This window comes from Molothrus ater, chromosome 7, assembly GCF_012460135.2.
Source record: "Molothrus ater isolate BHLD 08-10-18 breed brown headed cowbird chromosome 7, BPBGC_Mater_1.1, whole genome shotgun sequence".
NCBI classification, from domain to species: Eukaryota; Metazoa; Chordata; class Aves; order Passeriformes; family Icteridae; genus Molothrus; species Molothrus ater.
In genome coordinates, this window is record NC_050484.2 from 4,661,662 (window position 1) to 4,732,985 (window position 71,324).

Sequence of the window (71,324 nt, forward strand, 5' to 3'; positions counted from 1 at the left end):
GATTCTCAGGATGTTTGCAGTCACCAGTGTGTAAACTCTTAGAGCAACAGCTTCCCCTAAACCCACCCAGATGGATTCAGCTCCTACAAGGGACAGTGTCAACTGCACTTAGACCTTGACAAGCCACTAAAAGCTTCAAGCTCAGCCACATCCCTTTGTGCTTCCCTAACAGAGACACACATGCAAACCTGCAGTGCTAGAAGTGCTGGGGACCCCCAAAGCTGCACCTGTCACACACTTCAGCAAACCACACCTCAAGCAGGGACGTCCCAGGTCCATGGGGTCAGAAGAAAGGGAGCTGGGCAGTGTTACACCAAGCAGCAAGGCCTGGATTGAGGAACACAGCACACAAGGACATGTGAGCCCAATGAATGCTACCTGGCAGCACAAAGGACATTGTTCATGGGTGGCTGCACAGGGGCACACTGCCCCATGACAACACCAAGGAGACCCCCAGCAGCATGGCAGCACAGTTATGCTGCACTTGGGAGGAAAAGCACTCCTCAGGTCTAAGGAGTGCTAAGGACTCATGGGGACCTAACCTCTTCATGAGGAAGATGTAGCTCAGCCAGCACAGGTGAGATGCAGCAGCTCAGCAAGGTACAGCAAAGAAGAGCCCCTGTCCCCCATGCAGGCTGGGTCCACCCCAAGTGAGGAAATCCTGCTCAGCTCATTTTCCTTGGGCTGACCCTCTGTCAGCACCAGCTTAGCCCCAAACCCATGTGGTGCCCATGCACTCCAGGCTGGTGTGAGGGGCCCCTCATCCCACAGGGCCTCCAAGCTCCACACAGCCAACTGAACCAAACCCCACAGGGTTTAAGTCCTGAATGGGACTTAAACACCACAGGGCCACCTGTAAGGGGCCCAAAATCTCACAGGGCTCCCAAAGCCAGACAGTGACAAATACCCTCAGCCCTACAATGTCCCAAGCCCCACAAGACCAGCTGCGAGCGACCTTACATTCCGAAGGGCTGCCTAAAGCACAGAGACCCAGCAGCAGAGGGACCCTAACCCCACAGGGCCAGCTGCACCCGGCCCCTCGATGATCAGCTGCATGAAACCCTGCATGATCAGCTGCAAGGGACCTCAGCTCCACAGGGCTCTCTAAAGCAGACACAACCTGGGGCAACAAGCTGTGACCCCATAGCATCGGCCGGACTGCACCCCCGGCCCCCTCAGCGCCGGCGGCAGCAGCCGCGGGCCCCGAGCCCGCCCCTGGCGCGGGAAGGAGCGAGCGGCGGCAGCGGCGCCTTCCGGGGCGGAGCCGGGGCGGGCCTGGCCGGGCCGAGCCGAGCCGAGCGGGACGATGATGGCGCAGCGGGCACTGCCGAACCCCTACGCGGACTATGACAAGTCCTTGGCCACCGGCTACTTCGACGCGGCCGGGCGGGTGAGCGGGGCTGGGGTGAGGAGGCTCTGCCGCGGGGATCTGCCCCCAGGCCGTGTAGAGCTGACACCTGTCTGGTTCCAAACGCGGTTCCCCGGGGCTGCCCGGTGTACCGATGCCCACCCGCGTTGCCTTCATGTTTGGTGGGTTTTGTCTCCACAGCTGACCCCCGAATTCACGCAGCGGCTGAATAACAAAATCAGGGAGCTGCTGCAGCAGATGGAGAAGGGCCTCAAGTCCGCCGACCCGCATGACTGCACCGCGTACACTGGCTGGACAGGTAGGGTCGGACCCATGGAGCAGGAGCTGCCTGGAGCTCACCTCTAGATCAGGTCCTGGCAGACCCTGGCGTTTGGCCATTGGAATGGTCACGGTAGATCCACGTCAAGAATGGCTCTTGTTCTGCATGTTTTAGTCCATTAGAACAAGGGGATGTCTTTCTTTGGACTCCCCATTTTTGAGGAAGGTTTTGTGCTGCAGAGGGAAGATCACATTGTCACAGGGCAGGACTGGGTCTAGTCTCGGTTAATAGCACTGGACTTACACCACGGAGAAAGCCAGCACTTGTTTGAGAGTAGGCATGGGAGCCTTCAAAGGGACATGCTCCAAATCTAGCCATGGTGGCGATGATGACCACAAAACCAGTGCTTCATCCACTGCTCCATGAAGTAGGCAGGTGTACACGCTAAGTCATTTACCTGCAAGGAGCCCTTGCATCTGGCAGCAGTGAGCTTAATGGCCTGAGATAATGTCTGTCTTTTTTGTTCGGGCTGTAATTTATCTGATGACCTTGTCTGATTGGAAGATTGCTCCATTCCTATTCCCCAGGTAGTGCCACTCCACTTAGTGAGCGCTAGCTTTGCTCCAGTTCCTGCCAGAAGGAGCAGAAATACTAATGTGAGTATAACAAGGTGTGGAAGCCTTCCTCATACTAACTTGTTTGCAAAGCTTCCAAGAGCTTGTCTTTCTCCTATTCTGCATTTTCAGCCTGGTTTTCTTCCTTGGAAGTGTGCCCTGCCTTTGCCTCCCTGTCTCTGCCCACTGGTGCCAGGGAGGACACACCTTTCTGTGTGCCCCAACATCAGCTGCTGCTGTGTGCTTTCACATCTTTCCTGCCTTCTGTGCTGTGCCAGGCCCTATTCAGAGACCCTAGGGTAGTTGAAATCAATCTCATGCTTGCTGCAAGATTTTTTTGGTGCTGCTGCTTTTCTTTTTGCAGTATACTGCAATCATAAATGGCAACTTTCTACAGTACAATCTGGGTGTGGCTGGCTTGTGTGTGGGTGCTGTGGAACTTAATGCCAACAGTTTGCTTATGAGAGTGGTGTTCAGTGTGTTGGTGCTAAACTAACGTTGCAGCTTGATGACAGCAGTGCTAGAAATGCCTGTTTCAAAATTTTAGTAAGGCAGACAGGCACTGAGAGCACTGAAGAGCAGTTCATAAGAAATGCTAGGATGCCAGTATTAAATTCCAGCGTGGGAGAACATTGATTTCATCAGCTGCTGTCTTGGCAGCACTCTGCTGCTGCTGCCAGTGAATTTATATATTTCTGCTGAGTGCCGGCTGATTTCACCTTGGCAGACATGTTCAGTTTTCCAGTTTGTGTGACCCTGCGCTGGGGTCCCCTCTGATGAGAAGCACTGCTATGGTAAGGGTGGTCTTCAGTGATGATTGCAGAGTCTGCCTCTGGCCAGAAAATTCAGGAGACAAAGCAGGAGGATAGTTGATGTTAGGAGTACTCATGTGAGGATTGCTCTTGGGGAGAAGGAAAACACTTTTCCCCAGAGGCCGTGTTCCTTTTCTGAAGGTGCTCCTAAGGTACTTTGTGTTGGAAAGAGACTGCAGTTATGAAGCAGTGGCTGAGAGCTCTGGTTCAGGATTTCAGCTTGCTTTCACTTGGAAGGGAGTTTCTCAAGAGGGATTCTTCTTTTTTCTTCCCAGAGATCATTCCTCAATGGGCATACAGCCTTCTTGCCTTGGCTAATAGAAAAAAATCCATGGGCAGATTTCCTGGAAGTCACAGCCAGCATGGTGAAGTTTGCAGATGTTACACTATAACTTTGTCACCCTATTCTTTTCCAAGTCTAGCTATATTAATTTATTCAGAGCTGGTTTCCAGAGACAAAATTAATTGGGCCAAGACAGCAGCTTTTTCCTGTAATTGCTTGTGTAGGAAAGGCTTGTTGAGTATCTCCTCATGTGAATCATTGCCCAGCAGTCTGAAATCAACGCTCACTCTCGTGGCCGCTAATAAGGGAGATTTGAAATATGGCTCTCTTGGCACAAACTCTGTGAAATGTAACGTGCTTGAGTGTACTACACTGCATTCAGTAATACACAGCATATGCTGGCATTTTACTTTGGGGCTCTTTTCTTTCCCACCACACTTGACAGAGCCCTGTTCCCCCAGTGTGCACTCGTGCCAGGGAAGCCACAGCTTCTTGGCACATGAAGTTGGAGCTGAGGGAAGGAAGGACTCAGGTTTTCAGCTCAGAGGCACTGAAAACACACTTTGGATCAAGATTATCCAGTGAATGGCTGAATGCCCTCAAAACATACTTGAATCAGCTTGTTACATTCTCATTCAGTTCCCCATGGAGATCAGGGCCCCATAGGCAGCCCCTGGTACATGCCTAGGTACAGACCAGCCTCAGCTGTTGTGTTCTACTTTGGCTTTTCATCAGCTTAGGGGAAGAGGTTTTTCCCTAATCTGTTTCACTGGTATCATGGTGTTGACTGAGGGAAGCTGAACTGCTCTAAGCTAATTCTGAATCAGAAATATTTCAAATCCTGGTAGAAGCACAGCAGCCTCATCCATTTCCAGACAGATTAGCCTGAGGACACTGAGGGATACCTGGATGCCTTTTGGTGTTTGTGATAATGCAAAAGGCCCTGCTCTTGCTCCAAAGACTGTCTTGACTGGGAGCATAACTGATGGAAAGGGAGTGGAAGGAGTTCACTCCTGTCACCAAGTGACTGCAGAAGCCAGGATGCTCCTGAGTCCAGTGCTTACTGGACTATTGCATCCTTCCAGGGTGATGAGGTATATAAGGGAGAGATTCACCTTCCTCCACACTGTGGTAGTTCATTTGGAATTAGTTTCCCATGCAAGCATCCCCTTCTCTGGCAGTGTCTTAGTCACAGAGGGCCTCTGAAACTTCCCAGTGAGTTCAGCTGGCCTGCCCCATCCACAGTTTTTGGCTGGCCCACTGGCAAGTAGGGACAAGGAGCAGGGCTCAGTTGTCTTTCGAAAGGAAAGCCATGTAAGAATGAAATTACAGCTGAACCAGTTCAGAAAAACTTCTGGAAAAACACTTTTCATTCACTTTAGTGCAATATGTTCATTTTAACCCAGAACCCAGAGAACTTATGTCCCTTTTAGTCCTGTTCAGAATAATGGAAATCCTCAGATAATCCCTACAGAACAAGAGAAAGTGAGGCTGCATTTGCTGAGAGATAATAGAGTGCCTTGGGTCACTCACATAAACCACATTCCTGCCAAATGCTTGGCAGGTAGTTTTTGTGAATTTTCTGTTCTTGGAGATAGTCAGTGTTTGACTGGACAAGGCCCAGAGCAATGGCATGCAAATTTGAGCTTGACCTTCCTTTCAGAGGGTTGGAGCACATCACCACTGATCCCTGCTAACCTAACCTGTTGTAGGATTTTGTGATGGGGTAAAAAGTTTACCAGAAGAAGCTCTGTTACCCAGGTTTTAAGGCAGGATAAATGCTTAGGTGTCTTGGATAATCAATCATGCAGTCAGAAGAGAAGCTGCAAACTGACTCCCCAGCCAGTTCTGAACATGGACTTCTAGAGATGTCTCACTGTTGCATGCAGTGTGGCTTTGGCATGCATTTAGGAGTGCAAGGTAGCATCCCATGTGTCTGCACCAGGAGAAATGCTAATTATCCTTTGAGCTGGGCAGTAAAGCTGGGCATCCCTGCTCTTTTGCCCCATGCCTGACTTAATAAAATTACATCAGTTGTCTCACTAGAAACCATCAGGCTTCATCACTGTGCAGAGAAAGGACTCTGCTTCTTCCTCTGTGTTTGACTTCCTGTTCTGAGGCTGCTGGCTGATTTACTGCCCTGGGTCAATGCAAGATCTCTGAGATCTTTAAAACTCAAGTTGGTCGGTTTGGAACAAAATATCCTCTTGTGGCAACCTCCTTTCCTTGGTAGAAGAAGCTCAGCTCAGCTCCTGCTGGGTAAGGAGGCATGTTCAGAACTGTCTAAGGGCATAACTTGCTTGCAAAGCAAACTGCTTGCAGGCCAACAAAAGAGCAAGTCTAAACTTGCAGAGAAGTTGAGGCACAGCTTCTCTTTGATCAACAGAATGATCATATGGATGAGATTCTCTTTCTGCCTACTGCAGAGCTTCAGCTCACATTTCTGCCTACTGCAGAGCTTCAGCTCACAAGCAAGACCTTCCCTGCTATTTCCAGCAGTGCCTGCTCTGTTGAAAGCAATGGTTGCTGAAGTCAGGGCATCAGCACAAACTGGCTGTAACTGGCACAATAGTCTGTAACTCCACTGCCTCACTCTAAAGAAATCTCTAATGCAAAACTCTCTACCTACCCTGCAGGAGGGTGAGAGGAGAGAGGTGCTGTTTACTGTCCTTCTGAAGGTGTTGACTAAGCAGGCTTTGTGAGGCACACAGGATTGACTTTGGCCTTCTGATTTCCTGCGGTGAGCAAGCATTGACACTCAGCTCCTGTGTACTGGCTTTCTGCATGCTGGAGTGGCTGTTTCAGTAAGCAGAGCCCTGTTGGTCCTTCAGCAGCACGTGTTCAGTGCAGCCCTGTACCATCAAGGACTCCCTGATGCATTCCCCATCTCGTTCAGATCTGCAGCAGGGGCTAGAAGCAAAAAAAAATGGACATCTGAGAAACTACAGAGAAAAAGGTCCAGTAGTAAAAAATCAACAGAACAAAGCCCAGACCTCTTTGGCAGTAGCAGGCCACAGGCAGCCACTGTATGGCATTCTGCTTGGAAACAGTCAGAGGTCACAAAATTAGATCACATTTCCAAGTGGAACACTGAACACCAGACCTCCAAGGCGCACAGAAATGGAGCAGATCCACAGCCTACCTAGCTCCATGTGTCTGGTGATGCTGTGTTTGTATACCGCTTAAAGCATGCCAAACAAACACCCAGTCAGTCACAAACCTACCCAGTCAGTTGGGGTGAGGAGGGCATTGGAGAGGGAGTGGGGCAGAGCTGTGGAAGAGCTTCTGCAGAGCAACGCTGCCTTAACTGAACCAAGTTCACTGCCTGGATACTCTTGTCTCTGACCTGCATTGCCTCTGAAGTGCTCTGCCTGCACCTTGGCACACAGGTTAATACCAGATATCCCCACCCAGGTGGCTTTGTTTTGTATCGCTCTACATACGCCTGTCAACATTGCCTCTTCATGCTTGTGCTTGTCCTCCTCTGCTGCCTTGTCCCCTCTGGGGCTCACAGGTGGCAACAGAGTGTCCAGAATGCTGAAGGCAGCACTGCTTGCACCCTTCTGATCAGTTTGGGAGGAAGGAGTTCCTTGAGGAATTGTGTTGATTTGGCATAGCCTGATTTTTGGTAGCAGGGGAGGGCCACAGGGGTACCTTCTGTGAGAAGCTGCTGGAAGCTTCTACCATGTTCTACAGAGCCAATCTCTGATGGCTCTGAAGAAGGACATGCTGAGGGTGGTAACATCTCTATGATGACACAGTTAAGAGGAAGATCAAAAGAGAGCAGTTTGTTCCCCAGGGGTGGGGAGGCCCCGTGGCCGCCGCCATGCTGGCACAGCCTGTGGCAATACACTGTGGCTGAAAGGGTAGGGCTGGGCTGGCAGCCTCTCCTTCCCTGCACCCCACATGTACGGAGACATGAGCCAACAGAGAGACTGCAGATCACACCTTATGTACCTGTGGGACCTGCACACCTTGAGTTTATTTTTAACACCTCTCCACATGAGGAGAGGCGTTAAACAGCACCAGCGGCTGCCGCTGCCCACACGATGGTGTCAGGACTGCCTGGCCAGCACAGAAACAGGATGGCAATTCCCTGGCATGGAACCTAGATGAGATCAACTTCTCAGTGCTACAGGATCCTGCAGGAGTCTTTGAATTGGTGGGAGTTGTTGACAGTGGTACTACAAGTAGCAGTTTGTCTTCTAGTCAGGAAGGAGGAGGAAGTGAGGACATGTGGGCAAAAACATGGCAGCACCAAGGTCAATGGAAATAAAGAGGGAGAAGGTGCTCCAAGGACCAGAGCTGAGATTCCTCTGCAGGCCGTGGTGAGACCATGGGGAAGCAGCTGTGCCCCTGTAATGGATGAGGCCCACAGGGGATGCATAGATCACTCACAGCCTGTGGGAGAAGTGCTCATGCTGGAGAGGGTGGATGCCAGAGCAAGCTGTGATGCAGTGGGAGACCCAAATAGAGCAAGAGGGCTCCTGCTTCCAGAGATAGAGAGACAGCCCTTGCTTCCAGACTAAAGCAGCCTGTCCTTAAAAGACTATACCCCGTGGACAAGTGACCCCTGCCACAACAGTTTTGGAGTGACTTTGCCCATGGGAGAGACCCCATGGCAGAGGAAAGACTCTTTTCCCTGAGCAAACAGAAGAAGATCTCAAGTGATGAACTGACCAAAACCCTCATGCCCTGTCTCCCTCTGCTGTCAGTGGGAAGGAGGGAGGGCCTGGGGGAGAAAAAAGTATTTTAAAGGCTTATTTTACTTCTCATTATCCTCCTCTAACTCTGTTAATAATAAATTTACTTTATACCTTTAAATTTGAACCTGTTTTTCCCTTAGAGTGTTTTTTTTCTCCCAATCCTTATGTCATCCCATGAGCCCTTTGTTAATTTTTTTCTCCTCTTCTCTGCCCAACTGTAACAGAACAGGGTGAGCAAACAGCTTTCATGGGTACCTGGATTATTGCCAGTATCAAATGACAGCAGGAATAAATTGAGAAAACTGGCTTTAGATGCAGTTTATAAGACCTTTCAGTTTTAAATAAAAAGGAAAAGTGAATGTTTTGGGAAAGCAGCTTCATCCTTTAGTACAGGTCATTGGTTTTTTGGAGTCTTTCCAAAGATGCTTGGGCCTGAGAGGATAAGGGCTGAGAAATGTTATAAAAGAGGAGAGGCAAAGAAATCAGAGGAAAACAATGCTGAGATTTACTTTCTAAGAATTCAGTCCTTGCAGTGGTCTTGGCAGGATACTTATGTGCATAATTAGGGTGGTATAATGGCAGTGGGAATAGAAACTACTTACAAAGCTAAAAGTTCTGTATTAAAGCAGATAAGTCAAGAGTGCAAGTTGTGCTCAGACAGCTATCAGGCTAATAAGAGTCTAGAAGATGTGCTGGGTACTAAATAAATCAAGGAGAGTCACTTGACATTTTGTAGCTGGAAAAGAAGGGTTTCCCTTTAAAGAAGGGCTTCATATCCACATCCTTACAGACTTGAGTGATGCCACTGTACAGCTGAGCTCTCTCTAGAATTGCTGGCACTGAATTGCTTAGAGAGAGAACAAGGTTATTAGCTTCAGCAGGAAATGGAAATTTTATACATAATGTACATGTGGAATTGAATTGTCTGTAGCATGAAGCTTTGGAGAGTACCCATGCAAAATGAGAAAATTATCCAAGTTTGAAATTGTCCTCAGTACCTTGGACTGTAATTCTGCAGCACGCTTGCCCCCTTGACCTTAACACATCAAAATCTGCAGAGATTGGCTCTATTAATTTAGGCTTAATGCAGGACCTGAGTCTTCTTAGAAATGGTTATTGTGAAGGGGAGAAATAAGCTCTTCTCAAAGTGATGTAGGCCAGTAGCTTTCTTAAGTGCAGGTTTGAGGATGGCTCCCAGATCAGAAGTAGGGTTCAAGTGTGACAGACCTGTCAGGCACAGACTTACTGAGAGCTCCTCATTCACCAAATGAAAGCTTCAAGAGCTGGCTGAAGACAAGGCACACAGAGGCAAAGGGCAGCAATTGATGACACTGCTCAGTAGCAGAACCGTTTCTGTAGCTGGCCAGTCCATTGGAAACCTCTAGTGAGGACCATGCAGCCTTTTCCAGTATTCCAGGCAGCTGTTTGTGTTTCAGACAAGGGCTGATCTCATGAGTGATTGCTGCAGAGGAGAATTGGGCAGTCCCTTTTTTCTAGGATGCACCAGTCCTTGCTTTAGGGCTTGGGACGTGCTCAACAGAAGGAGATGATGTCCAGGGAACTGCAACAACCTTGCTGGTGCTTCCCAGTGGAAAGGAATTTAAAAAGAATAATAGAAGGAAATTTTAAAAAAGAGTCAAGTAGGATGTCTGGATGTCCTAAGGATGCTGTTTCTCAGTGCTGATGGTGTGTCACTTTTTTAAAATCCAGTCCAAGCTAAGTGACCCAACCCTTTACCCCCTAAGCATGGGGAAGAGATGGAGAGGTGACAACTCAGTTCTGCTCTCTCACAAATACTATCTTCCCAAAGATGATTTTTTTTTCCCCTTTCACTGTTGAGCAAAAGTCACAGGTACAGTGTATGGATTTAGGTGGGTTTGTCTAAGTTTCATCTTTTGCTCCTTGCTGTGAAAATTCTATGTAGTTGGATATAAAGGAATTGTATATGAAATTGTATGTATATTGTATATTAAAATATGCAATATTACATATATATGTAATTGTATATGAAAATTGTATGTAATTGTATATAAAATTTTATGCAATTCTGTTCTCCAGGCCTTCCTGGGTCAGACCCTGCTGTTGTCTTGACCTGCCATCCACTCACAAGCAGCAGCAAGTTACAAGGAAAGGAAGCTGAGTCCCTGAGAAGCCTGTCTGTCAGGCTTATACCCTAGATGAGGGCCAGGCCGGACTTTTAGCTTCACTGAAGTAACAGAGCAAACATTTCTAGTGGATGCAACCTTTCTGTTCCTTCTGCAGGCATTGCTTTGCTGTATTTGCACCTGTTTGATGTGTATGGAGACCCAGCCTACCTTCAGGTGGCCCATGAGTACGTGAAGAAGAGCCTGAGGTGCCTGACCAGGAGATCCATCACATTCCTGTGTGGTGATGCTGGGCCCCTGGCAGTGGCTGCTGTTGTCTACCACAAGCTGCAGAACCAGAAGCAGGCAGAAGACTGCATCATCCGGTAAAAGCCTTGCTTATGTCTCTGTCCTGTCCTCCCTCTTGCTCACAGAGCTGCTCTGGGCTTGGATGAGGCACTCTCTGACAAATGTGATGACATTTTGTTGCAGTCTTGTGTGAGAAATAGTCCAGTAAGTTAGCAAGGCAGCACAAACTTTTCCTGCCCTGGTGAATGAGGTGGTTTAAGGACAAAGATGTTTGCATGGCAGCCTGCAAGCCTCTATTGTTCAGCTGCTACTGCCATCTTAAAAATAATTCTGATAAACACAGGAAGAAAAAAGTGCCAAAATTAAAAACAAAAAAAAACCCCAGAAGGTGGGGTTTGGTGGTTTTTGAGAACATTTTAATTTAGCTTTGCAGTCATTTTGATGAAAAGGAAAAATGTGGTAAGATTATTAGATTTAATTTTGGTACTTGCTTCCACTTGCTGTTTATTAGTTGTCTTTGACTTAAACCTAAGATTGACAGCATCCCTTTCAACTGCAGAATGCAGCTGGTTATGATTCATTTATTTCTATTTCCTGTCTTTCCTCGACTGTTTTCAGATGCATTTTTGTTGGGTACTTAAGACAAGAAAAGGACAAACAAGCTGTCATAGATCAGCATGTGGCAGAAGAAGGAAAATAGTTAAGGAGATGTATTTGCAAGCATTTCTTAGTTAAGGGAGATGGGTTTTAAGAAGGAGAGAAACAGCCCTGTAGAGAGTTTCCACTTCTACCTGATCAGCACAAAGATAGACAAAACCCCTGATGCTTCAGAGCACTGACTGCCCTTAAACAGCCATGAGAAAGTGATGCATAATAGCAATTAAAAAAGCCACAGGTGGGAATCAGAGGTGTCTGTATGGTTTGGACACCAAGTTCCACTCCCTTAACTAAGAATAGCTTCTGGTTTATGCGGATACAATCACATATGTAGATACAACGTCCTCTGTCTGAGGATAGAACTCTTTCTTTGTTCTGGTAATAATCTGTGGGTTAGATTTTACTTTGACAGAGTGGTAAGTCTCACTGAGATGAACATATTTGTTAACAAAAAGGGAATTAATCTATCAAACAGTACTGGTCAGTTGTGGTCAGTGCATAAGTCCCAGGTTGTAAAAACAGTCCCTAATTCATGTTTTCTTGCTGAGGTCTCCCCTCCCCATATCCCTCTTGTTTTGCTTGTGGTTTGGTGGCAGAATGGAATCTCGTGATTGATTTTGCACTGCCATCTAATGGTATAATAAAGTCAGAACACTGGAAATTGGTTTCTTCATACACCTGCAAGAGGAAAACAGAAAAATGTGGCTTTCTCAAATGTACACTTCTACTGTCCTTACTCTGCCACCAATTCCCAGAGCAGTTAGCCTGACCATGCTCCTTTAAAATAGAGTATTTCTTTGAGAAGTAGCTCCCTGAATCAAAACTCTTAAATGGTTTTTGAGTATGCTGTTTAGTTACAGAGCAATTGCTAAGCTGTGCAGTGCAAGTGCACAGAAAGAGCACTTTCATCAGAGCTCTTGGAGAAGAAGGCCTTCTCTGCATTTTGTCCTCTATCCTTTAAAGCACCTCATCTTTACAGAGCCAGTGGAGAGAATCCATCAGCCAGGTTTTACCTACAGTGGAACAGAGAGAAGCTTGCTTTTTCCTAAATGAGTTCATGACCAAAAAATATGCTTTTATGCTCTAGAGACACTAATGTTTCAGGGCAGCCTATTTTCCAAGAGCCTGTGAAAATCTGAGCCATGTTCTAGGAGCCTTCTTTTTCCTGGCACTTCCCACCAATTCAGAAGGTCAAAGCTTTGCTTTCAGAGCCAATGGTGTACAAAAATCCCATTTTGCTGTACAGCTGCCTTGATTTCCCTCTGTGCAGAAACTGCTGATTGTTGACAGTTGAGGTGATAGGCTGATGTGAATAGGAGTGGCTCTTTCTTTCAGAGACCACAACTTACCCCACACACCTGAGAAATGTATTCTGCATGCAGTCAGTCCAGCAGCATCCCAGGCATCTCTTTCTGAATGCATGACCACGTTTCAAAACAGCAGAAACTCCTGGCAGGCTTCCTCTCCTGATGATCCTGCTGGAAAAGCAGTTAGAGGTAAAGCAGTAATGCACAAAGAACAAGAAAAGTGGTCCAGTTGCTCCAGATTTCCCCATAAAAAGAAGATATCACATCCAGAACTGAGAAAATCCCTAACATTGGTATTAAAATTACACATCCATCCATTCCTTCTTTGTCACCTGACATTTCCTGACATCTCAGAGCTGAACAACATCACCAGTCAGCTTCCCTTCTGGCCAGCCTGCTGCTAGGCAGAGTCTGTTTGTCCAGATAGCTCCTTGGAAACCCTCTTCATCTGCCTTGTTTAGACTCTGCAACAGGTGCCACAAGGCCTTTCCTTTCAGCTCCTGCAGCTGAGAGAAGAACCCATGCCTTGAGTGTAAAGTCTGTCTCTTGGGTTTAAAGAAACTTCCTCCATGGAGCAGTCCACATGTCAAGTGGTACAAGAGCCCATCCACCTTGAGACACTGCTCCCTCCTTTCTCCTTCAAAATCCCTGCTCACTTTGAGTCCAGTGCCAAGGGGATAAAAGTCTCCTGCCATGAGGAGTAACAGCCCAGCATCCTCTCTACTTGAGGCATTTGGTTCCTTCTTTGCAACTCAGTGTTGCAAAGTCCCTGGAGCCCAGGGAGCCAAGGCTGTCAAGGCACCTTTTCTGTTCTTCTGTGGCAGGGAACATCAGCACACACAAAGCTTTTCCTGGCTGGTTTCACAGCTGGAAACAGTCAGGGAATAGCCTTAAAGCCACTTACGCTGATATTTTAAAAGTGATGGCACTTTTCAGATTGCTGTCTTACAGGTGAACAGAAAGATAAAGCCAAATCCAAACACACTGCTACCTGCTGCCCTGACAGGAAAGGACATCCAGTCTTTCTGGAAGTGTGATGAGAGACAAAACAAAGGAAAAATTGCATCAAGGGTGAATTGGGCTACAAAGCACCAGTGTGAAGTGCTGTCAATCTCTGTTAGCACCACAGGAACATCACCAGCTTTGCAATATCATAATACAAAAGTGGCAAAGAAAATACTTGACTGCAGCAGACCTCACTCTGCACTTGTGGGCTAAAGCCTGGTGCCAGGCAAGCTGTCCTCAGCCAGCCCCAGCACTTCCACTTTGCTAAGCTGTCCTCACTGCTGCTCAGTTCTCCCTAGAGGATATTTCTTCCATGTGCCACAGCAGCTTGATGTTAAACAACATGTGTAGCTCCACGTCCTAAATTTTTAGCTCATGGAGACACCTCTTTCTCACCTGACAGCATAGCCCAGGCTATTTGTAGGCATGGAGAGCAAGGGGCTTCTCTATCAGGACTTGAGAGCATTAGGGGTGAGATTTTTCCACATACCATTAGCACTAGTTTGACTTTCAAATATTCCTTAGGCAGCCAAATTAAAAGGATAGCCCTATAATTTGAAAGTGGTGATTTTTGGCAGTCTCCCCCTTGCCAATAACATCACAAGGAGATAATGGTGGGCAGTCTTTCCTGAGCAGTCAGCAGCTTTATGCTGACCATTTCTTTCAGCCCAGGTTTCCCCCTCCTGTAGCTTTCCAAGCTGGTGCTCTAAAACCCAAGCACATAGTATGAGTGAAGAGCAGAGCAGACTGAAGCAATCAGCCAAACAAAAGGCAGAAGGGGAGAGGTGATTCCACACCTCGTGCAGTGGAAGGCTGAGAGCCAGAGCCCGGCCTGACAGCTCCTAGGGCACAGCAGTGTGGGATTCACATTCTCTGAACCTGAGAGGAGCAGTGAGAGAAACAGAGAAAAGAATGATCAAAACAATTCTTACCTCATTTGCAGTGCCTGTGTTGTGCCAAAGCAGAATGCAATATGGAGATTGTTTACCCAGAGGGATGGTGATTTGTTTCCTTGGCCTATCAGGGACAAGCGTGTGTCCAGACTGTCGGTCAGCAGGCAGTCACAAGATTCTGGGCAGTTGAGTTGAGTTGGGTGCTTGTGCAGATTCAGTTTAGATGTAATGTATATTATAGTGTAACATAGTGCAGAATAAGATAGTATAATAAAGTAATTAATTAGCCTTCTGCCAAGATGGAGTCCTCCTTGTCTTTCTCCCTGCCACGAGGGTCGCTTTGATTTCCGATAAGGCACCATGAAGGAACAAACCATGGGTTTGAGTTTTGAGTTCCAGCCTTAGTGCTTGTCTATGGCTTTGAGTGTAATGTTTGAGTGCATTTTCCTCTCATCTCCCCTATGGGGATGTTCCATTGCAGTTTGCTGCACCTGCACAAGGCTGACCCCCGAGTGCCAGATGAGCTCCTCTACGGGCGCATGGGCTATCTCTCTGCACTGATATTTGTGAACAAGCACTTCGGAGAGGAAAAGATCCCTCAGAGTCACATTCAGCAGGTACTGTGCCTTTTGCTGATTTCTTGTCTGTCTCTTCCCATGCAACTCATCTTGGGGCAGGTAAAAATCAATGCTAGATGTAAAGAACTCTGGCAATAAGGGAGAAACCACATCATGGTATACCTGCTTTTCTTCCAAAGGGACAAAGCACTGCTGTCCATGTAAATCCATAGGCAGTACTGGACTGGCATACATTTCATTCCACCCTCTGCTTGGGCAGAAAAACAAATCTTGTTCTGTGTCACAATACTCACTGTGCTGTGTCCAGGGCAGCAACATTTCCCTCACCCACATTTGTTCTCATCCCTTCACAGGTTTGTGAAGCAGTTGTAGCCTCAGGAGAGAACTTAGCCAAAAAGAGGAACTTCACAGCAAAGAGCCCACTGATGTTTGAGTGGTACCAGGAGTACTATGTAGGAGCAGCCCATGGTTTGGCTGGGATCTACTACTATCTCATGCAGGTAAGAAACATGAGGGGATGGGCCCTTAGCACTGTTTCACATTTCTTTGAACAAGGAACAGCATTTGAATTGGCTCTTGGTAATGTCAAACTGGGAAAGATACCTTGTCTGATGGACCTAGCCATGTGATTATCATGCTAGGTTCCAATTGTAAAGGTTTTCTTCAAATCTAAGATTGAATCTCTGACCTTGGAGATCTGTGGAGAAACGTGACCTGCATTAACCAGCAGTGTCACATAATGGAGGCCTGTAGCTCAGCTGGGTCTGAGTTTCTCCCTTATGTTAATGTAAATTGCTTCTAAATTATTCACATTTGTTGGTATCTGTTGGCTCCCTGCATTTTCTGAGGTGGTTACTTGGAGCAGTGTCAGATCATTAGAGTGAGAATCTCTGAGAGAAAAGCATGGTGAAAAAAATTGTGCTCATAGTAGGAAAGTGGGAAATGCCTTTGTATCCAAAGCAGAACCTGCTTCTAAGTTTGAAAGAGGTGGGACTTTGATAAAGGAACTGAGTTCTGCAGTGCCTGAAGCAGGCAGAGCGAGACAAGAAGCTGGGAGATGCAGTACCCCTTTGCTTTGATGCTTTCTCACTATTTTGCACAACTCACTGAGTTCTGTCAATATTCCCTGTACTGGCTCTGAAAAAAATGAGGGTGATAATTCCCCTGTGTGGGTCCCTTTGTGCATATATTTACAGTGCTCAAGCACTCAGAAAAATAACAGCAAAAAATAACGTTGAATTCTTAAAGCATTAAGAGCACCCATGAGCAACACAAATTATTTTGGTGTAGAAATAGTCTGTAATATTTTATTAGATATAACTCTGAGAGCAGGTGGAAAAGGAAGCCACCAGCTTTCAAGGATTTGAGCTTTCCTTCAGTCAAAGTTAAAGTCCATATACAGGATCAGTAGAAGTCCTGTGAATATAACTTTTCTGTTGCTCAGGGAGGAAGAGGTGGTTGGTGGTTTTTAAGAAGATTAGATTTAGAAGATTTGGCAGGAGGGGGATGCAAGGTGGTTATTGCCCAGAAGCACAGAATAGCAAGCTAAGAGCAGGGGAGACAGCAATGTGCTGTCAGCCTCAATTTGTACCAAGTCCCTGAGCTTGTTCCCAAGTGGCTGTTTAAATTTTAGTTTCCCATAAAATACTGCATAGGCTTTATGCTTCTCTGCTATATGAAGTAAAAGGAGCCTGGATCAGCCAAGCATGATGCACAAAAAGCCTCGGAAGAAGCAAGAATGTGAAATATGGAGAGGAAAACATCTTTCATCTCTAATGGTTTTACAGCACAAGTATTGATTTTTCATTTTCCAGTTACCAGCCTGAGAACAGTGTGATCCTTAGATGAGAGTGTTCATTGCAGTCTGCCATGGGAAATTAGAGCTGCACAGATTTCATGTGGGGCAGTGTCTTTGGGACACTGAAGCCACTCCCTTGCATTCATCTGAGGTCAGCAGTGAAGTCAGCCTCTTGAAATCACCCAGCAGCATCTGTGAAGATTCAGAATTGCAGCCTGCCAGCTGGGCTGGCCCAGCAGCTAAGGGCTGAGATGCTCTAGGTGCAAGGAATCATCCTTAATACTGATTTTAGACTGTTAGTGCTTTACTTTAGCTCTGGGTACCTGAAGCTATTTCTGCTCATCTTTAGGAAAAGCAGCAGCAAGCTCTCTTGCTTAGAGGACCAGGTGACATGCTAGGAACAGTCTTTGTTTCTGGGATGCAAGGGTAGGACTAGAAATAAGTTCTTGCCAAAAGGCAGAACAACCAGTGACTGAGTAGGTAATTGTGAAGTATGAAAGGCCAAACCAAAGAAATTACTTAATTTACAAGGAGCAAGAGGGAATGTAGCCATAGTTGACTTTGTTTCCACCTTTTGGGCAGACCTTGGGTCTCTTGGGGACAGACAGAATTGTAATTCTCCCTGATTTAAATGTTTTCTGTCTCTTAGCCTGGCTTTGGAGTGAGCCAAGTAAAGCTGCACAACACAGTCAAGCCCAGTGTGGACTATGTCTGCCAGCTCAAGTTCCCATCTGGCAATTACCCTCCCTGCATCGGTGACACCAGAGACCTCCTCGTGCACTGGTGCCATGGAGCACCAGGTGTAATCTACATGCTTCTCCAGGCATACAAGGTACCAGACACCTTGCAAAGACCCTTCAGAGACCCCTACATGTGAAACTTCCTCTGGAGAAGATGCTGGGACACCCCCTTTGCTTGGAAGTAGGATGGCTTGTTACAGTGAAATCACCCCACACTAACCTCTGATATAGAAATTAATCTTTTAAGAAAACATTTCTGAAAATACCCATCAGTTGTGTGTGCTGCCCTGCTGCAGGTGATGGATGGTGACAACTAGTTGTGTGTGAAGTAATGGTCTTACATCCCCACTCATGATATCAAAAATACCCTCCTTAAAAAGTAAACAGCAGAGTCACTTCAGCAGGACACCCAAGCCTCTGCATCCCACAGGGATGCTCTTTGTTTGGAGGACATTGCCTCAGCAAGGACAACAGTTTCTTGTCTCCACAGGTCTTTGGGGAGCAGCAGTACCTGAATGATGCCCTGCAGTGTGCAGAAGTGATCTGGCAGTATGGGTTACTGAAGAAAGGCTACGGGCTGTGCCATGGCACAGCTGGCAATGCTTATGCCTTCCTGGCACTGTACAACCTCACTCAGAACATGAAATACCTCTACAGGGCCTGCAAGGTAAGAGTGTGTGTGCCTTCTACATCACTACCTTTGCCTTTGCAACCCAATTTCTAGTGGGGCAGACATGCAGCTAGATCTGACCAGCTGCACCAGAGTAATCCTTCAACAGTGCAGTCACTGTCTTACAGCCTATACAGAAGGGATTTCCCTCAGAAGCCTTGCTCTGCAAGGGGTAGTGTGGGGACAAGGGATAGAATTTTCTTCTCAAGACTTGCCTTTAATGAAATTTGGACACTTTTTGTACCTCTTTTCTCAGTTTGCAGAGTGGTGTTTAAGCTATGGGCAGCATGGGTGCCGGACTCCAGACACACCATTCTCTCTCTTTGAAGGTAATCTCAGTCTATATCCTTGTGTTTTGCTCCTGGATCTAAGCTGTTCTAGCACCAAGGAAAACAGAATACAAGCTCCACTGGAGTCTTTGCAAAACTCAGTGTAGAGGATGGAAAGAAAATTGTGCCCACTGGGTTTTTCTACCCTTGCCCAGAAGCAGTCTCCCTGTAGCACAGGATAATGTCTTAGGTGGAGCATCTTGTCTGTCCTCTCAGGTCTCCCACACAGATTTACACACAGATCTCAAGGAGAGTTCTTTCATGGTTCCTTTTGGGTATTTGTAGCCAGGCTTCTCTCTTTTCTGTACATTTTTAAGGATTGAAATCCTTCATGAGTTCGATTCTAAAGGTGAGGAACAAATGGAGCTGCTGTTATGGGCCTTGGTGGCTCCTATGGCACTTTGTGCCTCCTGCTAACAGCTCCCCCCAAAAGTGCCATCAGCAGGTATTTGCTGAAGGAACCAGCCCCCCAGCTTGCCCTGATCTCCCCAGGCTGCTGCAGGCCAAGGGACAGGAAAAGTTCTATCAGTCAGGACCTTGGGCAGCAGTGTCTCAAGGACTTTGTCAAGAGTTTGACAAAGCTGCCCAGTGTTGAACTTGTGAATGGGTAAAGCAGAAGAGAGGGAGCTGGAGTGGAGAAAAGACCCATGGCATTTTGCCAGGTGTTTTTCAACATTTGATTAATTTCAAAATGCTTTTCCACACTGAGGTACCAAAGTTGCTTGGGAAACCTGGGCTCAGACCTTGAAAAGTATTTAGGACCTTTTCTCCTGTCTTCATAACTCATTCCCTCCCTGGATAACTGAGAAAAATGGTGCCTAAAGGGAATTTCTCTGAAGCACAATGTGTTTTTTTTCATCCTCAGGAATGGCTGGAACAATTTACTTTCTTGCTGACCTGCTGGTGCCTACCAAGGCCAAGTTCCCTGCATTTGAACTCTGAATCTGAATCCTGCTTGGCAGTTTGCTGCCCTTTGTCCTTCTGCACTTGGAAATGCAGTTCAAGGCTGCTTTTTCCCTTTTTCCAGACTCACTGTTGTTCGCCTAAGTGAACGTAAATCCATCCTCCTGGGGGCATGCTGAGTTCTCTGACATTTCTAGTTATCTCATTACATTGTTTAGTTTAAAAGACAGAATGCAGATTTTGCTGGTGTCCCTTAAAAACTCAGGGCTGCAGGTGGGAGCAGGGAGAACTGTAGAGTATTTTGTTGGCTACAGAGTTTTGCTATTTCCTGTATCCCATTTCCTGGGAAGAAGTTTTCTATTGAATGTAACCTGGGCTATTTATTTTCTTTTTGTGCTAACAAATAGTTGCAGGAATTTAGCTGCCTTTGGAGAACAACAGATGGAAAACTGAGACTATTGCCCTGGAAGTTGTTTTCAAGTGTTTTCTTTCTGAGCACCCAGAGAGCAGATGGTTCAGTATCTGGGCTGTGCCACGTGAAGTGAATGTGATCGACTGTGGAGTCTTATGTATATTTTTAATATCATATTGCAACTGGCAGAGCTGGGACTGACATGCCAAAGGCTTGTCCTGAGTTTGCACCTATCTGCTTTAAAGGCAAAGGCTATGTATAGCTCTTCTGTGCATTTGTTCCATTGACAGACAAGTAATCCACTGCCATCTTACATTAAACCTTGCTATTCCATTGGTCATCCAATGGCAAACTCCAGTCCAAAAGTGAGCTAAGCATGCTTGCTTTTGTGGTCTCTTCTTGTTAGCTTTGAGTGTTTATTTTGCAGTCTTTATTTAAATGTGTGTATTAGGTGGTGCCAGGGGCCCACCAGCAGGAACAAGGGAAAAGAAATGTAAGCTACTGAGATCTGACAGTGTTTAAGCTATTGGCTGTATGGATGTTATTTACATGTTTTCTTTTATAAGCTTTCCCAAACCTGGATAATTTGAGTCACTTGTTTGCCTTGCTACTGCTTGTTGTAGTTTGATTTGCAACCACTCATCTACCCAGCTGGAAAATCTGCACTAGCTTAACTGGCTTTGATGTGTCAGGCAGATCAGGTACTTGCAGGGAGTAGATGTGCTTTTCCATCCTTAGCTGATGCTGCACCAGTTCACAGAAATTTGGGGCCTGGCTCTGTAAACCACTTTCTTAGCACTGAGCATGAGCTAAACACTGAGCTCAGGGAAGTTTACAGATGCAGCCACACAGCTTTGTGCTGTTTGAGAGCAGCTCCTCAGCCTGCCCAATGTGGCTGTGGGTTTTCATCTTTCAGGGGCTGAGCTGCTGAGGGCCTCAAGTCCCAGAAGGGCAGGGGAGAAATAGCAGGGCAGCACAGCCACTCTCCTGGGCGAGCAGTGGCAAATCAGGGCCACCAAAGCTGGCAGGGTTACACTCACACGTGCCTGAATGCAGGGCAGCTTAGCCCCAGTGGCACAGGGAGCTCCACAAGAACCTCCTGGGTAGGCAAGGAGCAGAAACCAGCCCTGGAATGCTGATTTGTTTCCTCAAAGCCCACACTCCTGCTGCCCTCATAGGTTTCTGAAAGTCCATCAGAAGACAGCCTGAACTGCAGAAAAGCTCATCTCCTTGAGGGTGGGCATCCCTGTCAGAAGGCTCAGGCTCATGTGGACACAGCAGCAAGCATCCCCTGTCATTCATAGGACCTGAGCAGCACAGGGAGGTGACTGGGAAGCAGAGAGGAGTTGCCTAATCAAACAGCACTTGAAGTTACCTCCCAGCTTGGCTGGTGTGCTGGCAGTACAGGGACACTGCTCTGAGCCTGGGTTTCTCCTGGGCACCACTTCTGTAAAAGGAGATGGTTTGTGCAGCCTGGGTCATAGTGGCATGAGAGCATAATGTCCCAAGGTTTGTGCACTGATCAGGGGAGCATCAGGGCCATGTGTACAACTGTTGAGTGGAGCACTTGTCTAATAAAAATGCTGAAACAACCAAGCTTTGGGTTATTTCTACCCCTTGCTTTGTGACCAGGATTCATGTCTGAAGGGATCAACATGTCCCACAACAGCTGTCCTCTGCTGGGAGCTCCTGGAGGTTCAGTGGCCTTCCACCCACCTTGAGTGTTAAGTATATTTCACATTTTTCCCTCATCTCCAGTCCATCAAGGCCAGTCCTGGGCTTTACCTTGCAGGCTGTGCTTTCATCCCAGGGCATCCTTTTGCACTGGTGTCTCCATCCAAGGCTGTACCCTGCCTCTGTGGCTTCCATTGGAGACCAGAGTCTGCAGGTTACTGTTGGTTGCACCAAAATACACCTGTTTGCAGTGCTGGCCACCAAAAGGAAGAGGTGGATCCTCCTAAAAAAGCACCTCCTGCTCAGTGAAAGGAGGAACAGGGCACCTCAGGGAGGCTGTCTAGCAGCAGAGGCTAATTTAAGATCAAGCTGTCAGGAATGGGATGGATAGAGATGATCCTGCCCTCCAGCACAAGCATATATTAAGTTGCTTGAGATCCTACACAACCTGGTTTTCTATAGTTTCTATTCAGGTTTGTGGTAAAGGTCTTGAGAAAGGGAGTCAAGCAGTGAGGATGAGGAAACAGCATAGTGCAGTTTCTCTGGTTACCCTTTCTCATACAGGGGTTTGGTGTGGTGCTGCCCATTTCCACTCACCTTTGTGCCAAGGGGAGGGAGCAGGACCAAGTTTGAAAACTCAACTGGTCCTGTTTCAACAAGCCACCTGAGAGGGACTTTATCAGAAGTGTAGAGATATTTGACACTTGTTGCTGGTTGTGTTTGTCCATGGTGGTGGTCTGTTTAAAAAACCAAAACTAAAAAACATATAAAATAACCTATATTCCCAAGAAACAAGTAAAAACATATTTTGAATGCTTTATCATCTGTTTGTGTTCACCTCCTGTGTATGCAAGTGTGATCAGCAAGATGAAAAACATCCCCAAGACTGTTAACCAAATGCCATGTGTATGTGTGCATGTCCCATGAGAGCCCAGCGTGGTTTCAGCTCTCAGGAGCTGACAGCAGCCTCAGCTATCAAAGATGTGACAGAGAGGCAGTGCAAGAGAGCAACAGGTAGTGCTGTGTCTGCCTGAATTACTTCATTTCTCATTCCTACATATTAACTTTTTAAATGCCCACTAACAGCTATCAGCACAGACACTAAATCAGCGACTACCATTATTTAAAGATTTTGCCAAAAAATCCTGCCATGAGCTGTCCTCAGCCCCTGTAGCCTTAGCAATCAGACACACTGAGCTGATAAATCCATTTATGAACTCCCACTGCAGGGATTTGATGCACCCTTTGAAACCACTTTGGAGCAGGCTGCTGGCTTGTCTTGGCAGATGCTCTCCTAGAGTTAATAGGGGAAAAGCACAGCAGAAGAGATCTCAGCCTCCACAACATTCAGCTCGTTCCCCTGCCCCAGAACAGACTGCTTCTACCTGACAGGCTTGGAGCTGAGCCAGGTGGAGAGTAAGGGTGGCACATCCCACATCCAGTACACAAAAGCAGCTCTGGGAGAAGCAGCCAGTGGGCCCCAAAGCTGCTGGCTTACCTGAGTTATGCAGCCAGACCTCACTGCACCACTATCTCATCTTTCTTAATTCCCCTATTTTTTTTTTTTTTGTCCCTGTTTTTGCACCTCAGTGTAATAGCTTGGCCAAATCTGAGTGGGATTCTTTGATGGCAACACCCAAAGGAACGTGTCTGGGTCCCAACAAGTCCCAAAGTCCTGCTCCAGGCCAGTTCCCAGCATATACAGATAACTTGTAGCAAGAGTTTTTGGGCTTTTTAAAAATACATATTACTTTTTTCACATTGAGAAGAACAACACAGGTTCCTCACCTGTTCCTGCCCAGAAGGTCCAAATCCTTTGGTCAAAGTGTCCCCTGCATTCCTTTGGCTGCACCTGTGAAAGAAACCTGAACCCCCAAGTTACAACTTGCTCGTTATTCATGCCTGAAGACAAACTCCAGCAAACCAAGAGGCAGCAGATGAGCTCAAAATAAGCACCTGAGGAAAAAGGCTGGAGCCCAGCCAGACCCACCCCTGTAGGGTGCTAGCCTGTGGACTATCAATGCAGGCCAACCCCAGTGCAGGGAATAATGTGCTCCATGATTCAGAAAGGCTGAAAAAATGGTTTTTTAAGCTGTATTATATTACACTAATGCTATACTAAATTCCATACTAAAAATATACTAAAGAAAAATCCGTGACTGTCTCCAGACAGTCAGACACAGCTTTGCACATTCTACATGTGTAAAACGACAAGAGTAGTGAATAGAGATAAGAATTGTTTTCCCTTATCTCTGAGGTTCTCACTACCTTCCCCAAGAAAAATCTTAGGAGAGAGAATTATGTCTCTGTTCAGAGGATGTGAATGCCCCAGGGGACCCCTCGCAGAAGGGCGTTGGTGTCCCCAGCAGGTGGCAATGCAGCCTGACAGCAGCGGCCACCCTGTCACTTGTAGCACACACCGCACTCCTCAGCTGCTCGCTCCTACCTCGGGAGAGCTCGGGTTCGGCTCCTGGGAAAGGCACTCACAAAAAAGCCCACACGAGACAGGCTGTATTTGTGTACTGTATTTGTGCACTGCGAGGGATGAGACGTGTGAGAATCAGGAAAGCCCTTCCGAAATGCACGGCCTCTGAGTCATATACACCCCTGGGGAAAAGAAAAAAACAATTAGGAAATCTTTCCCAGTCCTGCCTGAAGCCACACAAGCTTCCCATAGGGGAGGACAGCTCATGCTCAGGTTATCAAGGAAACCTGCACATACTGAGTGACAATACTTTATCTCCCCACATCAGCTTTACAGACATTACACAAGCCCTGCCACCAACTCCCAGCCTGCAGGGAATAGAGAGCCAAATAGTCCCTTTTCCACAGGCTGCCCTTCACTCTGAAGTCTGCTGCACCAAACATACCTCCCCTTAGAATGCCAGAGGGACTGGGACATCCCAGAATGGTAAGACCATCAAGAAAATCCAACTGGACATATGTGTAAGGGCTACCAAGGCTCACCACTGGGGTATTTGTCAAGGGAAAAACCCAGCTGAGGTAGAGCTGAAACTCCTGTAAATGGGCTTGCAGTGCTATCTCTCTGCCCAACAGGCCAGACTTTTGGTACAGAGTTTGGCACAGTGGTGCCAAAGAGCTTCCTCACAGGGGACAGGCAAAGCAGCCCTTCATTGCAGGGGTTTCCCCTATTCCCAGAAGAGATTTGGAACAGTTTTCTCTGTAAATGAGGTGTTCCACCTCTATGTGACACTCCCAGTAGTGGATAGCAAGGGATTGATCAGAGCAACCTCGGTCCCCCTTCAGCTGCTGCTTGCCTTGGCAAAAGGTATTTTTTACCTTTATGTGGGCCAGTTCTGGAGCTGCAACTGATTGAGGGCAGTTTAGGATCCAGCCCCTCTGCAACAGCTGAACACAGGAGTCAGGGGAATTATTTAACTTCAAACAGTTGGTCAAATTTCAGACATAGCTAATAAACTTCTTTGTGCCTGACCTTAAAACCAAGTCTTGGTTGGATCCCAGCAATATCTGACAGGTAGATTTTTGTTGCTTCTTTTTTTTATTATTTGTTTGGGTTGGGGGTGGGGAGAGGGTTTGTTTGTGGTTTTTTAAAAGAACAAGCAAACTCTTCCAAGAGTGAGAATGCAGCTGATCAAACATCCCCTTACCATGAACTGGAAACAGATACATCAGCACTCTCCCTTTAGGACAAATGTATTTACATTCCTTCTACACTCCCTGTCTTTGCCAAAGATTACAATATATCACAACATACCAGCTGGGCTTCAGAGAGCTCCTTCCCAGCTCTGGAGGAAGGATCAGGGATGTTGCTTGGCTTGGGGAATGCTCTGCAAGCCCATAAAGGCTGCTGGCACTACTGCAAACATGGCATCTGGAGTCTGGGGATGAGCATTGCCCTTTGCCCTCATGCCACCCCACTGTAAGAATTAACCTTTCAAACAGGGGATGAGCACAAAGATCTCTGTCTCCTGGGTAGGTACAATGCATGGCAGCTCTGAGAGAACCAGACCCAGAGAGAACTGGTGTATCTTTGAATCCTGCAGGATTTTTCCTGGGTCAGTATCAAACCCACTCCCTCAAAAGCAGAACAAAACAAAAATTCTCAATAGAGCTGCTGATTCAAGACAGTCTGCTATTGCCTCACCCCCAAAGCTTTGTATTCCCAAGTGTTCCCCAAGCCAGCTGTCACCCTTAGCATGGTGGTCCCTGCCACTCCCTTCTGCTGCTGACACTTCTGCTTTACCTCTCTCCCTACCTCAGTCACCCACTTGTTTCTGTCTCCATGCTGCCACTTTTGGGGAGCAAGGGTGGTAGCTTTTACTTTGGATCATTTCACAAATCCAGTGTACAGCAGCACAGCAAGGGGAAGGCAAAAAGCAGTGTGAGGGGGAAGGCAAAACCAAGGAAACACAAGGAAACTGAACCCTTCCTTCCTTAATTCAAGGAAACCTGAACCCTCCTTCAGCTCACAGGGAGGAAGTCCAGGACCTCCCAAGAACAACCCCATTCCCAGTATTTGGACATTCTGGATGCTAAGAGTACCAGCAGCAAGGAAAGGAGAGAATGAAGTTCTTTTTCATGTATCCCTCAACTTCAGAGTCACAAAAGCCATTTGATTTTGCCACCCTCTTTTCTGGACAGGACAACTTGCAGCCACCCTTCACCCTCAGATGCCCTGCAATGCCTTCATTTTCCCCAGAGGGTGAAAGATGATAAATTTGGCCAAAAAAGTACAATAGACCCTCTAATGACTGACCATGGGTATGACAGTACACTGCTCTGCTTGCTCTGTGTCAAGGAAGACAGACAGCAATGGAGAAGGCACACAGGCAGCACTAAAACCAACTTGTAAGCCTTAAGAAGGGAAAAAAGAGCAGGACTGTGGGGAGCCATTTAACTCCATCTCCTCATGGCTGGGGAATTTCTTGCTAGCAGGACACGTGTCAGGCAGCCCTTGTGGAAAGCTCATTTTGCAGCAGTTGCAATTTGCTGCAGCATTTGCAGTGTTGGCAGGCTGTAATCGAATCCACTGGGAGGATTTTGCTTTCCATAAATCCCATTGGAGCCAGGCCCATAAATAGTTGCACTGTAGTGTAGAGCTGCATACAAGGCAAGAGCAAATGTTCCACATAATGACTGCTGGCCTTAATCACACTGAGGAGTGGATCATATTTCCACCATTTTGTCAAGTTTTATTATAGATCCTCCTCTTGAAGGATACCCCTAAGTGGTGAGGGGGAGACCACAGAGGTGCCAAACAGCTTCCTCACAGCAGACAGGCAAAGCAGCCTTTAATTGCAGGGGTTTCCCCTATTCCCAGAAGAAATTTGGAACAGACAGTTTTCTTTGTAAATGAGGTGTTCTGCCTCCAACCTGACACTCCCAGTAGTGGACAGCAACAGATTGATCAGATTTTTATGAGTGTCTGAAAAAATAAAGAGAGACACACACCTCCAGAGACAAACTTTAAGACACTCCAAGAAAATCACCATAAAATACAAACTTTGAATAGAATTATATCCTAAATCCAGGGATACCTTTGTTGGGAATTCAAAGCTCATTTATCACTGTGGGAAAGAGGACAAACCCCACCTGGGTGACAGCCACATCCAAAACCAGCACAGCAGTTCCCAGAATTGGGCTCACCACCCCATTGGTGATTCCTGCAAGCCTGACAAATTCATCTGCAAGAAGCTGGGCTCCAGACTGGAAGGGGGAAGTTGCCAGTGGAAGCTTTTGGGAAGCTCTGGTGGTTCATCATCACAGGGGATAAACTCCAAGGTGTTTATACCCCCCAAAGGCTGAGAAATACCCTGTTTCAGCAGGGCTGACCCCAGGCTTTACAAGCCTATGGAGAAGACACTTTAATGTAGGGATCCCAAACGAGTACACACGAATCTGGGGTTTGGGAACACACTTTTTAAAACAGAACATCATTCATCATCCTCTTTTATTATATTCACAGCACCAGTTCCCTGGTTTTCAGCAGCAGTAATCTCATTGACTCATTCCAATAATCACTTAGCCTTCCACTGAACAGTCTGTGCATTCAAGTGTGGAATTACTGCTACCTTGGAAACCCCAGGAGAATGATATTAGTACTTACTCCCTATACCCCAGATTTGGGACAGGCGGTGTCAGCAAGGGGGAAATAGACTTTCTCTTTAATAACAGAAATATGGTCTGACATGCTTTTAGTGGTTTAAATATTATAGCTATTTTACTGCAAGAGGGCCTGATATGGGACTCTTCCCAGCTGCAATTGTCACAAAACCTATAAGGAAGACAATCAACTTCCTACAAATTTCCCTCCTTTCTATTCTTTGCTGGATCTAGAGAAAAACAAAAAAAACAAAACAAACAAACAAACAAACAAAAACCACCAAAAAAAAAAACCCACCAAAAAAAAAAGGTAGTAAGAGATATCACTGAGAGAATACAGAAATATGGACAAGACTCACCTTCTTAGGAAACCAGGCCAAGAAGAGTGAATCACATTACTCTGACTATGGAGGTTGCAGTTAAAGTATTCAGTTAGAAAATAGATTAGATATACCAGAACAAAACTCTTTAACAATTCACAAGCTGCTTGGATCTTCCTTAGATAGGTGATGGACAAATTCCCCAATGAATTGCACCATTTGGAAAAAGAAATCTGTCCTACATTACTACCCTCAACACATTTTCAACTGTAAATGGCTCATGCTGTCCCCATGCAGAGCTGAGTCCTTTAATGATTTCAGCTGATGGAAGTTTCACGTGCCATCCTGCCACCACTTCTGGTCTGAGAGGAAGGTCACAGAATGCCAGCATGGTTTGGGTTGGAAGGGACCTTAAAGCTCATCTTGTTCCACCCCCTTCCATGGGCAGGGACACCTTCCACTAGACCAAGCTGATCAAAATCCCCATGCAGACACATCATTTCCAGATGGGATCCTACTGTCTCCTCTGTCCAGTCAGCTCAAGACAGTGCCCCCACAGCACTTTTGAAGGCAGCTTTGAGAACTCCACTAGGAACTAGGAGAAAGCCTCCATCCACTTAGGGCTGAGGGAGGTCTAACCCACTGAAGGTTAGACTGAAGCTTATAACATCTCTACATAACACTGACAATTCCCTAAACATTGACATTTCATCAAAAGGAAAGAAACTTAGAGAAGTTCTTAGACTTAGACTTAGTTCTTAGGCTTAGAGGTCTGGAGGTGGCTTGAAAGGTGCCCAGATGAGGCAGCCTTGCCTTGGACTCAGCAGACAAGTCTCCTTCCTCTGCCTCTGCAAATGAGCAGAAGAGCCAAGCTGGGGCTCTTCCAATGAGTCATTTGGCTGCTCTCTGTTCTGGTTTTCTCTCATTTCTTTTGCTCATTTTCCAGCATCTCTGATGCAGAGTTTCTCATTATTTCTGGATGTGGCACACCACAGAGAGATACCAAATAGAGCTTGAAATCTGAAGATGCTTCTTTTCCATTTGTCACACTGCAAAGAGTAACATTTTTACTACACTTAGAAAATGCTTAAAAGCTGCTGAGGAAGAAATCAGTACCTAAAACTCCAAATACAGAAATATAGAACAAAGCAATGCAAAATTAATGGTATGATTCCAATATTATGCCTTTCTGAGTCATGTGAAAGAGAGTCTGGGAAACTAAAAGTCTTCACAAAAGTGCTTCATTTCCCAAATGAAGAAATGTGTGAATAATTTCTCATCTGATTAACCCATTATCATCATGCTCTACCATTGATTATTCCCTGTAATAAAGTCAGGAAAGTACTACCATGGCAAGAAGACGAGCTCTGGCTGGATTCACAGGGCTCAGGAAGAAGGTAGAATCCCACATCTCTGGGGGAACCCCACAAGCTGGGGTTGTTTAGCCTGAAGAAAGGAGACTCAGGGGTGACCTCATCACTCTCTACAGCTCCCTGAAAGGTGGTTGTAGTCAGGTGGGGTTGGTCTCTTCCTCCAGGCAGCACTGACAGAACCAGAGGACACAGCCTCAAGCAGCTGTGCCAAGAGAAATATAGGTTGGATATCAGGAAAAAGTTTTTTACAGAAAGGTTCATAAAGTTCTGGAATGTTCTGCCCAGGGAGGTGGTGGAATCACCATCCCTGGGTGTGTTCAACAAAGCCTGGATGTGGCACTGGGTGCCAGGGTTTAGTTGAGGTGTTGGGGCTGGGTTGGACTCAATGATCCTGGAGGTCTCTTCCAACGCAGTCATTCTGTGAATTCTGTGAATCTCAAACAGCTGCCAGCCCTTTAGCTGGCCAGCCTTTAGAACTTCAGCCAGCCCTTTAGAACCCTTCTCTCCTTGCCTCTGGCCAGGCCTGCCAGTGCAGCTAGAGGGGGAAGGCTGGGTAGAAAACCTCAGGGCTCCCAAGCAGCAATGCCCAGCCCTGGAAGCTTGCAGGAGATTGGGGTTGGGGATTCAGGCCCCATGATCTGGCCACTGTGCAGACTTGAATTGCCCCCAAAACTCAGAACAGAATAAGTTGTGCCAGACCCTTGTTTAACTGTTCCCATCAATTCAGCAGCCAGTATTTGCAGATGACACAATTTCAAGGTACTGGATACCAAAAGTCTGTGTTTACACATCTCCCTTGAGCCCACTTACCAGACTGCCTGCCTGTATTTGTGTCTGCTTGTAACCTCCTCGTAGCACTGTTTCCCATTAGGATCCTTTCCTCCTTAGTTTAAATCCTAATCATGCAACACACAATGTACAGCATAATTCATGTTCTTGGGGCTCCAGACATGTTATTAGAAACAGACTTAGCCATCACTTGCTCTTTAGAAATCCATCTGTAGTAACTGATTTTCAAAATGACATGAGTTGAGACATTTTGATTTGGAGGATGCTCACCTTAAAAATCCATGAAAGGAGGCCACAGGGTGGTTTGGCTTGTTTTTAAGAGGAAAGGGTGCATCACTTTTTGAAAGCCTAAGACAAAGTCTCTCAAAATCACTCATGACTGCTGGAATCCTTGTCCAATAAATAACAATTACCATCCTCATTACTGAGCAAAGGCTGTCGGGGAAAGAAGCTCTGCATCAGAGGGAAAACAGACCTTCAGTGGCTGAAGCTGCCAACAACACATTCCTCCTGGCAGATATCTTCTCCCAGGAGCTGCCCCTGCCACTTTCTGCTGGGCTGTTTTCTTCAGCTGTTTAATCCCTCTGCAGCAAACACATTGCTCCTCCCCTCCCAGCAGCAGACAGAGCACAAGGGTTCACAACTGTGATGTGTCTTCAGGTTTCTCCTTCCTTTTGAAAGGACAGGACTGTGGGGTGAGAAAGTCTTGTCAAGTTAATTAGGGACTGAGGAATGTTAGTTTTGAACTCTGCTGTGAAGCAAGCAGATCTGCTAAATTTCATGCACTGGGAGTGGGGGCAAAGTGCTTTTCAGCATTCACCACCCTCAGACAGAGAAGCAAACACGCTAGCCAGGATTACCAGCATACTTGTATTAAGTCTAAAACCCACAGCAGACAGAGTTGATTATGGTTCTAGAATTACTGCTAAAATTATAAAAACACTAGAAAAAAATCTTTGTAAAAATTGCAAATATCCTTTCAAAGGGATAGATAAAAAATCTGCCTCCATAATGGCAACAAAAGGGAACTACAACTGCAAGAAGGTTAAAAAACAGAAAATAAGAGGAAAAGGTGATGCAAAGAGAAAATGGAAGAGACTACAGTGATGCTCTGAAGAAACATAAGGTCCATCTAATTTTACAAGAGACTGAGAGTCTCAATTCCTTTCAGATCATAAAAGCCACAACTGGAAGACAGATATCCCCAACAACAGCAGGCACAAATGTGATATTCCAGCCTCACGCCTCTCAGGCTGGTTATTATGCCATTATTAAATGTAGAACAGCCCCCACTTCAAGGCACCTTATAAAGGCTGTGCTAAACTGACACTCAACCCAGGAAGAGGAAGAAGAGACACACTGGCAGGAGGCTGCTAACATTACAATACTTCCCATCATTTGGAAGACACATCCAACAAGGGAAAAGTTAGATAGCCACAGCCACATTACCAGATTGATTCTCACATCCCCCAATTATCTCAATATGAATTTACTGTAATAAGAAACCTGCACACTCATTGCAAGGAACAGCATTGAAACTAGAAGATGGTATCTTTTTAAAACTCCTGTACAGATACTAAGTCCCCAAAAGCTTGCAATTTAAATCCAACCAATCACCTTTGTCCCTGCCAACTCACTTAAACACAATAAAAATTAATAAAAGAACCTAATCAGTCATTAGCTGTATGTAACATTCACAAGGACAAATCAAAAATGAACACACATGAAACAATTTCACAGATTATTCTGAAGGAGATACAATGGCTTGCATTCACCACAGCACAACTAATTTAAAGAAGCCATGACATTGTGTTTTGTGCTAGACAACTCTTGCATGGCAGCATAACCTTTCAGGACCCCATCTCCCACCTATTCTACAGCCTCTAAAACTACAGAAGTGAAGCTGCCTTCCACTGTATTTACCACTGGGACTTAAACTGTCTTTGCTATAAACAATCACCCAAATCAGCTTTGGCACTTAGTGTTCAGCTGCACTTACTGTTCCCACTTCTAGGACCTATATCTCTCAAGCAGAAAGGTAGAGGTAACCTCCTAAACAAAGTGTTGAAAACCTGCACAGACACACAGAGCAACCCACAGCCAACTGCTGCAGTTCTATCAGCTTAATGGAGTTGCTTGGGATGATGAGTTTGGGGAAAAGTATTCAATAACAATACCAGGCATTTTTGAGCTACTTTTGGGAGTAACAGTCTTCTAAAATATGTCATCAGCCTCGTGGTGGCAGCTCTGAAGCATCTCATATTGCAAATATCTGACTCTGACAGAAGTTTAACAAGCAGGAGAAAAGCTCTCAGGGCTAGCTATTCAAACAGAAGTGGCTGATATATAAGCCTGATTTATATTGCATGCTAGGAGACCACCAAACACCTGATTACACGTGTCTTATATGAAATTGCAACTTTAGAGGTAATAACTGCAAGGGCTGCAGGCAGAGGCATAGGCAGCCTGCACTGGCTGCCAAACTCCAGGCAGCACAAAGTTTTTATAGGGTTTTCAAGGTGCTGTCACTCCCTACAGCCAGAAACCCTCCCAGGGGATCCTTTATCCCTTATGTTCTGACATTTTGCCCAGTCCCACACGATTTCCACCTCCTGTATCCAGCAGCACTTTCAGCAAGAGTCACTGTGTATCTCCTAAAAACCTCTGATCTCATAGGTCACACAAGAAGCAAAGTGACATTCTTGAGCTTTACCATGTCACTTGCCTGCCTCCAGCTAAATTAGGAGTGCAGTGGCAGCAGTCTATTTAGAGCCAGCACAGCTTCTTGACAGACCCTGAAGGAGAGACATTTCTTACATCTACATCACTGCTCCCTGAAAAGCAGGCTTGCACTGAGGAGCAGCTTCATTGGGAAGATTTTGCAGTGCTTCACCAAGTTTGTTTTCACACACAGAGCAAACACACAAACATTGAGAGCACAGCACAAGTGGCCAAGCTCCATCACAGCTGGTTTTAAACAGCTTGGCCAGGTTCATCCATTGTATGGCTGGCTGCAGTGAGACCTTCCTGTGTGCTCTCTCACCCTAGACTGCAGCATGACTGGTTTCTGAGTCTCCCCTCTCCCACTAAAAGCACTAAGGGACCCACATTGTCATCTTGTCACATTTTTGAGAGGAGGCTCTTTGCTTCTGACTGGTTGGAGAAATGCAAGAAAAGCCTGCCAGGCCCTGCCTGCAGCCTCCTTTGCCTGCTGGGTGGAAGACATCTCTCCAGCCATGGCTTAGCACTGGGAATGAATCCTGCTGGGACAAGAGGGCACAGTGCCACCAGAAAGAACCTGTTAATGGTACAGAACAATGTCAGTTCAGAGCATTGAGTTGGGATGGCTGGGAGGCTGGACCAAAGGAACAGCATCAATTATAGAGGGATGCCACAGCTGGGAGTGCCACAGGGAACGCTGCCACCAGACACAATAACCTCAAACTCCCAAACCTGCAGCCCAAACTGTCAGCTCCATCTTTCCATGTCCATTCTCTAAATACAGACACTTTTTACACAGGATGCTTAGCAACATTATCATAGTGATTCATGAGAAAAGGGGAGCTCATCAAATGCTTTATGTTCATTTGTGTCTTCTCAGACAACTGTGGTACAGATACATTCTAGATATTTGTGGGGACCTCTATCAGGGCTTCATAAGCCTTGACAGTGCTACTTATATTCTTAAAACAGTTTTCTGAGATATGTATAATGTGAATGATTATATGATAATGTAGTTATGGCCATCTCTCCCCAAAGACGATCATCTTCATGGGTATGATTCAAAATGCCAGATATTATCTGAAACCTACACAGGTTTCATAAATACAAAGTACTTACTGCTAAACATGGAAATAGCTGAAAAAAATTGGTTCCTACAGCTTTGTATTTGCTGGGCCATCTCAAAGTTTGTATAAGACTGAGCTATATACCACTTAAATTCTAACACAACAGTAAGAATCATGAAGGTAATTAGAAAACAGGTTGTTCCAAGTGTACTAAACACATTTTGGAGTGTCTGGGCTTTTAGCAGTATTTAAGCAAATGCAGGCTGTGTGCTTGGCAAAGACAGGATTCCAGTGAGAAGGACAGAGAACATATGAACTCAGAGAATGATGCTCATATCTCCAAGCTCCTTGTTTTGAAAGCTATCCATACCTCATTGAGACTGAAGTGAAAATGTGGTCTAGATTGTGAAAGCACCAGATTTCCTAAAAACAGATATTACCTTTGAGTTTTATTAGATTTCAAGCTCAGTTGATCCCTAACAGAAATCAGCAAAACTTAAACCACATCACATTAAGCCAGTCAGTCCTTTAGTTCCTGGTCTGACTCAAGACCTGGAGCACTTCACGTCAAAAGTAAGGGAGAAGAAAAAAAGTGAAAGAAAAGAGGCTGATGCCCCATAAGTCACAATGAAACCTTCCAGGCAGTGCAGGTATGTGGGTAGCCTGGCCCAGACACTGAGCCATCTTTGCAAGACTAAAGTCACTCCATCTCCTAGTAGAGTAATATGGGATCCAAGAAAGACAGATCGTTCTAAATGGCAGTAATTTAAATCCTCTGCTGCATGCTCCAGGGAAAGGAGAGGAGGGAAAAGGCAAGGGAATCTCTGCAGCTCACATGTAGGCTGTGGAGCTCTGAAGACACAGGAATCCCAGTTGCCCAAAGCAGCACCAAGGGAATTTTATCCTGTGCAGTGTGAGATAGCATGCAGAATTTAACATCTTATCCAGTGCCTGATGGTTTTGTTTCAGAGTACACAGCACCCTCCAGGCCTGCCAGCTAGTGCTCTCCTTGGTGGAGAGTCCTTCCTGGTGGGATTGGATGCTCACATTCTGCCTCCATGCACACTGTTGTTACATTTAGCCAGGCACTGGCATTTCAGAGCCTGGTTGCTCAGTGATCCATAAGCTGGTGCTCATGCCGAGGAACCCGAGGTGCCAAGAAAATGTCTGGAAGCTTTACAGGACAGTGGAAAGCAAAGAGCACTCGGGTGACACTTTCTTCCACAGGGAACGATGACATGAAGAAGGTGAGCTGCCCACAGGTGAGGCTGAAGGGAGCTCCCAAGTCACCTGGGCAAGGCTGAGAAGCAGCCACATCCCCAGGACGCTGCTCCCTCCCCCTGCAGGCACAGTCCCGGGACAGGGTGGGAGCGACAGCCACTCCCCAGCTCTCCAGGGAACGCCTTGTATGTGCTGCTGCCAGTTGCTGGGGGACGCTGACATCGTCTGGGACAGAATTAGAAAACCTTGAGCAGAAGGACACAAGTGCTAAGTCAGCCATGTGCTATATGTGGCTCACCAGTTGGTGCCTTCTTTCCCCTTCGTTAGGTGCTCATTCCTCTGCCTGCTCCTTCAGCAAGGTTTGACTTAAGCCTGCACTGCCCTGTGACTGCTACGTGCCCCTGGCTGCATTCAGGCTAGCAACACCTTACGTAGCACCCAAAGGAGCCAAGAGACGAACCCTCCCTGGAGCCAACAGAGCCCTTCCTTTGTCCATGCAATCCAATCTTTGTGCCATTCTATAAAGCTGTGTGCAGCGCTTACCCATCACTGCCCTGTTTCCCACCACCTGCAAATCCCCTGGGGCTGCTCCTGGCTGTCTGCTGGGCACAACCCTGCAGTCAGCTCAAGATCTCCTCCCATGCTGCTCCCAGCTCACCTTCCTGACAGGCTCCTGTGACCAGGATCTGTAAAACATGCTGACCAGGCAATTTTCCAGGCTTGACTCTCTTCTACACAAGTTTCTACATCTTATTAGGATGTTCTGCAGCTCTGAGCATCCTGGATAGCAAAAGGCTTTGCTATTTTATTGAAAGTGGTTTCCATGCTGTGAGCACTGGAAAGCCAAATCATTAGCAGATTAATTAGGCACACAGCCAGCATTACAGCTAAAGCTGAGACCTTAAAATTTGCTGGAAGTGGATCCCTGGCTTAATACTTAAAGCCAGTGATGAAACATGCAAGAATGAAACCAGACAAGCAGTCCCTCTCTCTCATGGCAAAAATCACACATTGAAGAGAGCACAAGGAACTCTTCAGCATCTTGGTGTGGAAAAATGCACCCAGTCTCTATCAGGTCAAGAACTGCTCAAGCACAGTAAAATGGATTATATATTCTTTCAAAATCTTTTGTGAATTATGGTAAGTCATACATTCCTGTTAACTGCCTAGATACCCAGTTCCTTCCTGGATTTTATTAGGTTCTTGGCTTCAAACAGTCTTCCAAGGTGTACAATTAAATTGGTGTTGGAAAAAAATACCATTTGCATGTGTTAATGTTAAATTTCACTGAACCTCCCTTGTTTGTGTTCAGTAGGCTCTTCCATGAATATCTTTCTATTTACATTGGAAAATGAGACCACTTCTCACTTATGGGCTGAATCAAATATGTGTTTGTGCCATGGGACAGCTCCAGACCGCTGCAATCTTTCTGAGATTGCTGCCTGCCAAATGGTTCATGTACACTTGTAATTTTTCCTGCTGACATTGCAGGCACCCAGCCTTCAGAAGAGGAACACAGCAAATATTTAACAGCAACAGGTGTCAGATAGGAGCTGATCACAGGAAAGAGAAAACACATTAGCTGAAATTATAGCCAGTAAGTGTGCATGGGACAGGAGAAAGTCTCCAGGAAAAGAGTGGAATATGCTGACTGCACTTAGGTGTTTGTAAATAGTCTGTATTCTCACATCTTGTCTGAAAGCAAGCTCCCATCAGAGCAACCAACACTTCCTGTGGTGCTTAATCTGGTATACTGCCATGAACTCACTAACAATTCCACTAAACAAATAGAAGTTAATTGCATTTTCAGGTGTTTTAGACAGCAAAAGGCAAAAGTCTCAAATGGGAGTTCATTATGAAACAGAGCAGAAGCAACAGCACTCACCTTTTCTTCCAACAGCTCCAGGGTTTGCACAGTCCCCTGAAATACAGAACATCTTTCCTTCTGCTTCACAGTATGCATTTAAGCCATCAGCTCCCTCCTCCTGAAGAGGGGCCTGACTCCCTGGGCTACAGGAAGCCCAAAACAGAGCTCTCCTCTTAAAACTGGACCAGAAAGACAGAGATCTCAGAGCAAGCACACAGGGAGTGCAGCCCAGGTATTCCCATTTCCATTCTGGTGCTGCAATTGATACCACCTCTCTGTGACTTTAGCCTGACAAAAGGAACACATTCCACTTGAGAAGTGTCAGAATGAATCACTTCAATGATCTGGATGTAAAACATACTTCCCTTATGTTAGTTCAACTAAATCCAGCCCAAATGCATAGAAGTTTTGCATTGGCCAGAACTGCATCCTCATCAATTAAGCCAATAAAAACCAGGCAAGCCCCAAGCAAGCCCCCTGTGTCAGTGAGTGGCAGGGCTAACAGGACACGGCTTCCACCCAACACCTTTCTCACTACTGAATTTTGGGAAAGCTGAAGCTTCATCACTGTTCATTCCCCTCAACATGAGCTCCTCTGTGGGAGAGCAGCATCCCTGCACTGCCCAGGAGCTGGGCACCCAAGAAGGCAGATGCCCATGAATTCTCATTCCCAGCTGCTGCTGCTTTCCCTGGGACATGGATCTTGGCAAGTCCTAGCAAGCACAAGGGAGACTCTGGATTTTGCTCTGGCAATCCTGCTTGCAAAAAGTGCCTGCTAAAAGTGAAAAAGGAGCCTTCCTGCTGCAGCCCCTGGAACCCACAGCCTAGGGTGAGATGGCACAGCACTGCCAGAGAACTGCAAACCTCAGCTCCCATGCCAGATCACAGAATATCCTGAGTTGGAAGGGATGCACAAAGATCACTGAGTCCAACTCCTGGCTCTGCACAGAATCATACCCTGTGCCCAAGAGCGTTGACCAAACATTTCTTGAGCTCTGTGGGTAGGGGTGCTGTGACCCCTACCCTGGGGAGCCTGTGCCAGTGCTTGACCACCCCCTGAATGAAAATCCTTTTCCTAACACCCAACCTAATCCTCTCCTGACACAGCTGCATGCCACAGGAACACATCTCTGCATCACCTGGAATGACTTTGCTCCCTAGGGAGATAGCTGATGTGTTCCCAGAAATGTTTTGGGACACATCCAAGCTTGCCAAGCAGATAAACCTGTGGTGTCCTGTCCCAACACATAGAACTGACTGGATCCAAATCCTTAACCCAGCAATTGAAATAAGGACTTGCTATCCTCCTCCTCCCCCATACCTGTCTTATCTTCTCATCCAATCAATATACAATTATTTTGGGTCAGAACATCACAAAATCACCTTTACTGGCAGAATGAAGCATATCCAGACACATCTGCATTATTACACAGGCCACAATTGTGCAAAAAACCCACTAAGCCATTAAACTTGTTCTTTATTCCTGAAATACTTTCTTCCTTTAAAAATATATTTGGTGGTGGCTTTGGGGCTTATTTTATTGCAAATCACAGGTGATCATAGAAATTATTAGATCATCACCAATTCTTTCTTGCAATGAAAGTTCTCACAGGTGCAGTGATGCATAAAACTTGTTTAGACTATTTCCATCTAAGTTACACCTCTGGAATTCATTGTACTGGTGGATTCACTGAAGTTTGGTTTGTGCAATGTAAAACATCAGAATCACTAGAGATGCCCACAGGCTCCTGCTTGTCAGCAGCAGTGCAGAGTCCATGCTAACACTTTCCCAAACAGTTTAGCAGGGTAGGAATCCCTCCATAAAGCATCTTGGAGGCAGCCAGCAGAGCTTATACATTACAGGCTTAAAGGCAGAGAAATGGGAAATAAAGCCTTCCTAAATCTGTGCTCCCTAAAGCAGAGACTAAGCCAAGACTTCAAATTATATCCATCAGTACAGGACTACTGATTCAAAAGGGATGACTGAACTTCCAACAAGTCCCTTGCTCAAGGTCATGGGCTGCAGCAAAGAAGAGATCTGAGCATGATCCTACATGAGAGTACACCTTTAGCCACTCTCCATCCCTCCTCTTGGTATGCATATTTTTGGTAAGTTTACCTAGGAAGGTAAACTTACTAAAAAACCACATTAATTGAAAAGGAAAGTGCTTGGATATCCTGCCAGATTTTGGATGTCCAGGCCTTCAAGCTTTTAACTTCTAAGTACAAAACACTCTACCTATAGTTCATGAGACAGAAACATGGGCCCCATCAAAAGCCTTGCACTTATTAGCACAAAACTTCAGGAGTCTGTGGAGTAAATAGGAGAGGGATTGCTAGTAAGGGAGGAACAATCAGTGCTCCAGGATTTTTCTGTGGAAAATCCCAATCATATGGACTCAGGGAAATCATCAAGTTTAAAGAGTTAGAAGCTGTTTTGCTGTCATGGAAAAAGTCTATTGAAAACATAAAAGCCACCTTCTCCTGAAAGCTGTGTCTCTTGGAGAGCATGGAGAGCAGGGACATCCAGGAGGGGTAGAAAGATAAACAAGGGACTGAGAATAGCAGGTGAAACAGGTGAAAACAGAATTGCCTCCATTGCCTGATGGCTAGTTTACAGTAATAAATACATTACAAAGGGAAACCTTTCAGTGTGGGAAGATAACATCCAGCTGATCTCTGTTCCATTAGGGCACAGCTTAACCCTAGGAGAGGAAAAAGAAGATCAAAGAAAAAGATTAAAGGAAGCAGTTTTCAGTTTTAAACACAGTCTTAATGTGATGGAAAGGAAAAGTAAGAACAGCTGAAAGCCACCCAGGGTCAGGTCAGGGAGAGATGCCTTGGCTGAAGGTACTGCAGTGTTTTCTGTACTTGTCTGCTTTATTTTTAAACACTCAGAGCCTTTGCTTGAGCAACACTTCCTTGAACAAAAAGGAAGCAGAGGGGGAGAGAAGGGCTGTAAAGAGAGAAGCTAATGGGGTTGGAAAAATATGATCTCCCCAGCCATGAAAGTCAAAATTACTGTTTGAAACTGAATCCTCCTGGAGTACTACACAGGCATGGGGGAAAAGGGGAAGGGAGGGAAGGAAAGAAAGATTTATTACTTAAGCAGAACTAAAATTCTGATGAGAAAAAGGACCGTTCAATCCATATCCAAATTTCAGATCAACAGCAGATCTGAAACTGGGCTTGTTATATTTCCCTCTCCTTTGCATGCATAGAAAAGACAGGGAGGTGGACTGTGTTTTAAAGGGGAAAAAAGTCCCTTGATCTCATGAAGCCCTGAACTCTTATATTCCATTTATAGCTCTAGCTAGAATGACATCCCCCTTGATTATCGGGCTGTCCAATCCAGCTGCATGTGTCAGGACTGTATGAGGCACTAAGTGAAATATATATATGCCCTTACAGGGTTTAGCACATCGGGTCCACCTCCAGGGTACAGGCTGTAGCTCATTCTGACCACTGCTCCTCTCCTGGGAATCACTTCTTAAGTGGTTTTTGTTTGGGTTTTTTTTAAACTTTTTTTTTTTTAGGGCACTTTTACTTTCCAATTTAAGCAACACAAAATGGCACCAAAGAAGGACGTAAAGAAACCGGCGGCGGCCGCGGCACCGGCGCCTGCGCCAGCACCAGCACCGGCAGCACCAGCCAAGCCCAAAGAACCTGCCATCGACCTCAAGAGCATCAAGGTAAAGGGGGGAGCATGGCCTGAGGGGGCCCAGGGGACAGGGAGCACAGTCCTGGCTGAGAGCTGCTCTGAAGCCTGGCCTGGGCTTGGTTCCGGTCTGGGGACTGCAGGGAAATGAATGAGTAACCTCAGCCCGTGGATTTGCTGAGCTGCCCGAGCTTTTGAGTGTTTCAGTAGCTGTAGGGTGTAAGGCATGGTGCATGATTTAACAAAGGAGTGAAGCCTGGGGATGACAAAAGTATGTTGGAGTGTGGACCTCAGAACTTTTTGCCCAACTGGTACCAATCTCACCTGTTTGGTAAAGATAAATTTAAAATAAACACACACAAAAAAAAAAAAAACCACCCATATATCCTAAAGTAGGTACATGAGGACAGGAATGGGGTTATTGAAACATGAAATACAATGTTTTCCCATAGCACTGTACAAAACCCCATCTTGTATAGTTTAAAATTCTTTTCCAAATTTTTGAACCACCTGATGACCCTTTGATGATGTGCTTTGAGATCAATATGAACTTATCTTTAAAAGAAACAAAACAAAATAGTTTTAAAAAGAGAGATTTGACACTTTTGCCTATTTTCTTTTCATTTGCACTGTACAACAAACATTGGTGAGACCATGAGCAAGAAAGCCATGGAAGGAAGTACTTCAAGTGATTTCCTCTCATCCTTATATGTTTGCTGAGAATTTATAATTTGCTGCAAATTGAAAGCAACAAAGAGAAAGAGTCTTTTGGAGGTTTCCTTCTGACTGCACTGTCATTTGTTCTCATAATATCTTTAGATTTTGCATGCCAACCAACATCACTAACTGTTGCCCTGACCCTTTGAAGAAAACTCCTCCATTTTGGGAGATTCTTTACTTAGGAAAGAGGAGAGGGAGGCTAAGCAGTTAAGAGATGAAGAGACAGACTAGTTTCTCTGAGTAGGGCTATAAATAGTTATTCTGTACCTACATGGCAAGCTGATTGGTCCCAGGACCAATTTGCTAAATTCTACATAAAGAATCTTGCCTATTATGGGTAAAAGAAGGACAAAGACTACTAATAAGACCTATACATGATGAATTGTATTTCAGATACCTTAATACAAATAGTCCTGAGATGTTGAGCCATTTAGTGAAACTTCTCCAAGTTTACTTTAATTTTCCCAATCTATAGTCAGTATTTTTCTAAAGTATGTATCTTCTCATAAGGTTGAAGCTGAAGCCATTGACAAGAGGAAAAAAAAAAGACATTTTGAAATACTTAGAATTTTGAAGAATGGATGAAAAACCCACAAGTTTTGAGCATACTGTCTGACAATTAAATTAGGCCTCACATTGCACTAGATGATGGGGAACCAAGCTAGATTTCATGCTAAATAACGTAATATGATTTGATAGCTTTCTATGTCCAGTTAATCAGGAGAAAATAGAATTTTGAACTCCATTGGACCTAGCTAATCTATCTTTGTATAAACAATAATATATTATCAGCTAAAAAATGTCAAATTGTACTCTGAAGCATCTTTGCAGTTCACTCCTTTACCCAAAGGAAATAGCAGCAAGAAATACACACTGGTAGAACAGAGAGAACTCTCCAGGTTTTGTCATATTCAGACTGATAAAAAAAAAAAAAAAAAAAAAAGATAGAATTTAGGGAGACTTTCTTTTGAAAGATACCAGACAAAATATTTTCTTCCAGGGTCCCAACCAACTACCATGGGTTGTTACCCTTTTTCCTATTTTGAGAGTTCAGGCAGTAAAGGGAAACAATTCCAGGTTGTAAGTAATTTGTCTAGAATATGTGGCAGAGTCAGGAATCAGTTTTCTGAGTCTTAGCCCAGTCCCTCAATTATTTCTCAGTCCTTCCATTCAATCACCAAAGTCTCAGCATGGTAAAAGTTCCAGCACCATTTCCAGCACAACTTTGGAGGCAGGGAGTACTTAAAAACTAAGGTTTTGTCTGGGACTCAGTGAATAATCCTGACCCAGGGCTCTTCACAATGACTGACCAGACACAGATACAAAACCCACTTTTTAAACAAGGGGATCCACTGGGCTGTGCTTCCCTCCTCAGGGAATTAGCAGCCATGCCAGAGTTTGCTGCTTGAGAGAGGTGACTGGGAATGTCAGGCTACACTGCCATGATGATTTGGGGAGCCACACAGCAGGAAAACACACAGAAAGGCTTTGTTAGCTTTTATAAAGACACATCCAAGCCCCTTGTTACAGCTGGAGTGGGTAAGGGGAGAGTTGCCCAACCAGCAGCCAAATAAGCCACATTTGGCTGTGCACTTCATTCTTAGTTGGCATTACAAGTCATAATAGCCTCCAAAACAAAGATGGTGGTTTACAAACATGAGTAGTGATTCTCTTGGTGGTACCTCCCCACCCAGATGCCCTTCTTGGCCCATCTTCAGGGAATCTGGTTTTCTGGATTTTTTGGAGTACACATTTTGCAACTTTGGCGCTTTTTTCTCCCCTTCCTTAAGAGAACTCAAGCTGGGTTTGTTTATCACCATCAGAAGCTGTGATAAAGTTGTGACAGGCCATTGACTCTTCTCTGTTCTTCATTGATCTCTTGAAATTAGCCAAATTAGAACAAATATTTGGTGATTTGCTAATGCCAACAGCAGCTAATATGTTCTATTTTTCAGCAACATCTAATGACTATAAAACTGAGTAACAGGAATACTGGGAGACTCAAATCTCTAAACTGAGCCCTTTTACAGCTCACCTTGGGCTACAGTGTAACAACCATAGGAAGAGAGTAAAGGCAGGGATGAGGAACTTGCTTTTAACTGGAAGTGTGAAGACCTATTTCCCTCTACTCAGGGAACAGCTTAAAAACCTCAGTCTTTGCACAAGCCTTTCCAAACCAAATGTATATTTCCAATTTTCCTTATTACTAATATGGCTTGGATTTGTATAGGCACAAAAGTTAAATACTGAGAAGATAATTGGGCAGTGGAAGCAGCTGAGAGCCATCACTAGAAACCCACCATGATTAAAATCAAAATGACCATATAGATAATTTTTCTTAAGAGACCCCCAAGAATTCTGCAATTAAAACTGTGGCCTAGGACACTCCTAAAAACACAGCTTGTGTGTTTTATCAACCTTCTTCTCCCACATAAGACTGAGTGAGAAGAAATGTTTAGCTCATAAAAAGCACTACTGTGGGTCTATTTCTGCAACAACTGGGATGAAACATGAATGATGCAGATGTCTCATGCTTGGTTTTGCTAACTAAGACAGTGGGAAATTGATGGATTTCCTATTGCACAAATCTGTATAACTTAGTTCCTATTACCAACATGAAAAGTATGTTGGTTTTCTGGTGGAAATCTAAGGGTCCTTCCCAGCACATGTAACCAGCCCTTGGACAGAGCCCAGGTTCATAAAATCAACTAGGGTGTTTTGGGATGCAGAAGATGCTGAGGGCAGTGCTTCACAGGCTGCCACTCTGCAGATGGTGATCTGGATGTCTAGTGCCTTGACCTGGTCACACTAGGTCCTTTACTTCAAGGATACTGCTGAGTATCTTCTCCTGAGTACAGACAGAGATTGGGCAAGTGTCCACACTGGAAGTGAGGTTAGGGGTACACAAGGCTTCCTATGCCTGCATTTTCAAGACTGAAATCCCAGGACATCAATTATGCCATACCCAATAGCCACCCAAATGTTTAGAAAAAAAAAATAATAAAAGCTACCAACTAGTAAAGACTTGCTAAAATCTTATGTAAGTGTGTGATGCATGATGATGATGCCTGTTGCATGGATTGTTTTTAACTGCAGAGCTCTTAAGGCAGTAAAAAGTTTTTCTCCAAGCATCCTTATTTCTTGTTACATTCACTACTTGAGTAGGTCATCTCTGAAGAGAGATTGCTTTGGATATACCCAGAGAGAGAGAGAAACTCACTAAAATGCACTGACAGAAAGCTCCTGGGCTAGAGGGCAAGCAGCACTGCAAATGTCAGCTGAAGCACTTGGAGAGCTGTTGTGCTGCAGACAAACTCCACATGAAGCTGTGAGAGCAGGAATGTCAACAGTGGCTTTGCTCAAAAGTGCTAAGGGCTTTTTTATGAGACAGCAGGTTTTTACTAGAAACTTTTGGCTCAGGTCTTCAAATTATGCCTGATCTATCTCCAGCTATGACTCCAGAAGGGATTCCTTAGGATGGGTGACCTGTTGGACAAGGTCACCAGTCCCAAGTGTCCTTACAGGTAGGAAGGGGACAAATGTCAATATGAATTCAGTCTTAAGAGATGTAAAGGTGCCTCTCTGATGCCATCCAGACCAGCTTCCTGCTACCACTTGGACTCAGCACCATCCAGGATCCAGCCCAGAACAGCCCCAGCCCCAGCCCTTGGCTCTGTGCACCTCACCACTGACATGTCACAGCCCATGCTGCTGCCACACCCAGGACAGGCAGGGCACAGCGTAAAGGTGTCCCAGGAGAGGCACCTTGGACAAGGACTGCTGCACACCAAACATCCCCAGGGCACACTGTTGCAACCAACACACAAAACTCACAGATTAGTTTTGTTTACAAAGCTTTCAGAAGAACTTTGCCTTCCTAAACTGCTGCTAAGCAAGGAGCCCATCAAAAGTAGAGACTACCCACATAGATTAGTAGAATCTTTTCCTTAATGTTGCTAACTGGAAAAATTGTTTGAAAAATAATGGTTTTTTATTTAAATAAGATCCATTCTTACTAATTAACAGCTTTACAGCATTTAAAAAAGAATACTTGTAGCCTTTGGATGCTCTGGTGAATGGCAGACTTTGGTAGAAACAGTGGAAAGCAAATGACAAAAAATGTAACAGTTTAAGAGCTCACAGGGTAACTCCAAGTGTTAACACGAGTTATATGGCAGAGCCTTAGTCCCATCAAAACAGCCCCAAAATATTTCTAAAATACTGTTTTAAGCCTCTTCAGAACCCAGAGATGTTGTAAAAGATAGTAACAAGATACCTGAGTTAATCTTACATAAGGCAAGAAGAAGGTGACAAATTTAGCCAATGACAAGGAGAAAAAGAAGTTGTCTGTAAGGAGATCTGAAACAAGCAACCTGGAAATTTGCCCTTGTTTCACTAAGACTTTATTACATCTTATACCCACTGCCAAGAAGCACTTTCAGCTGGCTGGTTTACCACAGAGCACTTAAATGTCAAGTAGCAAGGGTTTAAATTACATTAATACTCTAACAGTGCCACTGGGAGGCATGTTAAAACAAGAAATCCCTCCAAAATCAGGGCTCCAGAGCCTCACATCTTGTCTATCCCCTTGATTATGCACATTCCAGCACAAAAGCAATCAGAAATGGGACATGTTTACAAATGAGCCCAGCTGAAGGCACTTTCCCCCCTGAAGCTGAAGAAATGTGATCAAGAGTGCAGCAAGAGCACATATCACAGCCAGACATTTCAGAAGGGCACATTAGTTAAACGTCAAGGCTCATCCAAAAGTTTCTGCACAGCTGCAAAGTAACTGTGACGTTTCAAAAAGCTATAAACTGGAAAGTGACACAAAATGCTTAGGAAAAAGGTCAAATTAATCTGCAGTCAAGTCATTTAAACTCAGAGATATTTCTGAAGTATTCTTTCAAACCTCATAGTATCTCACACATGCAATTTTCTGTCTTGTGTTAATGGGGGTTGTTTTTATTCTTTCTTCAGTTGTGTTTCTAGGCAGCACTGTTCTCAAAACAGACTTCAGTTTCTCAAGAGCTCTTCTTTTTCTAATGTTTCTCTGCCTCATACAGCAGGAAGCTAAATCCATCAGGCTGTTAATTCTTACTTAATTGAGAAGCAGCCTCTCTAAAACCTGTGGCATTGATTGCACAAGTTATGGAACTGAGGTGAGGGGTGGGAAAAGGACAACCTGCTTTTCAGAGGGGTTTGGAAGCTGTGTAATCCTGCACTCAGTGATGTCTACTAGAAAAGATGTGCAGCTGTATTAATCAAGGAGCAGACATTAATAGTGAGCAGGTTTATAAACTACTGTGGGCACAATCCTATCTTAACTTCATTAAAAAATTTAAAACCCCTCCAGTCCTGAATAGGAGGCTAAATATACAATGAGTATCCTAGGAGAATCTCTGACTTTCTCCTCTCTGATTTTCCAAGATATCCAATATGTCTTATTCTCTTTTAAAGAGACAGAGTTTTCCTTTAAATAGCTAGTAATTCTCTAATAAACTCCTGAGATGATTCACTTCTTGTCATTCATCCAAAAGGTAACAAACAAAGGGAGCAGTTTAATGCTTTAACTCCCAGCAGCACCTTTTCCCAGGGCTTTCCATCCTGTCCAGACCTTTCCTGAGTTACAGGGAGCACAAGGCAGGTGTCCCTCAGCAGAGCTGTGCTCAGTCCCAGTGCCCACCAGCCTAAAGAGGTGAGCACAGCATCACACTGCAAAGCTTGAGGCCCTAAGGCACAGAAACCAATGATTTGTGGGGAATCAGGAACTCTGTTAATAATTAGGAAATTTTTGTGGATTGAGTCTCCATGTAGCTGGTGAAAAAGAGTTGCATACAACCCCATCAGCTCCACCCTTTAACTGGGGACCTGGTCAGAATACCTCTGGCAACAGAATTATTAGAAAGTAGTCACAGATAATGCAAGGAACAAAACCAATAAAAAAAACCAAACTCAAAACACACTACCTTTTTCTTTGGCACAGATATCCTTCTGGATAACAACTCTGCCCATAGGGCTATATGAAATTAGAGAAATCCAAGTAGTTCTGGTCTTTCCCGTGGGTTGCAGTTGCTTCAACCTTTCATTCTTTTTGCTAGGGGTGGAGCATTCAGTTGTTGTTAAACTGAGCTCCCTGAAATATCAAAATCATCCCTAAAGCCTCAAGACTCAGTGTCCTCTGACAATGCAGAGAACACTGCCAGGATCAGAACAAAGACCAGATCACTGCAAAATACTTCTTTGTCCCTTTTGAATTTTCTGAAAGCTCCTTTTAGAACTGGAAATCTCACTTTTGATTTCTTTCAAGGAGTATTTGAAATATTTTTCATCGAGGCCATTTTGTAGCTGCCCTTACTGAAAGCAAGTACATTTTAATCCCCTTGACAGCTCTATTGTCTTAGAGCAGGGTGATTCTTCATTTCAGTGAATGCAACATGCCCATGCTAGAATATTCCTCCCCAGTAAAACTCTGTCTAGTGAGATGGTATTCAAGGATCAGTATTAAAATGAAGGGCTACAGTGCACTAGTTTTTGTTAATCTGAACTCTGAGCCAAACTCCCATATGGTCAAAAGACAATCAGCTTATTTGTAGACCCCTCTCAGCTGATAATATTTGATAGCCAATTTAAGCCAGATGACTAATCCAGGTATCTGGTTTTTATGTCCAAGACAAGTGCACTGCAATTACTTTCTGCTTGGCATCTTTTGGAATGAGTTTTGTTGTAGCCAAACATAGAACCTACCTGTTCAAGAGAAGGAATCTAAGTTTTCTCTAAAAAAAAAACCACAAAAAAAAACAAACAAAAAAAAAACCAAACCAAAAACAAATTTAAAAATTCAAATCTGTTTTCAGGGGAACATTTCCTAGTTGCCAGCACTGGAGAACAAGATGCTGAAAGCAGAAAGAAAATTCCACAAAAAGCAACAGTACTCCATTGACCCAGACACCATTTCAGTCTTTCAAAAGCTCTTCTATTAATGCATTAGGACTGATGGCCAAGATCTTGAGGAGCTTTCTCACTTGCCTGAATTCCAATCCCAGCCAGTGTAAATCAGGAACTCTGAACTGTGCTAAACCTATGTCAGCAAACCCAGGGCAAAACCATCAGTCCCTTTTCTATGCAGCCACACCTGATTGTGGCTACACCATCATGAGAACATCCCTGTTCTCACAGGCTAATAGATTACAAATAGCAGAAAAAACCACCAAAACCCAGCAACAAACCAACCAAAAGCAAAGAACTGTCAGCAGAGCTTTTTTCATACTCAGTATATTTCCAGATATTTCTAAAAAATTGCATATAATTTGTTCAAACAGGGCGTTTTCCAGCTAAAATGGCAAGCTCAGAAAAATCTTTCCAGTTGCATCTTTCTTTTTTTTTTTTTTAATAGGAGGTAGGAGGCTAGTATCTCAAATCCACTTAATTTGATTGCTCAGTTTCAAAACAACAGTAAAATAATCTGATTGAATTGGATTTTCTCATTCAGAGTATTCAACATACTGAAAACACACAGTGGTGGAGGTTATGCCTCTCTTCAGGAGAAGAGCAAGCTACAGGAGAAGGTTTTCCTCACTAATCACATTTCAGTTTTAGACAACCAAGAGCAGTGACTGCTTAGCAGGGGCAACTAATAGAAATTAAAAGGGGGGATTTGAGTTCAGAACTGGGAGTCTGCTCCCAGTTGTCACACAACTCTTCCTACCCTGGCTTCATGACACTCTTGAGCTTGTTGAGGCAACAGGGAATGGAAGAAGCTTGGAGCAAAGTTTGCCAATCCTTTTACAAGTCATAACATCCACTGAGGTATTTTACCTGGTCTTGGGGGATGCTGCAAGGTGTGCCTTGGTCTTTGCTACTAAAGGAGTGGCAGCCTCTACCTCCTGCTCCCTGTCTGTAGGCCCACCATGACCACCCTGCAACCCAAAAAGCAAGTACCCCATTCCCCACCCTGAACAGTCATCTTTCCAGTTCACAAAGGCTTTTGGGGTGCTTAGCTTCTATCACAGCTTCTCCTTTGCCTCAACCTCACAAACACCTGAGCAGCACCACTTCCATACACACCTGGGAGCTCCAAACTCAGCACCCTGGTGCTGTGCCTAACTCAAGCCCCAGAGGAAAAGTATCCTAGAGATCCCAGGCTCCTATGAATACAGATTTCCCACTGCCCTGCCAGGTACATCTACACATCAGCCACTAACTTCATACAATTGGTTCCAAACTGCACAGATAATTTTTCCCTTTAAAATGTTAAAAATTTGGAAAACATGATCAGAGTGTGCAGAGGAAAAGCTTCCCAGAAGGATTGTCAGCTTCTCTGTTGACAGATAACTTTTCTGCTCAGTGTCAACAACTTGAGCAGACAGGCAGCAGTACTACTCATGTTGGGCACTGGATTATCCATGGAAAGGGTTGAGCAAAGCCCAGCAAAGATATGAGGACCATTCAGCTGCATCTCACACATCCTGCAAGCCACGTGTGGAACCAGCCAGCTCCTCACCCTCACTGCTCCTGACTCTACAGCTTATCAGAGAAATAGAATCCTTCCCTATAAGGAAGTCTTGGTAGGTCTGGACAAGGAATATCTCCTCCTGATGGTATGGACCCAGAAAGTGCTGACATGAATCAAACTTATTGCTTGTCACTCCCTGCCCCTCTTCAGCCTCCTAAAAATAGCCATCATAAGATGTCTATCAAGACATGGATCCTCCTGTCACTTTGCCCTAAGAAAGCTAAAGAACTCGCCAAGGGGAGGGACCTCTTCCTTCTGACACCTAATCCAGGCAATGCCGTCAGCACTGCCAGATAAATAAGGGGAAGAAAGGCAAGGAAAGCAGGACCACTCTCAAGACCTCCCAGCTAATCCTTCCTGCCTGTCTGCTGCTCTGCATTTCCAACTCAACCATGGTGGGTGCACTGGAATTGTTAGCAGCCAGCCAGTGTAGTTTACAGCAGTAAATAGGGCTTCTTGCCCATGTTAGGTCTTGGGTGGGGGGGAAGGACAGTCCAGGAGACAGTTTAGGTCTGCTTGGTTTTCCTGTTAAAACCTAAAGGTTTTCCAGTTAGCCTCCAGTTTTGAACCAGGCAACAGTAGTGGTGCAGCTCCCACAGCTTCTGACAGAAGGGTTACAATTTACTAAGCTTTTTTTAATCAAATGCAACCAGCTAAAGTGGCAAGGAAAAATCATATTTTATATAAACAAATATCATATATTAGTACTTTATGAGACAGCGTGCAATCAAAAACTAATTTGAGACATAAACTTTAAGGGAATAATTTAACTTCTATGTTAATAAAAAAGAGCTGCTTGTTTAGAAATATTACTTCAAATTGTATAACTAAAATGGATCTGTGGTAAAACAGTAAATGGACCTGATGGTAATTAATTAGGACTTTTTTAGTTAAGAGACTTTCTATTTTTGTTGCTTCTTGCCACAGCTCTGTCTTTCCCTGGGATGTAGATTTTAAGCAAAACTTTAAGAATAGATGTGCTGGTGCATTTTTATGCAGGCAGTTGCTAGATTACGTTGCTATGGCCTAACTACATTAGGCAAGACAGAAGTGAAAGCCTCAGGTACTTGGTGCTATTTACTTTCTCTCAGTGCATTTTCAGCAGTACTAGTTCTCTTTTTTCTCTCTCTTTTTCTCCCCCACTGCAGTCCTTCTCTGCTGATGAAATCAATGGTAAGTGAAATCAAAGTTAAACTTTACCAGGGGGAAGGAGGGGGAGCAAAATGGCTACCAAATGCTAAATATTCACTAGCCTTAAGAGCTCTTTTGCTATCTGCATTACTTCTGCACATTTGACAGGCCACTTTTTTGCTCTTCTGGAAGATGACTCATGGATTGAGCTGGATGCTTTAGAAAACACACAGGTTCTCCCCCAGCCCCCCTTCCTAAGCTATTTTTTGTGATTGATTTCCTTCCAACAGATCGAGTTCTCCAAGGAGCAACAGGATGGTAAGTTACAAGAGAGCTGATACCTTTTACATGTGTGTGGGTTCAAAAAGAGCTACAGGCTCAGAAATTAACTTTTATAAAACAATGAGCTCAGACTTCATCTGATATAAACCACCACACTCTTGACTTCAGAGCAGTGATGACTTATGCTGAACAAGAAGGTGGCTGTAGATCTACATGTAATTTATCTGGATGTTTGTTTACATGCTGTCTGAACTGAGAAGTTTATACCATGGTACAAAGAGGAAAAACACTGTCTCTGCTTACTGAACATTCTTCACATGTGCTCCTGTTCTGGCTCTTCACAAGGATGCTGAAAATAAGCCTTGAACTTGACAGTCCCAGGGGAAATAGGCAGAAGGAGGACAACAGAAGGAGGAAGTGGGCTGAAAATTTAACTTGGCTGCAGTGACTTTGCAATCTCGCATGAACAGAAGATGCAAGAGTTCTGTATGTCACTTTTGCCAGGGGGTGTTCTGGAAGGGGAGGAACAAAGGCTGTTTTACTGTAAAATTATTCTTTAAGCATGGAAACAGTCAGCAAATAAGTGAGTTGTGTAAACTGCTGCTTACACAATGGTGTGAATATGCTGCAATTCTTGAGCATCTTGCTGTATTCTTTGATTCACAAGCAACTTGCAGCTTCCAAATCTTTTGTTTCAATCTTCTAGAAAAAGATAAAAGATCTGACATGAAAAATAGTTCTCACTGAAGCTCTGGAAATCTAATTTTAAGTGTTTAAAATAGTCTAAGAGATGCATTTGGGCTCTATTAAGTAATATTTTAAAATGTAAAAAAATCAGTAGCGCATACAGTAGACTAAAGAAAGTGTTTAGAAAGGAAGATACAAGGATTTCCTAGAAATTCAGAGGGAGTGGAATAGCTAGAAAGAGGTCTTGAGAGAGCCCTAAACTTTGTGAAGATGAGTCTGCTCTCGGTAATTCCAACAAAGCAATAAGGAGAGGTACAGTGCAGCAAGTGAGAAATTCTCTTCTTGCAGTCCAAACTCTCTTGGTCACAAAAGAAGTCATTTGGACTCTTCCTTACTTCTTGATTCTGAAACTTTTACAAAAGGATTGGGTGGGTTTATGGAAAAATGTCCTCAATTGAAAGCTGCTGGCAATATTTTGAAAGCAAAATATTTCTTTCAGCTTCCCTATGTATTTCAGATCATCCAGCTGCTGTAACTTTACAATGGCTGAACCAAGCAAACAGAGCAAATACTTGAGAAAGGGAGAATTTCCCAGGAGCAGATATGCCCACCCTCAGTAACTATTTCTATCTGCACAGGCTGATGCAGCCAGCAGCTGTGTAGTACCATCCTCAGACAGACTTTGAACATGCTTGCTCCAGCAGAGCTATAAACTAGGACTGGCTCTTAAAAAATAAAAATAAAAAATTCTAAATAAAAACTTCAAAATAAAAACCCACAGCAAAGATATATTGCAGTGAAATGCATGCGTGAGAGACAAAAATCAATCAGTCCTTTTCTCCAAGCTGGGAGCTGTGTTCAGAACCCAGGGAACATGAAACTTGTTGGGATTTACAAAAGGGAGAAACTCTCCTGATGGCTTTGCTGTTATCACACTGGCATTGCTTTATACCTCACTGCAGCTAAATGTCATTGATTTAGCAGATGAAAGATCAGATAATATGGTACAAATCACTACAGCTCCACCCATCTCAGCTGCTGGAGCTGATATCAGGAAGCTCTGCACTGGTCCAGAAGGCCATAATTTCACACCCTGCAATAAAAGCTGGAAGGAAAGAGAGGTAGCAGCAAAGGGTTATAGGTGTCTCACATGAGACAGTAAGAGGATTAGTTTCAGATGTATTAGATTACAGCCTAGCTGGCTGACACTGTGTTTCAGCACTTCTACTGGGTGCCAGCAACAACTCCATGGTGGTATACAAGGAAGAATAAAGCAAAACCATAAATACCTCTGCATCACATCCCTAGCACAAGATGAATGAAGACATGATCTGAAATGTGGTTTCTTATTCCTAAACCTGCCCCAAAGCAGAATGGATATTACACAGGCTGTGGAACACACAGACTGTGTGGCTGCTGGAAGAGAATCATGGCCAAGGAAAAGACATTTTACTGAGTTTACTTGGAGCTAAAGCACAGCATCATCAGACACTGCAGTGCAGAAGACATCAACAGCACAAACCAAGATGCTTGTGGCAATGGGGTTCAAAGACAGCTTTTAAGCCAGTTGACCTTTGTTCCCCTCCTCTTTTTTTAAAGCCACTCTTCTTTATTCAAATTCTCTAAAAAGCCAAAAAATAGAGTAATATGATTGCCATGGAACTTCACAACAGAAGATGAAGACTGGTGATGCAATGAAGGCAACTATCTGCGCTGATTTTTTGTAGGAAGAATGCCTGTACCCAAAGTTCTTGTCCAACAAGGGGAAATAAATGAACACTGATCACTTGGCAGTATTGAAAGAAGTGAAGTTGCAAAGTGAACACACTGGAAATGCACAAGAAAAGGCATCACATGAGTACTTCCACTGGAAAAGTGGAATATTCTTGCATCTGTAAGAAGCAGGGAAAAACTACAAAGAATAGAAAAAAAAGAGGGAACAAACATGTTTGGCAATCACATTGTAAGGGAATTTTAAGGGAAAACAACAGTAAAAGCATTTGAAATCCACCTTCAAGTTTCCTTTTAGCACTGTGTAGCTGAGGTGCTGGGATTGCAGGTAGAACCCACTGAAGCAGGCAAAGGTTTTGCACTGCTAGGCTCTTGACAGTCCCAGTTCTCTGGAGAGATAAGGTGAAGTGGATAACAACATTTTTACTATCTGCTGCTACATCACGTGAAGGAACCTGTTCTTGAATGACAGTGTTGGTAGAGAACTTATCTTCCCCTGTCCTTGAAATAACTACAGGGCCAATCAAAAAGCTATTGATGGCTATTACAGCCAGGAAGACATGAAAGGTAGATATAAAAGTTTAAAAATAGTGAAACCAAAATGTCAGAGGGGAGGAGTTTTTCTTGGGACTATGGGCCAAAGATTCCCCTGGCTAACTCCCCTGGAGTCAGTGGAACAGTGCCAGGAGACAGCAGGCTCACATCTTTGTCAGTAGGGAGCTGCCTGGCTCAATGTTGCTCTTCTCTTGCAGACTTCAAGGAGGCCTTCCTCCTCTTTGACAGGACTGGTGATGCCAAGATCACCCTCAGCCAGGTTGGAGATATCATCCGGGCACTGGGGCAGAACCCAACAAATGCAGAGGTCAACAAAATTCTGGGCAACCCCAGCAAAGAGGGTAAGTGCCCTGCAGTCTTTTGAGCTGCTCCTGAGACTGGGAACAGCAATCAGGCAACAATAGTCACAGCAAGAGAGAGGGGAGCTTGTGCTCTAATGGGAAACAGGGGGGCTATGCAGCAATTCATGGTATTTTCACTCATTCCTTTGGAAGAGAACAATGCTGATAGGGAATAGAGGAAAACCTTCTGCTTAAGACACAGAGAATTCTCTATAAGGACTGTTTTGGTGTGAACTCAGTGCAGGTAATTGCTCACAGTCCATTAGTGCCCCAGCCTTTGCCTGGAGAGCTGTGGGTCCACTTCTAACAACTGATACTCAGCTCTTCAGGTCCTTCCACTGCAAGGACTTCTGCATAAGCCAAGACATGCCTGGGACTGGAACCCCACCTGTATATTTCAGCTGACTGGAATGGTCTTCCCAAAGCTCCTGCAAACCTGGGCACACTGAAGCATACACTGGTCATTTATTACTGCAGCCATTTTTTATTTCTTTTTCCTCCCTTTTAGAGATTAAAAAAAAGGATAAATACTATAGTCCACTCATTTTAACAAGAACCTAGAAGCAGGTGATCCCTGATTTCAGTCATGCAGAGCCATATTAAGACAGGCTAAATTATATTCACATCCTCTGGCCTGGAAAAGACAACTCTGAGGAACAATTCAGAAAGCTTTGGTACCAGCAGGAAGCATTGAGGACTAACACAGAGGTGAAATCATACCAGGACTTTCAGTGATTCCAGCAATAACTGACAATGACTGCATAGTAAAATAGGTTTTGTAACAACTGTGTAGTGAAAAATACCTGCTCATCTATTTCCATCTATTATATTTTGTTGCTGCCTAGATGAAGGCTGGCAATGGAAAGATCCAGGAGGGAAGAAGAAAGAATAAAAAAAAAGATTATTTTATTTAGCAGCCTTGAACCCCCAAAACAAACCAAAATGAGAAACACTTGGGGAAGTTCTCACTGAGGACTACAAATTTTGGCTCATGAGAGGAAAGGGGTTAGATGGACTAAGCTCGGGAGGTCTTAAACCTCCATTGTGGACATGCCCAAATTTACTATTGGCAACCCACAACTATGTACTTTCCTAGTTCTACTCAGTTTATTCTTTTGCTAATAGGCTCTGCCACCACATCAAAGAGACCCTGAAGAGGTCAGTAACATATGAGCAACCTCAGCATCTTGTCTAAGTCCCACTCTGGTTACCTTTTCTCCATTGCTGGGGCTCAAGATTTTTGTTTGACTGTATTCTGAAGTTCTCTCACTCCCCAAATCTTTTTAACTCATGTAGCAAATTTCATTTCTGAAAGAAAAATATAGCATGCACACAAGCATACAAAGCTATGTGAGAAGGATCCTGGATATGAAAAATCAGATGTATGTGAAAACTAATAGGATAAGAGAATCCAGATTCTGGAGAGGAACTGTCAACTTCTGAAGCAAAGACTAAAGGCTACAAAGAGCTGTGAAAGGGAGAGCTCTCCCACATTTGAGGGCTAATATGCCTAAGGAATACACCTACAAACACCTAGCATGTAACAACTGGTGTTTTTTCCCCCAGAGATGAATGCCAAGAAGATCACTTTTGAAGAGTTCCTGCCCATGCTGCAAGCAGCTGCCAACAACAAGGAACAGGGCACCTTTGAAGACTTCGTTGAAGGTCTGCGTGTCTTTGACAAGGAAGGCAATGGCACAGTCATGGGCGCTGAGCTCCGCCACGTCCTGGCTACTCTGGGTAAGGGATCATCCTCTCTGCAAGCACTTCCAGAGCTGCTGCTCTTTGGAGGCATGAGAGAGGAAGGAAAGGCAGTCCAAACAGTTTGAAGAGGTAGGAGCCGACTAAGTCAGACAAGACTTTGGGTTTCCTAACTGTGAATCCGCAAAGAAAGCAAACAGAGCTTTGGGGTTCCCACTAAAGTCCAAAGGAAAAGGCTAGGCTTATGACATCTAAATTCAGACAAGATATTAAGAGTGACTGTTATTTGATGAATATAGAGAAAAGTCTGTACATCTCAGTGACATAACACAAATGGACAAAAGTAGAGGATTTGCTGCATGGAAATTTCTTTACTCTGTAGGAATAACTAGAATCACTAGGCATATATGTCTCTGTCTTCTAAAGAAAGTTAAAATTCATTAAGCTCATGTCATATATAGGTGTTTTTTCACCAACTCAGAAAATAAAAAAGCCTTTGGAAAAGCTGTAGGTTTCAGCCTCAGTTCTGTGTGGAAGAATGAAACAAGTTCTCTCCACTCCCAGGTGAGAAGATGACAGAAGAAGAAGTAGATGAGCTCATGAAAGGCCAGGAGGACTCAAATGGCTGCATCAACTATGAGGGTAAGTGCAAGAGCTCAACATCCATCCTACATTTCTCCTTTCTTTTACAGTTTCATTACAGTGGGCTTTTAGCTTCTCAGGCAGATCAGACAAAGCTCCAGCTGAGTTGTGTGAGAACAACCATGGCAATGTGCTTATCCTGCAGTCACACCATGCCAAAGACCCCATTCAGCCACAGCACAGGAGGCTATTTTGGTCAACACCAAATCTCTAAGCTCTGACTTTCTTAAAAGCAGTTGCAGTGATTGTATCCAATAGCTACTGTCTTATTACACTTAAGCAAGAAGAGAGCTTGATTTGTACAACATTAAACACTTAAAACTTTCTATAACCATAGCAGATCAAATCCAACCAGATGCAGATTTTTAATGCCATCAACTCATGAACAGCTTTTAATTTTAGGGCTATTCCCCAAAGTAATATTTGCTGCTCTTTCTAACTAGCATATCTGTATTTTTCCACAGCATTTGTAAAGCACATCCTGTCAGTCTAAGAGGAATTCTCCAGGTACCAAATGGTATGTTCTTCTCATTTGTACACTTAACTTCATCTGCTTGCTATCCATAAAGGCTTCTATAGACCCACAGCCAACAGAGGCTACAAAACCCTGACACCATCATCTCCCCAACAATATGAAAAGAATAAAAAGAGAATGTTGTCCAAAAACAAAGATAGCAGGAGTGCAGATTCCTTGCTCTTGTTCACAGCCCTGTAACTCATTGGTGTTTAGTAGATTTTTCAAACACCATGCAAATTGACAACCTGAGACATTTATCCTACAAGCACAATTGAGATTGTTTTTAAATGGAAATCAAAGCAACACCTTCCAATAATTTGTAGATTTCTGTTAAGACAGAGTGGCCTGAATACTCACATGAGCTACTGAGAACAAAATAATCTTCAAACAAAATAATCATCTGAAGAAGAATATTGTCACAGAAGAATATTGATCAATAGCCAAAAGAGGGCTTCAAAAGGACCCAATTATTTAGCACTTCTCCTACAAGTAGGGGAAAATAAAAACAACAACCCCTCCCTGCCCCATAGCCTTTATATGTTACTATTTTGTCCAGAGGATGGGGAAAAACCCCAAAAAAATCACAAAAAACAAAGAGCAAAACAGCAGCTGTCTTTAAAATGCAAACAAACTTTTGTGGGCTTATGTGAACTGTCAGTTATTCTATCCAAGGAAATGCACATTCCCAACTGTATGAAACAAACACCTCCAAACAGAAATCAAGGGCTCAGTTTGTCATTTGCAATTGTTTCTTCAGCTAACATTAACTTCAAATACAACTTTCCAATTCCTTCCCAGAACAAGCCAAAATTAGAAAGACCAGATGGCACTCAAGATTTGCCTGAAATTCTTGCTCAGTCTGTCACCATCAACATGGAAACTGCATAGAACTGGATGATATGACTCCAACCCCACCATTTTTTTACCAGCACATCCATGGGTGTCACCTTTGGTCACTACACTTTCATTGAAAAAACCTGAGCTTTTACCAAAGCAAACTACATGGAATAAACTCTACCATCCAGGGTCCATCCATCCCAACCATCTCTTTCCATGTTATTTGCATTGAAACAATGTAATTTATTGGAAAAATAAAGCATCCATAAATCCTTGTGGTCACTTTGAGGCTATGAAGTCTTTTTTTTTTCCCATCTCTTCAAACCCACTCAAAACAGCATTCAGCAGTTAATTCATTTTCCCTGTACATTGCATACCACAAAAATAAAGTTTTATAAAAAGTATAAATATGGACATTTCCAGTATCACTTGACTTGATCTTAATGAAAAACTCTTTGGGGTCTGGGAGGAGGAGTAATTAATTAGGGCACTATCACCAGCATCAGCATTTACAACATTTTTGGGAGAAGAAGACCTGGTATCTGTTGTCAGAACAGCTCCAAAGGTGGTAAGATCCAAAACTAGGCAGGGTGGACCTGCTGCAGGGGACTGTGCAGAGCCACTTTTCCCAGCCAAATCTCCTCTGTACTGCTGCAAGAGCAGGTAAGCAGCACTCTCAGGAAAGAATTCTCCCTGATGCCTTTATTTACAGCTTTAGGGACAGCTAGAAAGGGCAATCAGAAGTTACAGACACTCTGTAACTGGCAACAGGCCCAACACCAGGCAAGAAGAGGCCAACTACCCCTGCTGCAGCAACACTGGGAACAGCCATTGCTTAGGGAAGTATTGTTACATCCCTGCCCTTAAATAAAGAGAGCTCCTCTCTCTTCCTTAAGTGTTCATGAAACTTCTTTAATCCCCATCTGGGTATCAGCCTGTTCTATTAAAATCCTACCTTGCCTTATTGAGTTGCTATGCACGAAATGGCCATAATTCAAGTGCCAACAGGTGCAGTGGGGGTGGCTGGCACCAGAATAAACCACAGCCGCTCAAACAACAGCTGCCTCTTCTCTGAGGCTTCCCAAAGAATCTCCCATTTAAACCCTCACCATGCTGGCACACGGGGCCAAATCAACCTGGGAATTGCACCCTGCCCAGACACTTCTGCCAGCAGATCACTTACAAAGGGTTGAGGTTGCTACACTCAAAATGGAAAAAACCCTGGGTAGAGAAAGAAGTAAAAAGGAGTTATTAAACTTTATCCTGAAAGGGCAATTTAAAAAAGTGCAGGATACATAAGCAGACTCAAAACACTGCTACACATCCTCAACATCCAGCCTATACACCCATGCTCCAAGAAACTGAGGACCTTGGTGGTTGGGAAAGCAAAAACTGAAAACCAACCAAACCAAAATTTCATTTATTTATTTATTTATTTATTTATATGCTGTCAGCCTCTTTTTCACACTGCCTTGTCAATGCTGCACTGACATATGGTCACAGAACCTGCCTAGTCCAAGGCTGGACAAGGCCCTAAAGGAAAGGCTGAATTTTCCATCACAGGTTGGTTTTTTTTTTTTTTGGGAATTGCAAGTTTTACTAACTTCTAAAATATTTGGGACTCAGGCAATGAACAAAGTTGGATGACTTCTCACCGCTGTAGAAGCAGACAAATTTTTAAGCTCACTAGTTTTTAAAAACTCACATTCAAATTTTTGTTTAAAACAAAATGCCAGATTATGAGACATAACAAGGCTAACAGTATTTCTCTGGATTCTAATTGCAAGGATTCAAGGTAATACTAATTGCACTACTCTCACTCCTCAAAAATTAAAGTACAAATAACTGTTGCAGACAAAACCAATGAAAACAAAGGGAATACTCCCTTCCTATTAAACTGAGGTCAAGCCTCAGAGTATTTCATAGAGCTGTACAGGGAGTGGATATTTATGCTATCTAAAGGTTTTAGCAATTTTAAAATATTTCCAGCCCCAATTTACACAAATAACTGGAAAAAATGTTCACATTCTCATAAGATCTTAAATAATTCAGTCATTTATAAAGAAAAGCAAATACTTTAAATATGACTAGCCTCTTTCAGCTAGTGACAGCTTCAACATAAACCTTTTTATTTATCCATTTTAAAAATGAAGAAACAAGATGACTTGGAAACCTAATGACAAGGGATTTGAGGGGCTTTTTTGAGAAACACACAAAACTGTCTTACAATCAGCTTTGATTTCAGCAATAAATCCCACTGAAATCATACCCAGTCTGAAAACACAGTATGGAAATGCATAAACAGCTTTGGTGCCTGATCTGTAGGAGAGCAGCGAAATCTCTTACTTTGCCTCAAAACCATTTAAAGGTTGGCCTTTTTTCAACCTCCTGCCTCCATACTAGTAAAACAAGCATCACTCAGAGCTCTGTTCCTGGAGAGTGCTCCTCACAAAAGGCTGCTTGCTCTTATATTTTGTGTTCACCTAAGGAAAGAAATACTCTGCACAACCAACCCCTCCAAGGGTGACTGAAGGCCCCAGCAGCTGAGCAAGGAAAGCCAGCCTGCATCTGTTCAGGCTCTGAACAGAAAAAGCAATTCTCGGTCTCTGTCATCTGATACCTCTTGCCATCACTACATTTGCTTTGTATTTTAAATAGAACATGGTTAATGAACATAGTTTCCACTACTCCACCCAAGTGACAGTTTAACTCCTTGGGACCAAGGCTAAATTCCCAGAGGAAGGTCAAGCTGTGAATCACCAGTGCTTGGTATGCAGCACTAGATCCAGCAACTGGCACAGGGAGCAGGGCAGCCTACAAAACTCAGGTGGAAGTGTCAGAAAGTTTGACAAGAGGTGGTTCCAAGGATTGGCTCCAAGGATGTAATTGTGCTCTTGGCAGAGGCTGTGTTCATTGAGTTAGCCACTATCACACATCTCCACAGCTGGTTCTGCCAGGCCAGGGATAGCCAAGAGGCCTCTCAAAGAAAGGGATTCATGTGCACAGAGCAGAATGGAGTTCAGACAGCAGGGAAGTGCAAGAGGAGCAATGTCCCTCAATCTAGCACTGCTCAAGGGTCCAGGTCCCTGTCTAGGAAAAGGCAGAGGCTGTTTTCTACAACCCACAGGGCTTTTCTTTGGAGGTATCCTAGACCCAAAAGTGTCAACCATGCTATCAACAGAAAGGCCTCTTACATGCAGGACCTGAGTACCAGAAACACAGATGCTGCTGTTAAAAGGAACAACTGTTTCTGCACTCTGTCAACACTCTCCCTAGTCTTGGGCTGTATTTTAATTTATTTTAGAAGAATGGTTTCCAGCCAGTGGGTGATGCAGCTCTGGACAGAAACAGACACCACACGGACAGAAAGGAGCATTTATCCAGACAACAACACACAGCAGGTCAGGGGTGTCAAGAGACAGCACTGGAGTGTTGAACACAGTGAGCTCCACCCACTGGCCCAAACTCATTTGGGCAAAAATTCTTCACACATGTCTCCTCAAAACCCTTTATGTGTGGCTCTCTGCTCATTTCCAGGAGCTGCTAGGCACTGGTCATTTGTCCCTCCCACCTACAGACCAAGAAACTGAGGAAGAACAACTGGCCATAACATCACCTGTGTCCTTCACACAGATCTGCTAGCCATAACCCTCATGGTGTAAGGGCAAACCCAGGAGAAGACAGTTTAGCAAAGACATCTTTCTGGCAGGCAAACTCGGCTGTTCACATCACCAAGACCTTTCAGCCTTCCTATCTGTCTCTTTTACACCAATACTGAGGTAATTTAAAAAAGCCACAGTACACACAACACTCCTATCTGAACAAAATCCACAAATGCAACCTCCCCAATGAAGTAAACTTGCTTCAACAGCAAAAGATTTTTCATTTTCACATAGCTCCCTTCTTATGGCACTGCATACCATTATTACAAGAACAATTGTTCCACTTCAGCATGTTCTTAACCAAATTTCAGACTTAAAACACAACACATTTAAGCACCCTTCTTCTGAGTTGTTCCAGTTTTGCTTGCAGGTCTCCAGAAGTGGGTGGAGCTTAGAGCCAAGTGTGTATGACCAGGTTGCTATTCTATACCACTCAAATCAGGGGGAAAAAAGGTGAATATGTGCCTCTTTGTTCTGTTTCTTCCTCAGAGAAATTGCCAATGACCAGCACTCTGGATTCTGCCTCTGTGTTTAAATCACCCTCTCTTTTGCATACTTTTGTTATTAATACTATTGCTTGTTAATTTTTCATCCTATTGCTGTTTTTTTTATCTCAATCCATAGTCTCTACCTTTGTCCCTCTCTCACCAGAGGGGCCAGGGGGAGGGGAGCAGCTTATTTGGAATTTAATTCCCAGCTGGTTTTAAAACACAACACAAGTATTATCTTATTCTCAATGCAATTCTTCCACAGATTTAAATCTACTCCCTTATGCCAGGAGGCTTTTACAGGGATACAAGGAAGTGCTTAAACATTTAACAGAGAAATGATACTTTAGTAACCTGTTATTTCTCATTTATTTTATAACAAAAAAATGCAATATTTCATTTACCCAGGCACTTACATTTATTTTAAAATGAAGTACCAAATGTTGCTGAAAATATCAAATTTCACACACATCTACCTTCTAGACTAATTGGCACAGTACCTATCAGACCATGGTTCATTAGAGCACTAAACTGAATTTTCCATTATCAAAATCTATGGTTTGGGAGGATGCTATAGATTAGTTCATAAACTATAATCTCTCCACCAATGTAGCAATAATGGTAGCAGCACTCCTAAATCAAACTGTTTGTTGTAAAAGAAAGGCTTTTGCCAGCCCTCTGGGAAGGCCTTACACTAAGAAATGAATGAGGCAGATTGATAAAAGCCATAAAAAACATCCAAGTACTTCCTCAGCAGCATGAAAAGTATTTCAAGAGGGATTATTCACATTGCTTAAAAGAAATAGCAACAATAACAGTTATTTGTGATTATACTTTTAAACAGAAAAGTTCACTTTCACCATGTCTCCTTAGTTTACATGCCTCATTTATTTTGTTGGAGAGTACAGTCTCATGTTGGATGAAAGGGATTTAGGTACACAGAGAAATGTCACAGTATTAATTGTGGCCAGTGGCTGCAAGAAATTCAGCTCGTGCTCAACCTCACAAACATCCTTGGGAGCTCACTTGGCCTCCTCGTGGTCTTATGAGTAAAATTGGTCAATGAGGAGCACATTATGAGGGACCAGGACAGGGAGACAGCACAAAGTCTTGAGAAAGCCAGTGCTAAAATCAGCACCTCACACTGGCTCAGCAGTTATGTTCTCCAAGGCTGGAGAACCTGGAACTTCTTGCTGCACTTTTCCCTGTGCTGTCCTTTTTCCTTCTCACCTCCCTGCTGGCTGCTAGGCAGCAAAAGGACTGACTGTTGTGCCTATAGTGTACATCAGAGCATGTAGATTGGAACAATTTCCAACCTCTTTTGATCTCACCTGGCAGGACAGGACTATGTAGCACATTTTCCCTGAAGGCAGATCCTTAAGAAAACCATAAGTGAAGAGGAGTGCCTAACAAGATTCTACCTCAGCACACTGGAGGTTGTTTTTCCATGGCTCTGCTACAAGGACCAAGAAATCCCAAGTAAGCCCCATGCACCACATGGAATAAGAAGAGTAAATGTCTCTCTTGTGGTTGCCATGAGATTTGTGAAGCACGCTTGGATGCGAAAATGTGAAGAAACAAAGCACCTATGATTTGTTACAGTTGGGGAAGAAAAAGTCTCATGCATTTAAGCCAATCACATTTTGAGGGTTTTGGTCTTGAAACTTGAGTCACACTTCATGCAGATTTGCAGTTGGCAGCCACAGAATGCTTGCACTGAAGGGAAGGCCTTGCCATACAACCCATTTAAAATAGAGCTCCTTTTCATGATAAAAGTGTTACTGAATTCAAAGCCCTTCTGAACTGGCAGAGTTTCACAAGGCCCTTTTAAAAAATCTCAAGAGCACAGCCATGCTTAATTTTTTTAGCTGGATATAAAGGAAGAGAAAATAATGAAGAAACCCTGTAGTCAGGTATACATTGTAGGAAGATCAGTACAGCACAGAGTTCACAACATCAAAAAGTTTCACTTTATTGTCACAGCAAACCCCACTGGATGTCTCCTTCAGTCACATCCTCTGCATACAGAGGCTCATTGTGACAGAAAAACAGACATATTTTTTACTCTATGCTATACTGAACACTACCATTTTTAAAGTTGTTTTCCTTCATGCAAATGACAGTGCTTATTAACTGCTTCATTAGTTTAAAAAGTGGTTTAAATTCAGAGTATCTCACCTGTAACCATCTTGTCTATTTCAAAAGCTAAGTCAGTTTTTAGAAAATAACAAACAAAACACTTCTGCCTTTGCTTAACTGAAGGTTTCTTCTGGTCTGTCCCTTAAGTCATCTAGGAATGTACCTGATCTTCAGAGCAAAGGTTGATGCTCCTACTGTACCTCTTGTTCACCTCTGAAAGGATAAAAACCAGCAGTTAATTGAACATGGATATGTATGAAGGCCACACAGTAAGAACATGTTTTCATAAGAGCAGGACTTGTTTACCTTCTTAGCAAGTCTGCTAAGGCTGTGAAACAAGGCATGCAAGGAAGGCAGGCCAGGCAAGCTGAGTACAATCCCACAATCACAAAGGAGTCTTGCTACTCCCCACGGTAGGAATAGCCACCCCAGCATGCCTCCCTACATTCTCTGAGCTCAATACCTACCCCTGGGCAAGGGAGGTGCTTGCCTAACTCTTGTTCTTGAAAGCAGCATAGCACCTGTTAAAGAAATCCTTCCTCCCTCAGTGTAGATTAAACCCACTGCATTAATTTGCACAGTTCAGTGGTAGCTTCCATCATGTTATTCCTGCCAAATTTGGTGCTACTTTCTTAGACACAGACAAATTCTCAACCTCTTGCTAAATAGGGGATAAGAAACCATACTTTTTTATATGTCTGGACTAATAGGGCCAGCCACAGCTGATAAACAGCTATCAGTCTCAGTATCTATGGCAAAACACAGGAATGAGACCATATCATGAGCTCAAACACACACTTCTCAACCTCCTTTCAAACTACTGTCTTGGGGTGATTTCATGATGATACTTGATTCCCTAATCATCTGCTTTATGCCCACAAATGTTTGTGGTATCTTTTAGACGAGCCAAAGGGTGAGGCTGGAGCCTGGGAACACCAGGCACGGGCTCTGTTCAATCTCTCTCTCTCTCCAGTGTGCTCTGAACAGCATGAACAGGGGATGCTGCATTGTTCTTTTGTTGGATTGGGGTTTTCTGCTAGCTTGAAGCAAGAAGTTTTTCCCCTTCCTCTAGCCTGGAGGCTCTACTGGAAATCCTCTTGGCAACTTTTTGGGTTTTTTTTCCTTGAACAGTTTTCAGCTTGGCTTGTTTTTCTTTTCAGCCCATCTGAGGAGACCAGCAGGACCACCCTGAATCCGAGACCTCAGAGGAGCTGAACCAACATGAGAAAGGACATTCAATTCCACCACTCCACTTTGGCTGCTGTGAGGAGGAGACCTGTGCCAGAAATCCAACAGGTTTCCCACCTGCTCTGCTCCAGGCTGCTATGTGAACTCCTCTTCCCCTTCCCAGATCAGTCACTATTTTTGTTTTCCAGGCCATGCTGTCAGCCTGTGTATTTTTCTTCCCCGGGTATTTTTTGAGGTTTTTTTTTGTTCTGCTGTGGGTGGGTGTATGGGGCTGTGTTTGTGGGTGTAGGGGAAGTTTCCAGGAGTTCATATCTAGCATTTATTCCAGCCTTTTCTGTGCCTTGCAGAAAGGCTACACACACTTTTTTTTCTTAATAAACAGTTCTCTTTTTTTCACTTACACCCACTGGTTCAATTATCAATTTACCCTCAGGTAGGCAGGAGAAAAGGGAGTTGTTGAAGTCCTTTTCTCTTTAGAGGAAACATTCATTCCAGGGTGCTTTCCTCCTGAAATTTGTCTCCAAAACCAAGACAACCACCAACTCTGAATTGGTGAGAACATTTTTAGCAAAAGGGTGATGTAAACTGGATTGCAGCTGAAGACCTGTGAAGGAAATACTGAGTAACTCATTAGAGCTACTGTATCCAAACACCCAGTGACTGGTACATGAAATGATACATGTGTATTCTGCACATTACAAAAAACCAAAAAACCCCCCCCAAATCGCAACAACAACAAAACAACAACAAAACAAACAAACAAACAAACAAACAAAACCAAAAAAGTTATAAAAGAGCAGTAAAACTATAGAATTTAGGATTAGGAAACCCCAGCTTCATAACTACTTGGCACTTCTGAAGAAAAAGTAGTTCATGAGGGCTGATCTCAGTGTTGTCTTTATCATTTGAGCTCTATTAAATCAGCCAAATGGAGTGGCTTTCTCCTCAACAGCAAACCAATAACAAACATGAAGTCTGAAACTGTAAGCATCAATATTGCTTGAACAGAGATGCTTTAAAACACTACTAGAATTATTTAATCCCATCACACAGGATGCCACTCACTTTGATTCTGATACAATAAAAAGTACAGGAGAATAATTTCATCCTAATCCAACTATACTTACTAGACTATCAAGGCAGAAGTCTTCTGGGAGATAATGCCTTATTTGTGCAGCCCTGTTTCCTGCAATGCTTTTAACTTTCAGCAACATCTTAAGTATATTCATGTCTGCTGTGTTCAGCCAGTGCCTTTATGTGCCTTTTATAATCACAAATTTTTGTTGCTCAAAAATCAAGTGCATTTTTAATGGTCTGAAGCTGATTTACATAGGACAAAACCCATCAAGAGACAAACTTCACTGAAAATTTCAATTCTTCATAGTCCTCTGTGAGAGCTTTTACCCTGTGCCTGTGCCACATGCTAATGTAAACACAAACTGATAATACCTGAGTGGTTGAAGATTCCTTCTTTGGTATCAGACTTAACAAATTCTTCCCACAGAGGAAACCAGTGTGTAACTTCCATCTTCACTGGGAGTGCTCCCTGAAACTGCTGCTCTTCTTCAGCTTTTGTAGAAGTGATTTTGAAATAATTTACTGAGCAATTAATACAGTCAAGCTCCAAATTGGCACTGCTGAATGCTGAAAACTGCTGACAGCTACCTAACAGACAAAGATATGCCTGCACAGGCTTCAGGACAGCACTCTAGATTAGCAACCTTTTCAAAACACATTAGTTTGAGGTTTCATGTTGGAAGACCCAGGGACGACAAAATCTGTCCCATGATGATATCACCTGCCAACATCACCTTCAGACCTGCCAAGTGTCATTCTCAGCTCATGAGACTCCCATGTGCCTCTTTCTGCTGATTCCCAGCTAATGCTGGAGCTCACACCCAGGCCTTGCAGGGCTGTGGGATCTCCCTGGTGTGTGGCTCTCCCTCCAGCTGTGTGCCTGGATGCCACATGTGGTCAGAGAGTGAGAGCAGCGTGGTGGAGCTCTGCCAGGATGGAGGAATGAGAGCTGGTCACCAGGGGCCCATGGTCACTTGCCTGTCTGTGTCACATCATCTCATGGCCACATGACTGACACGGTGTGACCCCATGAAAGGCACACTAAGGAGAGTCATGTAGCAAGGCAGAAGTAAGCTGAGAGCTCTGCATCTTATTCCAGCTCTCCCTGCACTATAATGCCAACACAAAAAGGTTGGATGAAGAACATGGAGGTCCCCTGATGGGCACCCATGCTAAATTGGCACTGTATTCTTCTTGAAAAAAGACAGCACATCAGCTTTAAATAACCTACTCAGAAACCAAACCTCTAGGCTATTCATACCATGAATGCTGGACATGAACAGTTGGATTCACTCTTTGCAACACAGACTGAAAGTCTAAAAAGGAAATAAAGTGTTCTGTGAGAGGGGCCAGTGCTGCCCATTGCTGGGGCTCTGCTCAGATCCTGCAGCTTGGCTTTACAGACAGTGTCACCACCACATGTGGCCGTGGCTGTTGGAGCAGGAGCTTCCCTTACCCTGATACAAAGACAGAAATCACACCCAGGGCTGGGATATGGTGGCAACAGCTGTCAGGGAGCTGCTCACAATGACTGATCATTCAGGAAGAACATGTCTCTAAGCAGATCTTCCACTTCACATTTCTTCCTTAGATAGCAAACATCATTCAAAGGCAAGCATGTGACAAAAAAGCTCTGAGAAAAATTAGGACAGTTGCATCCAAGGGCTACATTAACTGGTAGTTTTTCATATTAAGTTGTCTGTTATCAAAATAAAATCCAGCATGCCTATCCCTGGAGGAAAGCACCCTTCCACAGCAACAGGTGCTGCTGCAGACATAATAGGACTAATGATATCCCAGCTCAGGAATACACATGGAAACTAGCAGGTGAATTATATTTGACAGAAAAAAGCATACAGTGAGACTTGTTTTGCTCAACTCCTTTGAAAGTTCTTTTACTTTGCAGTGGGAATGAAAGACTGCAAAAATTATCTCTTCTTAAAAACAGATATTTCTTTTTATATGGCCATTCTTGCCTGAGTATACTTGTACAGTCTCCATGTCTGGAGAATACATGTTTCTCAGATTAACATTAAGTTTGACAAAAACAACCCAATTTTCATTTCAACCTGTCTTACTCACAGAGCTTGGAACACTTTTTCTCCAGGTAACCTACAATTCCTTTATTTGCTAATTTGGTAGTTAGCAAGGCCATGTGCATTTTTTTTCAGCAAGATAATGTTTTAAATGATACTCACTGTAGTAAACATGTTAGACATTGTTCACAGCAAAGCAGACATTGAAGATAATCCTTTCCAGCTGTAGCAATGACTTACTAACACTGGAAATAATAAAAAAATAACCATAAATGAGGGACTGAAAAGAGACTGCTCAACTAAACCAATTCATAGCAAAGCCCAAATGTCACAAAGTCTGCAGGTCAGGGCTGTACACACTGCAGGGCAGCTCTCTGGCTGTTATTCTGACAACAGCTCTAATACCAGAGGAGTGGATATTGTTACTCCTGGGTATGTTTATCTAGTGTTTATCACAGAGTAACAGAGCTCTGGGCAGTTTGGAGTGTCAAAGGAAAAGGTCTGCCACTAACCCAGCAGGGGAGAACAATTGACACCAATAACCCAGGGCAAACCCTATCCTCTCCTGAGGCTACACCAGAGTCCAGGAAGGAGGGACAGGCCATGTACTGGAATGGGACATGACCATAACAAAGAGGAAGCATCCCCATGAAGGACAGAAAATAAGAATTAAAGATTTCAGCCTGTTACTATGCCTCCAGGAGGAACAGAGGTGCAGAGACCTCTCTGTAAAGACCCATTAGGCCGTTGCAAGAAAAGCCCAATCCTGAACAGGAAACAGCATCTGTAAGAGCAACAATGCATTTGCATTCTTTGTCCTGTTGCAGTATCTACTTCTACTTTGTTTTCTGCAAGCACGTTAAAAAGGAGAAAGGTTGTTCTTAATGTCCTATTTTTTGTAGTCTTCTTCCCCAGAGAATGCCAAATTGTCAATCTGATTGCCACTGTCTGTTTAAGGTATTCCCTAATCCCAGAAATGGATCCTTGAAATCTGGAAAGGTTTACTTTTCTGTGGCTTAGGACAAGATTTACAATCTCTCAGCTCTATTACAGTGCACATGTGATGGGATGTGTCCTGCCAGATTTTCTTGCTACAGCAAAGCTACCAAGACTGTAAATTGGCTGAGCTGGCATCCCTGGGAATGCAAATCTCCCTGTCAGCCTCCTGCATGCTAACAGACCTATGACAAAGGTGTTGGGCTTTCCCAGGGGCCCACACCAGCTCAAGGAAGGCACTTTCCAGGAGGCTGTACCTGACAGGAGCTCACAAACATAGCCAAATTTTACCTCTAGGCATCCAAGTCCAGCAATTCCCAACAATCTCCTTTTCACTTTATCCCTCTCAGCTGCTCTGCTGTTTCCCTCCTGCCTACTCTGATATAATAATACGAGATCAGACTCCCAAATGAAAAACCAGGTCAAGTTTCCAGGCTGCAACCTGTTTTGTATCGCAGATGCTTCTGTGTGCAAATACAGACAGCTCTGTGTATTGCCGATGTGGCACACGGAAAACACCGTCCCTGGTCGGAAGGCATTGCTGCTTTCAGACACGCCCATCCATAGGAATAGCTATTCCCCTGGTGCCATCTCCCGGCTTACGGGGCAGGAACGCTGTAGCTGAAAATATTTTTTACATCTGTTAAAAAACTTTACAACAGGTTTAGGGTATGGATCAATATAAAAAAACACCCAAACCACAAGCATTCTTTAGACAGATTTTGTACAATTCATTCCCAATAAAGTATTCGTTAAAAATGATGAAGTTTTGAAAAAGATCTTCTGGTCCAATCTGCTTTGCACTTGAGCCTTTTCAGCTTTTATTTATTTATTTATTTATTTCTCAACAAACATCAAGGTTCAAAACTTCCTTTTTGCTGATTTTTTGGTGTCATCTTATGACTCCAGAGGGTAAATCCTGAAAGTTCCACACCACCACACAGGAAGTGAGGGAATTATTTAAAACCCCAGCTATGAGAACTGCATATCATTTTAACCCCATATTTAATGATGATTGGTAAGACATACTTTCTAGATATCAGATCTAGTTGTCAAATCTCTATGCATATCTAGTTATATCTATCAGTTTGTAGGTCAGGGTATTGTAGGCAAGATAAACTGATAGGAGCTCCTTTCTTGGAGAAAGAAGCCCATTTAAGGCTCAAAACTCTCACAAATTGGCTGACTGGGGAGAGTATCCTCTGCCAGGACTGTGCCCCCTGCAGCAGGGTGACCTCAGGAGCCAAAGGGATAAAGAACGATGAGCAGACTATTAAATCTTTATCCTTCTCCCCACTTCCAGTGGTTTGCTCTTCCCTAAAGAAATGCCTGCTCTGATATGAAGTCCCACCCAAGATGTGAAGAACCGTTTGAGTAAAACTTTGAATTTATTTTTTTTTTGAGTTGTTAATCAGTACAGTTATGAGCATTGCAGTAACTGAGTTATGAGCATTGCAGTAACTGGAGGAAAGGTAATTCTGGCAGTGAGAGATTGTGACCACTGGCTCATCCACCACCTACTCAAAATAGACTCCAGACTCAAACAGAGGGAAGAACTGCACATGAGGGCTAATTTG

General features: G+C 44.1%; 2 protein-coding genes across 3 annotated transcripts; both read left to right on the forward strand.

Moving 5' to 3' along the window:
- Positions 1-1,270: 1,270 nt before the first annotated feature.
- On the forward strand, positions 1,271-21,324 carry LANCL1 (LanC like glutathione S-transferase 1). Its single transcript, XM_036386653.2, has 9 exons — positions 1,271-1,390; positions 1,550-1,667; positions 10,306-10,513; positions 14,780-14,915; positions 15,230-15,376; positions 17,324-17,506; positions 17,905-18,081; positions 18,341-18,413; positions 19,279-21,324. The coding sequence occupies exons 1-9, from the start codon at positions 1,307-1,309 to the stop codon at positions 19,353-19,355; spliced, it is 1,203 nt and encodes a 400-aa protein (XP_036242546.1). The 5' UTR covers positions 1,271-1,306; the 3' UTR covers positions 19,356-21,324.
- Positions 21,325-40,284: 18,960 nt separating this feature from the next.
- On the forward strand, positions 40,285-58,526 carry MYL1 (myosin light chain 1). Of its 2 annotated transcripts, none has more exons than XM_036387120.2 (7): positions 40,285-40,536; positions 51,159-51,186; positions 54,321-54,464; positions 56,031-56,204; positions 56,730-56,807; positions 57,272-57,324; positions 58,123-58,526. In XM_036387120.2, exons 1-6 carry the CDS (start codon positions 40,414-40,416, stop codon positions 57,298-57,300), a joined length of 576 nt encoding a protein of 191 aa, XP_036243013.1. In that variant the 5' UTR covers positions 40,285-40,413; the 3' UTR covers positions 57,301-57,324; positions 58,123-58,526. The 2 variants fall into 2 exon arrangements, with proteins under 2 accessions (XP_036243013.1, XP_036243014.1); XM_036387121.2 differs by lacking the exons at positions 40,285-40,536; positions 51,159-51,186 and adding exons at positions 50,052-50,132; positions 50,886-50,910 and having other exon boundaries at positions 58,123-58,518.
- The last annotated feature ends 12,798 nt before the right edge of the window (positions 58,527-71,324 follow it).

Bases quoted from the DNA above. Each gene is read 5' to 3' on its own strand.
- LANCL1 (XM_036386653.2), top strand. From the start codon at position 1,307: ATGATGGCGCAGCGGGCACTGCCGAACCCCTACGCGGACTATGACAAG. The intron at 10,514-14,779 runs GTAAAAGCCTTG...GTTCCATTGCAG, and splicing joins GCAGAAGACTGCATCATCCG to TTTGCTGCACCTGCACAAGG. The intron at 14,916-15,229 runs GTACTGTGCCTT...ATCCCTTCACAG, and splicing joins CTCAGAGTCACATTCAGCAG to GTTTGTGAAGCAGTTGTAGC.
- MYL1 (XM_036387120.2), top strand. From the start codon at position 40,414: ATGGCACCAAAGAAGGACGTAAAGAAACCGGCGGCGGCCGCGGCACCG. The intron at 51,187-54,320 runs GTAAGTTACAAG...CTTCTCTTGCAG, and splicing joins CTCCAAGGAGCAACAGGATG to ACTTCAAGGAGGCCTTCCTC. The intron at 54,465-56,030 runs GTAAGTGCCCTG...TTTTTCCCCCAG, and splicing joins GGGCAACCCCAGCAAAGAGG to AGATGAATGCCAAGAAGATC.